This window comes from Adiantum capillus-veneris, chromosome 7 (genome assembly GCF_014529385.1).
Source record: "Adiantum capillus-veneris isolate H3 chromosome 7, ASM1452938v2, whole genome shotgun sequence".
Lineage (NCBI taxonomy): Eukaryota > Viridiplantae > Streptophyta > Polypodiopsida > Polypodiales > Pteridaceae > Adiantum > Adiantum capillus-veneris.
The window spans coordinates 116030466-116102554 of NC_140937.1; the positions used below are offsets into that span (position 1 = coordinate 116030466).

Here is a 72089-nt window from a genome sequence, read left to right on the forward strand (position 1 = left end):
ACCACTAAGATAGAAACCAACAAGGAAGATCTTCATGAGTCACAATGGCCAAGATCCAAGAAGAAGATAGGAACTTATCCAAACCCTACAAAGGAGATTGAGCGAGTCAAGCAATTAAGGAGTTTGGTAGAAGATACCAGCACCTAGGTAGATCCGGATTACAGACATCGTATTCCCTATGCAACAACAACCTCACCAAGTCCATAGACCCTTAGCAATACCTAGTGTCATCCAAGAAGAAAGTGACTTAAAGTCATGGGAAAGTGGGCGTACTCACTTCTTGATGAAAAGAATATTTACAGAGGCACTATCTGATCCTATCGAAGAAATGGAGATCCCATCTTTCCCACGTCAAGGGACTGAAGTCCAAAGGGCGACGTTAAACATTGCCAAATTGATGGATTTCATGTCTTCAGAAGTTAGAACCACCATCATGTCCAAACTATATAAAGACCTTGAGCTAGTCTCAACTCTTCGAGCCTTCCTTAATGGAAAACTAAAGTTTGGGCTACCACAATTTGCACAGATGGACGGATCTCAGGAGATGCCAATAGAGGAGGAACACTTAGATCCACAACCCAACCTAGATGAGAACTTTGCTATAGAAATACATGTTAACAAGTTGGGACAATTCTTTGAGGGTGATGAATCCAATGCGACCATACCGATCACTACTAAGGAATTAATTGTGAAGGGAATCCTTGATGGTGGTGCTGGGGTTAGCATTGTGACTAAAAATTGCTAGGAAACTATGGGAAGAACTCACCTTGCGACCACAACCATAGTAGTGAAGATGGCCAATGGATCTATTGTTAAACCTATTGGGATGCTAGAAGATCTCAAGATCAAGGTTTTTGGATATAAAATAAGAGTTACCTTCATTGTTATGAATTTCTCCAAGAACACTATGGCATCGGAGATGATCTTAGGATGTCCTTTCATGAGGGAAGTAAAGATGGTGCATGACTGGTCTAAAAACCATGTCTACCTGCAGTTCCAAGATTATGTCATTCGAGTGGATCTTGTAACTGGTCAAGCACATGCCCTAGGAAACAGGTTTATAATTGATCATAGATCTGACACCACAGTTCACTCGTCCCCATTGTAGTATTGTTACACGTGTAAAGCGGTCACTAATATTGGGGAAGATTCTCCTTATATGGATGTACTACCTGGGATGACCGAGTCGGACAATGTGGATTGGGTCCACCTAGCAGCAGCCATAGACACTTAGGGAAATAGGGGGACGACCTGGGTAACACCTGAGGAGGATGAAATGCTTGTACCCTTAAATATGCTACAAGCAATGCATATAGCTTTTGACAAGACTCATCCTAATATAACAAAGAAAACATACAAGTGGGTCCCTAAAGCTTCTTTAGAGACCATAGCTAGTGCTAAAAGACAGGAACTTGGTAAGAGACGTTCCATTCGCCCCAAGAAATGTAAAGAAACGTGGCGTTGGATTCCTAAACGACTATTGGAAGCCCGGCTACTATCAAGGAAATGATCATATCTGGGTGCCAAAACGTAAATTATGTTCTTACCTGTCACCTGACCCATGTGAGCCCAATCATGTAGCTCCAAAACAAATTGACGATCGTGGAAAGAAAAAAATCACAGAATGCTACACACCCGCTCCATAGCTAGTTTGGGTACAGAAGAAAGAACAATTTGTTCCACCTAGCTCAGAAAGGGGAGAGTTCCATGAAGCTTCTAGCTCCTCATGTAAGGCATCCATAGAGGTAAAAGCTTCTCCACAGCCTCCACCTACAATAATGGACCTCCATAAAGCTACAAAGGAATCCACACCTCCCAGTGTTCAAGAATCACCTGATGAACCACTTCAAGTTCGATCCTGGGAGAGTACCTTACCACCCTTGCAACTCGACGAGGCACCTTAGGTAATAGAAAACTACTGGCAAAAATCCTCACCTATTACCAACTGGAACAATTGGTTTCAAAGGGTGACAAGCACATTTCAAACGGTATGATCTACCCAAGGAAGGGCGGAGTGTTTGCTGACAGTCATCATTCACTCACTCCCCTCTCAACCTTCCTCCCTGACCTCTCAATCTCCCAATCTTAGGGAATGTATATATAAAGCCTTATACTCACAAAAAACAAAAAAAATAAAGAGCAAGAGCAATTAGCAAACGAGAATGCACAATAAAAGTCAAAACATTGACCCAGACCTACACATTCACATCCGGTACACTGAAACAGAAACCTATGTCATCAAACACCTTTGATCCTCATCACTCAAGTGATGGAGGGTAGGTAAGATTAGTACGATAGGAGTGTTTCTGTTTTAGAGTTTAGTGATTAGCAAAGTTCTTTTTTCCCACTCATGTGCCTCCTAGAGGTATTCTTTGTTTCTAGTGTGTACAGGAACGTGTTGCTGTTGTTAGGATTTGGACCTTCATGGAATCTTTCTCTCGTTCACACTTCAAATCAAGCACGACCATCAACACAAACATGTGTTTCTTGTCCATTAGCATTGCCCCTTATCTTTTTGCATCCATGTTTGTCAGCTTTAATTGTGATTGGTAGCATAATATTCAGTGCATTTGCTTAGTATCAAACATTGAATTCAATGTAATTTTTTGTCATAATCACTTGTCTAGGTTAAAAAATCAAGCAGTCCGACTAAGCTAGTTTGATCAAGCTAGGTGTTAGAGATCTTCTCTTAATACCATGGGGAATGCCTTCTTGATAATTAATGGTTACTTCGGTTCTTGACCCGATTTAGGCAGCATTGTGTGAAATGTACTAGGGCTTTCTAGTGGGCTTAGTCCCTATTGACCTTTAGCTTAAGTATTATAAAGGGAGTTTACTAGTGTGATGAGCCTGGGGAGGGTAACAGTGTTATATGACCCCCCAAAGTTACAAAATTAAAATGCTGAAAACGAACAAACAAAAAATCAAAGTGCCACAATGTAAAATCTTAAGCTGGAAGAGAAACCTCAGCTTGATTTGGTACTCCACTCACATGTATAGCCTATGGTACTAGAGCCCTAGAGGTTCCCAGTGTGGGCGCTTTTCCTTAAAAAGCAAAAAACCCAAGGCATACAAAATAAGAACACACATCAAAATTGAATCACTGTGAAAAGACTTTGGGGGGTCAAAGAAAAGGTAAACAGTCAGGCGATGATTTCATGAGAAATTCATTTTATTGTAGCTTAACTACAACGTCTTCTAGGTATAGCCTCTAGTCAGCCTCGAACATGAAATACTTGGCTCTCGCGATTAAACAACTTAATTGACCAGAGAAAATTGAGAAGCTTGCCCATGGTATTAACAGTAGATCTTTAGTGCCTTTCGACCGTTAAATTAGCGACCCTGGACTTGTTTAATTTTTTACCTTTACAACTGTTTATGCGTTTGATTATATTGAAATTTAATGTTTATTGCTGACAAATGGTTTAGAACTATTTTGTTTGCCTAAAATTGCATATGCTTTTTAATTGTATATGAGAATGCAATTACTGTGCCAATGTTGTTTGATTTTGCAGTGACTGAAGAAGGCTAAGGATATTCATCTCAAATGCTCTTCCACCTCAACGAACGAGCTTCAACTCAATAGCTTTCGAGGACGGAATCTAGATCAGGAAGGGGGGCATGTTAATCCTCACGCACATTCCTATCACCTACGATGGACACTGTATTATTTATTTGGTAGAGTCAGGTATCAGGCTTGTCGGTCCAATAGAAAAAGGATAAGAGTGATCGCCGATGAGAGGCGTACTCTAACTGGAACATTCAAGGGATTAGTTGGCTAAGCATGGGCACCCAAGTGTGAATGGGGCGAGCTCATATAAAAGTAAACTAAACCTAAAATTCACTCATTCTCTCATTTGTGCAATTGAAGAGTGCTCTTTCTCCATCTCCATCTTCTTCTTCTTCATCTCCTTGTGTATGTGTGTGTGTGTGTGTGTGTGTGTGTGTGTGTGTGTGTGTGTGTGTGTGTGTGTGTGTGTGTGTGTGTGTGTGTGAGAGAGAGAGAGAGAGAGAGAGAGAGTGTGCCGTCGAGCATTGCGGCAGCACGAGAGCGGCGAGGCGTTTGAGCGCGGTGTAGCGGCATCTCCCTATTCTTCGCGGCAAGGAATCCTCCACGACAGCAAGCGTAGAGCGGTGAGTGACACACCATCGTTTTCTTTGAGCTTACTAGTTTAGGCTAGTTGCGTGCTTGGAGCCATCTGTGGCTCGCACACATGTATTGGCAAGTTCCTTGCATTGACACGTGCGACATACGCGCACATTCACCAAATCATGCGCTCTCTATCTCTTTGTGAGTCTGCACGGGCTACTGAGCAATTTGTGTCATAGAGACTCAGCCCAATTATGCACAGGAAGTTCTCTCTCTTTTTCCCTTCGGCACTGGTCGACTGTCAGCATAGCCTGGAAGTGAAGCTCCCTTTTTCCACTTAAGGGCACTCAACCAAGTTAGGGTTGGACCTTGAAGTTCATAAGAAAAAATTCAAGGAGGGTACCCACGGGTCATCCCCCCCCCCCAAATTCTCTCACATCCTCAGCTAAGAAGCCGGAGACAAACGAGTGAAGGCAAGCAATGAAAAGTGGAAGTACAGAATCTTTGCAGAAATTTAAAGTACAAAATATTTGCAATTTCCAAAAAATTGGAAACAAAAGTTTTCAAAGATATACCTTTCTTCAAGAGTATTCGGCGACCTTACCAACTATTCAACTATTAGTTGGTGGTGCTAGCAAAATATTGTTGCTATCTTTGAATTGATAGTTCACAACATTGAAATCTGACATGGTTGTTTTTCGACGAGCTTTTACAAAGCGGTGAAGCTTAGCTGATTCCTATCTATTCAAGCCAATGATGCTTTCTGTCAGGTACCTCTTTTCTCTTGCTAGAACAACACAAAATCACCATGGGATTCGAACATTGATATGCAGTATACGTTTAATTTTGAAATTGCGCAAAAGTTCCACCTGCTAATTCCCCATGGTTGGCTACTCTCACGGAGGGTACCCACGCGGCGACAGGGTCGGATGATAGCTACGAATTGTTTGGCATCCAAGAGTTTAGAGAATCGCAAACATGCATGACTGTTTTAGAGTTTGCAAAGTTGAATGAGAATGTCACCAAAATGTCTGATATAATTGATTCGTAATGTATCCCCTTGTTCTGTAAGGCCTTTTTGAGCAGGCAAAAAACAAACAATGGTTTGAAAGTATCCACTTAAAACCATCATTACTTTATCTTCAAAGGTAAAAGAACCTTTGCCACTGGTGGTAAGCGAAAAAGAATAAGAAATGTTAAAGACTTTTTTATATTTTATTTTTGTAGCCACTCAAAGCTCCGCTTCGACTAGTTTTATGGGATTTCACCCACTCACCCACGCCCTCATGTCTCAAGCGTTGAACCATAGTGGGTGTGTTTAGAGCCTTCACCTTTACCACTATGCCAACTTCCTTTTGACGAAATGTTAAAGAATTTAAGAAGGCCGACTTAGAAAAAAATCATGTTTAATAAGTACAGAATAGTATTAAAAGAGAGAGAGAGAGAGACGAGAGAGACGAGTGGAAAAGCAAAGAAAATGAGCTTGGTTTTTTCAATCTCAAGATTTAGCATTAACAAAAAAAACAACGATTAAAAGTACCCATTCAAAACCATCATTACCTTATCTGCAAAGTTAAAAGAACCAACCAAACACTAAGGCCTATACAATTGGCATGCCAAAAAGTATGTAGAGCTAAGGAAGTTTAAATGCCTAATCAGTACAAAATACTTGCTATGTGGGGTGCTTACTCACCTTTGGGCATGAGAAGGTCAATGTATACCAAGTCTTAATGAGTGATGTGACACTCCTCAAAATATTGAAATTTTTTAAAAAGGCACTTAATACCTAGACATTTTGACATATTACTTGGTGAGAGCACAAGGGGGGAAGCTGTGTGATAGAACAAGTGCAAGCCACTTTAGGGTTTGATCACATACAAGCTTTTGTTGAAAGGCAATTATTTATGTCAAGTGGAGGTGTGAGCAAAGCTAGAATGCAAAAGGCCAAAAAATGATGCTTTCAATACTTGAGAGAGTGGAGCATAACAACAGGTTATGCATGCTTTTGTGGTTTTCATGATGTGAGGTATTATGGATGCTTGCTTGGGTATTATTTAGCTTTTGTGGTACTGTGACTGAGCAGCATTTTGTTGAACATGTGTTGTCAATGGACAATGTGTTCGAGGTTACTTTCCAAATGCCTTACATAATGAAATTTCATGTTTTGCTCATATATATGCCCTTTGATGTGGGGATTGACCTAAGCTTCCACACAAACTTCATGTGTTCAGAATTTTTGAGGCAATGATACTTGGATGTGATCTTTCCATGGTAGCACTTGCTAGCATACCCTGAGAAGCCTTCCAACTTTGGACATCCCAAAATTGTCATGGTGGTAGCATCCCATAAAACTAAAAGCCGAGTCTTGCTATGCAGTAGTGAAAATCATGGTGTTTATTTGATTTTAACACTTAACGATCACCCATCACATTAGTAATTTTAGTGGTATGAAGGATGCAGCCTCCTATAAAGTAGAAAATCTACAAATACATTAGATTTCCCTTGTATTAAGGCCCAAAATGGCAACTAATTAATGAAAACTCAATCCCTTTTTCCAACTAAATGTGCATGGTATCTTTATCCGTATTTTTGATATATAATTCTTGCATGAATTCTATGAGACCCCGTTTAAAATATTGATAGCACTAAAACTTTTAAGCGATATGGAGACTCCCCTCCTACAAATTAGTAGTATTAAGAAGCATGGAAGGAAAGCTTGTAGTCCCAATGAAGTGTGTAAAGTTGAAAAACAAGTGATTAAATCATGAGGCCTACTAAGCCACCAAAGAATTTGCACCCTTTTAATACCCATCACCTCAAATTCTAGTCATGAAACTTAAAAATAATCACCTATCGAATTTCTAAATGCAATGAAATGAAGCACTTTTCTTTCTCTACGAACATGATGAATGGTCACTATTGAAAATCGCTAATGATAGATTTCACTAATCGTATTCTCTATCAATTTGCATCAATCAACTAGAAAATAAACAACTTTGGTGGATTGCGTGTAATCATATCAATGCTATCTCTATTAATCCATCAAAAGCATAATTTTTAAGGATGAGAAAAGAAAATAAGAAATTTAGTTGGTAAGCAATGCCATGGCCTTTCCCTTTGCACATGCCAAAAAAGACGTAGTGAAAATCATGGATTGGATTTGTATTACTATAAAAGCTACATGCTTGACATTGGATCTTAATGGGTGAAATAAAGGCATTATGCTCGAAAGGCCATAGCCAAGGGCTAGGTGAAGCATAAAAAGTAAGTTACGATGATGTACAAGTGATAAAAAGCTAGTTTAGATGTCAACCGCATTGATATTTATTGCGATGATACCTACCATGGAAAATAAGATAGCGATCTAAACTGGTGAGAGAGGTCTACTCTCTTGATGAGGTATCCAAAAGGAGTTTGTTTCTAGGCTAAAGCAAATTAATGGTCAATAAATATTTCAAGTAAAGAGTAGAACTCTATGGCTCAAAGTTTATTGTTTTGTATTTGCATATGTTTTATTGAAGTGCTTTTAAAAAAGGTGAAGGTATACTTTGGCATTCTAGACCAATCAAATGAAAGAAAATCCGAGCCATGTAGGAGTGTAAAATGTGAAATGAATGGACAATCAAAAAACTAAAAACTACATAAGAATTCAATTGTTCGTATTAAAAGTAGGTCCAATTGGTTTAAGGAAACATAAAAAGTCTATCAAAGCTCTAAAATCAAGGGACCATTTTTCAAGGCTTCATATGCATAAGGTAAGCCCCCAGCATCAGCCAAATGGAAGGTTGCAAAAAGAAATATGTCTAACTTCTCCGCTGGGGCTTGCATTTTTGCATGCCAAAAACTCATCAATTATAATAAGAAAGGTCCACATATGCAAGTTCTTCAAGAAAAGTGGGTAAACTTTGATTCATTAGTTTGCTTGAAAGGCTATCGACACAAGAAAACAATTCAGTATTAGTTTCCTTTGGATGTTTGCAGAAGTTTTCCTTCGTTTTATCAAAATCATTGAATTGATGTGTGACCTTTTCTTTCATAAAATTGACTTAAGTCTCACTAATGGCTTCAAAAAAAATAAAAGGTGCTCCTAATTCAAAGATTCCACTCAAAAACAAAAAAAACCATGCGTTAATCTATAGCACGTAACGACAGGCAATGGCAAAGCACATAAATTTGCAACAATATTACCTAAGAAAGATGAATACAACATTGGGGGAGAGGGGGAGAGAGAAAGAGAGAGAGAGAGAGAGAGAGAGAGAGACGCTAAAGACAATTTCGAAGAAAACGTTCAAGAAAAAATGAAAGAGCAAAGAAACAACTATTTCTTTATATGGACACAAAAAGTCTTTTAACTCTCCACCTTCATTCGTGTTTTGACTTTCCACCTTCATGTGTCTTTTCATTTCCTAAACTCACTTTTCACTTGTGCAATTAATATGTTTTGAAAGAATTTTTATTTTCTAAGATTGGGGAGACCTAATAGATCCGCTAAAGCATATACTAAAACCTGGACTAGGTATTGGCAAGGCAGCATACTTGTCTAACACATGGGATGGATAGCTTCACACCATGGCTTACGAAAGCTGCCCCTGACAAAGTTCAAAGAGAACTATACCTGAATAGCTACAATTCACAACTCAAAGCAATCCAATACTTATCAACTTTCAGGCTGAAGGAGGAGATATGATGGACGACCCTCCAGAAAATCAAAGAATGTTGCCTCCAAATTCAAACATCGCTAGAAAAGCAACGTTGTACAGAAGTTGATACTCAAGCCAAAAAAATCACCACAATGTTAAACCTTTAGTCACCCCATAAGTAAAGACTCTACTCCATGGGTAGTTCCGCAAAACGTTCTTCACATCCAAGGTTACTGCAAAGGAAGTGAGTATATTTGGCTTCTGAAGAGTCCCTCATGCCAAGTTCTCTGATCACCAAGGTTGAGAATGATGTGGGCAAAGCTACAATTTTGATGCAAAGATGAAATGGTAACAAAAAGCCTCTACATACAAGAGAGAGCCACGCTAACCACTTGGCATCTCAACAACAATTATACATGGCCCACAAGAAAAAAAAAGACGCGAAAGTTGAAGTTATCTGCAGATCAACCCAAGAAGCAAAACAATTCTCAGAATATTAACATGGATCATGTTGTTAGTCAACCTTCTCCTGTAAAAGAGAGCACAAAACCTTCAAGCTTTATTACATGGTACAAACTCTCTCAAATAAATTCAAGCCCTCAGATTGCAAGATACACGCCTAGCATAGTCAGAGCCAGAGTCGAGTAGCCAGCAAACCAGCAAAAAGCCAAGGCATCAGTCCCTAAGCTTCATGTGATTGCACAAATTGTGAAGCACTTTGGTGATGTCTTCAACTCCCAAGAGAAATAAAATAAACACCAAATGTGGTAGCATCCACCTCTCTTCTTGTAAACAAGGTCTGCACCTTCTCTTTACCTACAGAAAATTAAAGCAGCTGAAGCAAATGCATCTACCAGAAGTAATATTGACCTTGACCATCGCCCTTTCAAGTATTTTTAGCATTTCCTGAACTGAAGTGCATACTTTCAACATGTTTCCTTGCCCTAATCTACTGGCTAACCTAAATATACTGCCTGCATTTTTTATACGAAAGGTCGAATATAAAAGTAAACACCATGTTAATCATCACTACCTGTCCTAACCCCATGTTATGATCGACAAACCTCTACCAATCATCCGCTTGATATTGTTGTAGAATATTCTCAAGTCAAAACTGGTCAAATCGAACATGACCTAGAACCCTGCACGGTTTGATCAAATGTCTTTTCACCATGGAGAAAAAGCCTTTCTCAACAAAACACTTTTAACAAATTGAAAGCAGATGCCTCCCTTCAGAGCAAAGGAGGCTAACTTAGTTTAAGTATCTACTTTCTTCAAGTCTTTGTTAAGACATCCATAATAAAACACCATGCTGAAAGATACCGTTGATGTAAGTATCACAACTTTTGGCAGCTTGATAAATACGTGAAGTGTATAGTCCAACAACATGACCTGCAGAATGCCTACACTAACATGACATAAGTCAAAACAGAACCACCCGAAACACCTGGTGAAATTTTCAATTCAAATGTGTGTTAGAACCGCCTGCAAAAACAGGACCCTCATTGCTCAGCAGACTATATTTGTGCCTATTTTTCTCTAGCAAAAGGTGTCTGCTCACAGACAAGTTCATAAAGTGAGGCCTTCTCACACCATATATTGACAATGGTAAGATTCTTATGCCTCGACAGCAACTGGGACTGATACATCGGCAGCCACATCTTCAATAGTCTTTTGCCATGATAGAACCCGGGCTCCATCTTTGTCTACGATCTTTATCAAGAAATTAGGAGGAGACGCAACCAACCTTGTCCTTATTTCTTTAATGCACATGTCAACTAGTTTGAGAGACTCCTCTAGTGACATGCCTTTTTGATAGTGCTTGTCCATGGTGGAAAGAATGAAATTCGAACCTGAAAAACAATCAATCTCTCTCTCTCTCTCTCTCTCTCTCTCTCTCTCTCTCTCTCTCTCTCTCGGCAACAAGCCAGCAACTTCCACTCTCTCTAGGCGCCCCTCTGCTCTATTCTTGCGGGGAAAAGCAACCAAAAGCCCCTATTCTTGCCAGGCTGCAAGAAGCTATAAAAACGATCTCTCTCTCTCTCTCTCTCTCAGATCAGAAGATGTCGCCAGGACCCAACAGGCGAGTTGCATCATGAAGAAGTGCCTTTGGAGATTGTTTCCATCACTACAAGTTTGCTGTTTTTCTCTGTTTTCAACCCATAATATCGTAGACAGGGCTGACTGTCACAAAATGATGACATGGCACACACACACACCCCCCGTAAAATGCGCCAACCATAGTTACCCTGAACGGGAAATCGAAACGGGGAACAGGGAACGGCAATGGGCATGGAATGCCATTCCCTGTTACGGATACTCACGTTTGAAACACGGAACAAAGATTCGGAACGGGAAGTTGGAATGGGAACGGGGAACGGAGACCTGAAAATGTCCATTCCCTGTAACTATGGTGCCAACAGGCTGTACGAATTGATTATACCTAGATGAATCCAGGATAAGCCCAGATTCACCCTTGAAGGAAAGTGCAAGGTATAGACCCATGGTAGTCACCCACAATACAATATAACCATCAGCTCCATCATGCATAGTATTGACTAAATACCACGACATCCCCACTAACGTCGTCAGTGATTTCTCGCTTGGAGTGTTCAAACCTGTTACAGTGATATTAGAGCACAGAAAGATTCTTCTTCTACAAAGGATCCGATCCTTTCTACAGCGCACACAGTTTTTTGTGAAAGAATCTTCGTGGCCAGCGACCCCGGACTTATTAGCGACTCCCACCCTTCGTATATCACGCATCAAGCGCGCTCCCGTCTTCATCGCTCTGTCTTACAAGGCATAAGCCATAAAGAATCCCAGTTTAAACACACATGGGTTCTCGTAGGGAATCTGACAAAGAAAACACCTCTCAGTGGGAAGGCAAAGAAAAGTTGAAATCCGGCGTAGGAACTGAAGAAAAGAATGAAGATTTGGCGAAAAGTTTGCCCGAACGGAGTACCAACGTCAACTACAGGTTGGCATATAGATGAAAAGATTGATCGAGTACTACAAAGACCCGAGATTTGTGAAACACCTAGAGGATTACTCGATTGATGAGATTTACGCGAGATGGTGTGAGGCCATTGATTCTCCTCTTAAGTTGGAAGAAAAGACGAAAGGACAAACGAGTGCAGAAAAACGGAACCTGTACTCGCAGAAAGAGATGGACAAGAACTCTTGAAAAGAAGATGAACCAAAGGACCACCAAAAGATAGCTTGAGAGTTACAGAGCAGCAGCCGAGTGCGGAAGAGAAGGAAAGATGAAAGCAAGACTGGTACCACATTGCGTGGGGACCGACACGAAAAGCACAAAACTTTGTCGCGCATCGGGCAAAGTGAAAGATTAGGAAGCCCTCATTTTCTTTCATGGAGAAGCCAAGGCCAACTTCATTGGCGGCTCGACTTGGAATTACGCTCGATAGGCTAAGGCCACATGTGGAGGCAGTTCTAGCAGCACCCGGACGGGATGTTGCCATTACACCTGTCATTGGCAAACTTCGTTTGCAGTGTCAGGGGTATTTAGGGCAAGAGGACTTTTATATCATGCCTTTGGAAGGGTGTGATGTCCTCCTGGGAATCCCTTGGTACCACAAGAACAATGTCGCGGATGACTATCGGACTAAGAAAGCGACTTTGACGAATGAGAAGGGCAAAGAGATTGTACTTGATTGGAAAAAAAAATTTGAAAGGAACGACGAGTGTCACAAACTTGGACACTCCAAGTCTAGATTCTACCGCGACTCAGCAAAGATTCACTTCAAAACAATTCACAATTCACAATTGATTCGACACAGCGGAGTTCCATGCCTAGAGATATTGGCCCCAAAGACTGGCGCCCCTTTCAGTATTTCTTTTTGTATTAATCTGTGTTCAAAGTACAAGAGAGTGGGAGGGTTCTCACTCTCAAACTCTGTGTCCAGATGCCCTGAAAAGTGAGGGCCGGACTGGATCTAGATACGATTGCTAAATATGTTGCCGATTGATCATGGTCTGAGACCCAAATGAATTTTGAATGTGATTTGTCATGTGATATCTTGTGATGTGCTGTGATGTGATTGTTGATTGGTACATGTGCTAGATGTGTGTTCCTAGTGCGTCGGTACTGACAGTCAGTGTCTACTAAGACAGTTTATGGCCTCTGTCTGTTTTGCAGGCGTAATCGAGGGCGATTACAATGCTTTCAAGAGGAGGGTATGTCACAAACCGGCGACGTGGCATGGCCATGTGGTGCAGCAGATACACACACACCCCGACTGGCAGGCCCGGGACATGCGGGTACAGGCTGACGTGGCAGATTCCGAGAATTAGGGCGGAAATTCCGCTGACAATGCTGACGTGGCTGGCCGTACGGACCCCCGCTTTTCACGCTACAATTGTACGAAAATTCCAACTTTTGTCTACGCAAATCCTACGCAATTTCTTGGAGAAGCTTTTGGGAGCTTTGCTTTATTTTAAGTTGCTTTACAATTGGAAGCTTTTGGGGCTCTGCTTTTGTGCATCCCTTGTAACCTTTAAATAACTAGGTTGGGTTCTCACAACTCAGAGCATTTGGACGGAGAGTCTCAGAGTGAGAACCCTCCCACTCCCTTGTACTTTAAACTGAGATTAATACAAAAAGAAATACCAAAAGGAGCGCCAGTCTTTGGGGCCAATATCTCTAGGCACGGAACTCCGCCGGGCCGAGCAGTAAGGTGAAGTACTTGGCTGGATAAGACCCTTTTCCAAGAGGTTTTTCACTTGGTTCATAACCTCTTCACTCTGGGCTCGGCTCACACAGTAAGGTGGCCGGTTCGGTGGTGTGCTTCCAGGTATCAGCAGCAGAGCAAAGCACACACCTTCTCCCCAGTTGGTTGGTCCCGAAATCTACGTTGAAATGCTGACGTGTCAGACCCGCAAAACCCGACGGAAATGACGAAATGCTGACGTGGCACTGGTTGTCCGGAATTCCGTGTTTTACGGCAGCCCTCTCTACGCCAAAAGCTGGCAGCTTTTGGACTTGCTTTAGTTTACGCAATTTAGGCGAGAGAGAGAGAGAGAGAGAGAGAGAGAGAGAGAGAGAGAGAGAGAGAGAGAGAGAGAAGCTCTTGCTTTATTTTATTGAAAGCATAAGAGAAAGAGAGAGAAAGAGCCTTTGCTTTATTTTTATGAGGCTTTTAAAAATACTCAAGCTTTTGATTTTTACAAGCTTTTGGGGCTCTGCTTTTGGCATCCCTTGTACTCTTTAAATACGTGAGCAGGCCTCTCACAACTCAGAGCATCTGGACGCAGAGTCTGAGTGTGAGCGCCTGCCTGCACTCTTGTACTTTGAACTCAAATCAATACAAAAAGAAAGGGGCGCCGCTCTTTGGGGCCAATACCTCTAGGCACGGAACTCCGTCGAGCCAGTGTGGAATCAACTGTGAACTGTGAACGTTTTTGAAGTGATTATTTGTGTTGTCGCGGTAGATTCTTAACTTGGAGTGTCCAAGTCTGTTACATTGGTATCAGAGCACGGCCGATTTCTCTTCTACGGAAAATCCGATCCCAATTTTTTTTCCCGCGGCACCTATGGCTTCAGGCAAGGACCAGTCGACTCCCCCTGCATCCGGAGATGCGGAATGGATCACAACGAAGATTCAGGCAAGGAGCATGGCCCGTCTCGGCCTACTTCGGCAGAGCGTCGAGAGATGGAGCGTCAACGATTGATCGGCAAAGTATATGAGCAAGACCTCTTTAGAGGAGGTGCACACGCAGTGGTAGAAAACCACAACACCACCCCCAAAACCCACTCTCAAGAAACCTCCTACTCCCAAGAAGTATACAGAGAAGGAATTAGAAGAGGTGGTGGATGCACGAATTGCTCAGCTTTTTGATGCGCAAAACAAAGCTGAAAAGCACAGCAAAAAGCAGAAGAAAGGCATTGCCTTCCCGGGCTATTTGGGTTGTCAGACGACATTTGAAAAGACAAAGAAACAAAAGAAGCGTGTTCAATTTGAAGGAGTACCCAGTTCTTCTTCTTCTTCTTCTTCTGACAGTTCTTCTAGCTCATCTGACTCGAGGGAAGAAGATAGAAAAGGCAAAAAGCGAAGCAAGAAGCAATGCTTTGGAAAGGGCAAGAAAAAGACAAAGAAGTCTAAATCTCGCCCCGTGAGTGACAGTTCTACAGAGGACTCATCTATTGACAATTCAGACTCTGATGAGAGCAACTTTTATGCAAAGAAGAAGAATTTTTACAAAGCCAACCAGTATGACTTTCTCGAAGACAAAAGCAAAAAAATCCGAGAGTTTAAGAAAGGTGGATAGTCAATTAAATTTGACACGTTTTCTGGATATAGAGATGCTTCGAAGGCTTTGTCTTTTGTACAGCAGTTTGACATCGCTTTCACGGATGTGCGTTACTCAGAGCACTCTAAGATTCAAAGCGCTGCCTCTTACTTTAAGGAGAATGCTCGAACTTGGTGGTCCACGCTTCTATTAAGCAAGACTGCGCCAGTTAACTGGCTGAAATTCAAGAGGCTTTTTATTTCTTCTTGGTTGACTCGAGAGTATGAACGTGATATACGAACTCCTTGGAACCATCTTCGGATGACCAAGAAAGATACAGTGGACGCTTATTGCGAGAGATTCTGGAGCTCTTTTTACCCGCCTCTTCATTTAAGAAGATCTCGTTCAAGGAACAGATTGAGCGGTTTACCTTGGGTCTATCTACAAAGATCCGAGATCACAGATCCGAGATCACTGCTTGGAACAGAAGTCAGCTTCTATTCAGGAGTTGATGAGTCATGCGAAACAGGGTTTTGCCATTCACTCTGGCAGTCTGACTTACCCCACCAATGAGATCATGACACAAAGAGCTGAACAGACTTTGACAATGAAAGCAGAAAGAGAAAGAGCAACTCAGAAAAGAAAGATGCACGACCTAAGCTTACTCCTCAGGAGTGGGCTCGCTTCATCAGGGAGGGGAAGTGCTTTGGATGCAGGGAAACTGGACATATCTCCGTGAAGTGCCCTAAAAAGGCACAGAAAGAACAGAATGACAAGAAAGACGAAAGGCTTGAGAGTTCGAGAACAGCTAAGGAACGTGGAAGAAAAGGCAAGATGAAAGGCAACTCAGATTAGAAGACTCAATGGGAAAAGTATCTACCTTTGGTGGAATTTGCCTACAACAACACGATACACTCTTCGATGGGGAAGGCACCATTTGAGATTATTGAAGGTGCTACGAAGGTTCCACCCTTCTTGAGCGCAAAAGATAAGATTTTTGAAGCTGATGAGTATACGCGCGATTTACACACGGCTTTTGCCAAGGTCCGCGAGGCTTTGCAAAAATCTCAAGAACAACAGAAAAAGGCAGCGGATCGCCATCGTCACGATTTGAAATTGAAGGAGGATGATTGGGTGCTCTTACGTTTTGAGAAGGCACGCCTGAGAAAGAAAAAGGAAAAGGAGAGGCTTTTTCCAAAGCTTAGTATGAGATACTATGGAGCTTTCCAGATCTCCGAAAAGATCAATGATGTCTCCTTCCGACTGAAACTGCGTGACACTTGGAGGATTCACGATGCATTTCATGTGAGTCTCTTGAAACTTTTTAAAGGTGATGTGCCCGATGATGGGGAGCCTGATGAGCAACTCGAAGTGGAAGAAAACGAGGAGATCCTTGTCCCTGAACAGATTTTGGCACGTAAGGACACAAAGAATAAGGGTAAAGTAAGAAGGCGGTTCTTGGTTAAATTCAAGAACTATCCTGCATTCGATGAGAAGTGGATGGAGAAGGAGGACCTAGCAGATACTCCTCAGATTGTGAACCTTTATCTTGAAGCTTTTGGTTTAGCATAGTCTATTCCAAATGGAACCCTGAATTCAGCTTGGCCGCAGATCCGGTGCAGTGGGATGCACAAGAGGGGAGTTACTCCGCTCCTTTGTCAACAGATGCCTTGATTTTTAGAATACTAGAGTCATTGATGTCTCTTTGAGCTTCAGGGATACTGAGAGCTGACAGTATTCTGCTATATGACTTTATGAAATGGAATTCCGAAATATGAAACTGATTTGTTCTTGGCTTATTTTTAAGTGCAGGAACTGATAGACGAAATGACTGCAGCATTTTGGTTTAATTGATCTTGAATAGACATGGTTGCAATAGGGGTTAGTCAATCGGGCATCTATGAGGTCCCAACTGGATCTAGATGCGATTGCTAACTGCATTGCTGATAAATTATAGTCTAAGATCCGAATGAATGTTGAATGTCATGTGATGTCCTGTGATGTCTAGTGATGTCTAGTGATGTCGTGTGATGTGACTGTCGATTGGTACATGTGCTAGATGTGTGTTCCTAGTGCATAGGTACTAACAGTCAGTGTCTGCTAAGACAGTTTATGGCCTCTGTCTGTTTTGCAGGCGTAATCGAGGGCGATTACAATGCTTTCAAGAGGGGGGTATGTCACAAATCAAATACTTGGCAGCCTTTTGGGCAAGACACATACACCCAGGTGTTGTGTCAGGCATAGTGCTAGACAAGAGGCAGCAGCAGAGCAAAGCACACACCTTCTCCCCGGTTGGCTGGTCCCGGAATCTACGCTGAAATGCTGACGTGTCAGGCCCGCACAACCCGACAGAAATGACGGAATGCTGACGTGGCACTGGTTGTACGGAATTCTGTGTTTTACGGCAACTGTACGGCAGCCATCTCTACGCAAAAAGCTGGCTGCTTTAGTTTACGCAATTTTGCGAGAGCGAGAGAGCGAGAGAGAGAGAGAGAGAGAGAGAGAGAGAGAGAGAGAGAAGCTCTTGCTTTATTTTATTAAAAGCATAAGAGAGAGAGAGAGCCTTTGCTTTATTTTTATGAGGCTTTTAAAAATACTCAAGCTTTTGATTTTTACCAGCTTTTGGGGCTCTGCTTCTGGCATCCCTTGTACTCTTTAAATACGTGAGCAGGCCTCTCACAACCAGAGTTACCGGGGAACGGAGTATAACTTGCCAGGAATGCCAGAACGGGATTCCGACCGGCTGGAGAAAATGGGAACGCCCCCGAAACGGCAGCCATTCCGACTGCCTGCTTGAAATCAAAACGTTCGGCCGGAACAGACCTGAAACGGCCTGCAACGGACAGAAAGTCAGAAACGGCTAGTTTTTTTTATAAACGGTCATAAACGGCTAGTTTTTTATAAGCGCCCCATGAGGCTTAAGCAATGAGCACTCCTATATAACTAGCTACCCCCTCACCCTTTCCTCTCAAGCTCACTCAAGTCTCAAGCTCTCAACTTCTCAAGGCTCTCTCTCTCTCTCTTGCTCTCAACTTCAAGCCTTCAAGCTCCCCTCGGCGCTACGGTCTCTCGAGTCACGACTCTCAAGCCTTCAAGCCTTCAAGCCTTCAAAGTTCAAGGCTCTCAAGGCTCAAGCTCTCTCTTGCTCTCAACTTTCAAGGCTCACGCTCTCTCTCAAGCTCTCTATCGCGACTCTCTTTTGTCTTCATCATCCATCACTCCATGGCCTCTTCTTCTCGTACAACCCCCTCCGTTCATGCGGGCAGCACTCAAAAGGCGAAGGAATGGTCATGGTGGGATGAAGTGACCTCGGAGGGCACCTTGTCGGTTGCAGGAGGTTCTCATGCATAGGCATGCAAGCTATACTCTTACACACGGAAAGGGAGGCATGACAAAGTGAGGGCACACTTTCTTCGAGTGCCGGGACATGAGGTGATATTTGGCACCAACGTAACCATCGAGAAGAGGAAGGAGCTCGAGGAAAAGGATCGGCAATTCAACAATAAAGCCAAGCCCGCACGCAAAGGTATCGACCCAAGACTCTCATTTTCCCTTCTTCCTCTCTACCCGGTTTAGGTGCCGGTGGATCTTCATCGGGTCCGATTCGTCGCCAAAGGACCCTTGCCACCTCTTGGGACCCAAAGAAGAAGGAAGAGGTGGATACGACCGTGGCCCGATTCTTCTATCACGACCATATCCCATTTGTCGCAGCGAGATATGTTCTATGATTTATCAACCTTCTCTCATTTCTTCCGTTATCGTCGTTTCCGCCTTTTTGATACTAACCTCTTCTATGTTTGATCGAAATAGGTCAGAGTATTGGAAAGTCATGGTGCAACGGATAGGAGAGTATGGCACCGGCTATGTGCCGCCATCTTCAGAGGCTCTCAGAACCACTTTGCTCGATCGAGAGAAGGCTATCGTGAAGCAAGCAACACTCAACGTCTTTGGGCAAAAGATGGCGTTTCCCTCATTGCCGACGGGTGGAGCGATACAAGGAAGAGATCTATCCATGGTCTCGTCGCATACTCGAGTGAATAAATGTACTTTGTGCACTCTCATGATGCCACCGAGAGTGGCAAGTCCGCCGATGTCCTTTGTGCAAAGTGGACAGCGGCCATAGAATTGATTGGTGAGCAACACGTGGTGGCCTTTGTCATAGAGGGAGGCATCAAACAGGGCAGCAGCAGCTATTATAGAGGGTCACTATCCGCATGTGGCAGTGTGCTTTTGCATGGCACACTGCTTGAACAAACTTCTAAAAGACATCGGCAAGCTAGACTAAATCGCTCCACTCATAGCTGATGCAGTGAAGATTGTTACTTTCATCAACAATCACAACTTGGTTCGGAGTGAGTACCTCAAGAGGTCGGGCGGCAAAGTGCTTCTAAAGTATTCAGACACTTGCTTCGCATTCAACTTTCTTCTTGTACGCAGGCTGTCTGAATGTCAAAATGCGGTCCGACTGGTCTTCATCAGTGATGAGTTCACCACCTCTCCCTATGCAAAGACAATTGCAGGGATTTTGTGCAAGGATAAGGCAGAGGATCTTGAGTTCTGGAAGGAGCTCAAGAGTCTAGACGCACAGGTAAAACCGATGGTTCATTTGCTTCGAGTTCTGGATGGCATAGATCCTTGCATTGGCAAGATTTATGAGGCAATGGACCGCATGATCGAGCAGCTTGCACAGCTTGAGCCGAGAGCAGAGCGATATGAGGAGATCCATGCGCTTTGCACCTCAAGGTGGAATTCATATGCTTCTTCTTTACACGGGGCAGCGTACATGGTGGATCCAGAGTTCCAAGGTGCAGGGCAAGAGACAGATAGAGAAGTCATGAACCAAACAAGATGGTTCTAGACAGAGATGGGCGACGCATTGTCAAAGATCAATTGAGACATTACAGAGAGATACGGGGTCATTTGGCGGTCCAGATGCTCAGATTGATCGCAGGAAGATAGGTTCGGTGTTATGGTGGGAGGACTATGGCTATGATGGCCCTCAGCTTCAGAGATTGGCGATCCGTATTCTCAGCCAGTCAGTTAGTACCTCATGCTTGGAGCAATTCTGGAGTACCTTTAGCCACATTGCTTCCAAGAAGAGGAATCGGCTTGGAGTGGAGAAGGCTAATGATCTTGTCTTTGTCAGTGCAAATTTGAAAATGCTTTGCAAGAGTACAGACAAACAGACAGATCCTTTTACACAGTGGGAGATGGAGCAAGAGGCTCCTCAGGTAGGTCGAGATGCACATCCACCAACACCAGGTACTTCATCCGTGGCTGAGATCGAGCCGGGCCTAGAGCTCGATGATGAGGAATGGGAGGATGTGCATGATTTACAGCTGACTACTACGGATTGGGAGGCCTCTCAGGCTAGTGGCTCTTAGAGTCTTGAGTCTTGAGGCTCGAGAGTTGCGAGTCGCGACTTTAGGACTTCCATTATGATATATCCTTACCTTTTTGTATGGCTGCTTGAGCCTTGCCCTCTTCAACATTTGTAGCTACTAGCATCTTTATGGTATTTGTCACCTTCAGTCTTTTGGTATTGTGGTCACTGGTTTGCCCCCCTTGTAGTCTCGGCTCTCATTATGGTATGTCACCTTTGGTTTTTTTATAGCGCCTTGGCGGCCCTTGTTAGCCATAATTAAGCGAAAAGTGTTATCTCTGGCTACTACTCTTGCAATTATTTGAGAGCTCTAATATGTAATTACATATGTTATTGACAATTGTGTATGGGCATTGTGTTTGCTCAATGTTGTGTATGTGCTATGTACTCTGGGCGTCGCACATCTCAATCAAGTCATAATAAGGTTGAATGGTCTTCGAATCGTGTTTTTTGTGGGTATTAGAGTCAAAGGACTCTAGTAGTACTTGTTTTCAAAAACACAACGCTAAAAAAAAACAATATTTGGGTGTTTTTTAGCCTCCCGTTCCGTGTCGTTCCCGTTCCGGGCCCATTCCCTTTCCCTCGTTCTGCAGGGAGGCCCATCGCCGTTCCCGTTCCGCGTTCTGGGTAACTCTGCTCACAACTCAGAGCATCTGGACGCAGAGTCTGAGTGTGAGCGCATGCCCGCACTCTTGTACTTTGAACTCAAATTAATACAAAAAGAAATACTGAAAGGGGCGTCAGTCTTTGGGGTACCTTTAGGCACGGAACTCCACCGGGCCAGTGTGGAATCCATTGTGAACTGTGAACTATTTTTGAAGTGGTTATTTGTGCTATCGCGGTAGATTTTTGACTTGGAGTGTCCAAGCCTGTTACACGCGCCCAATGCGTGATGTATGAAGGGTGACTAATAAGTCCGGGGTCGGGACACGAAGATTCTTTTCCAAAAGCTGTGTGCGCTGCAAAAAGGATCGGATCCTCCGTAGAAGAAGAATCTTTCTGTGCTCTGATACCACTGTAACAAACTTGGACACTCCAAGTCTGGATTCTACTGCGACACAGTAGAGATTCACTTCAAAACAATTCACAATTCACAATTGATTCGACACGACCCGGCAGAGTTCTGTGCCTAGAGATATTGGCCCCAAAGACTAGCGCCCCTTTCCGTATTTCTTTTTGTATTGATCTGTGTTCAGAGTACAAGAGAGTGGGAGGGTTCTCACTCTCAGACTCTGTGTCCAGATGCCCTGAGAAGTGAGGGCCCTGCCCACTTATTTATAAGTTACAAGAGATGCCCAAAAGTAGAGCCCCAAAAGCAATAATCAAAAGCTTCTCAAAAATAAAGCAATTGAGCCCCAAAAGCTGCCAATTTTCAGCAAGCATGAAATCAGGGATTTTTGTACGCTTTGCCACGTCATGAGTAGATCAGCGCAAAAGCAGTTTTCCGTACAGCCAGTCCCACTTTTCGCGCCGCAAATCACGGAGCTGCCGTACGGCGCCATCAGCCTATCAGCGGGTTTTCCGGATTGTCTGCCACGTGTCATGCTGCCGCATTTTCCGGGCTTGTAGCATGCTGTGAGTATGTCCAAGTATGCCATGTCACCGGTTTGACAACAAGATTTTTTGCAAGTTTAGGCTGAATGTTTCTCTGAGGGCATACCAAGCGAGTTACCTCCTCCACGTCCTGAAGATCACATGATCGATTCCTGGTAGTACACCACCAAACCGACCACCTTACAGAGTTAGCCGAGGCCAAAATAAAGAAACAATGAACCAGAACAGATTTCCACATTACGAGGATCGATGATATACTCGACAGACTCGGGGATCTACTTGCCAATCTGATATGAAGAGTGGTTATCATCAGATTTGAATTGCTCCCGAAGATGTGTACAAGACAACTTTCAGGACAGCTTTTGGGATTTTCAGAGAATTTACCAAGCACTGCGGGAGCATAAATTGGCTATAAATGCGAAAAAGAGCGAATTTTTTTTCAGATACACTACTTGGGACACATCGTCTCAGTAGTAGGGGTAAAGATGGACCCGACCAGAATTGAGACTATTCGTTATTGGCTTGATTTGAAGAATGTTTATGAGGTTCAAAGCTTATCTCGGCCTATGCTTATATTATCGCTGGTTCATTCAGAAATTGGCAGAGATAGTTTCTCCTTTGCATATGCTGACTCAAAAAGAAGTTCTTTTTACTTAGGACCGACAGAGATTGCAGCCTTTGAGACTCTCAATGAACAGTTGACTACTAGACGTGTTGGCCTTACCAGACTTGCAAAAGCCATTCGAAGTTTACTGTGATGCTTACGATCGCACTTTGGGAGCAGTCTTTATGCAAGAAGGCCATGTAATTGCTTATGAAAGCAGGATGCTTTTACGTACTGAAATGGTTGCACAGATTTATGAAAAAGAGCTACTGACAATGATCCATGTTGCTCAGTGACGACACTATTTACTTGGAGCTGATTATACAGTCTTTACGGATCATCAAAGTTTACGCTACTTCTTGTCACAAAAGAAGCTTTCGGAAAAGCAGATGCAATGGGCTACCCTCGTGTCACAGTTTCACTTCTAGATGGTCCATGTTCAAGTATAGGTAGGGAGTAAAGCCAAAAAGACAGACGAGTGCAGAAACGCAGAACCTGTACTCGAAGAAAGACATGGACAAGCGAAGCAAAAGAGCAAAGCTTCGGAAAGGGTAAGAAAAAGGCAAAAAAGCCTAAATCTCGCCCCGTGATTGACAGTTCTACAGAGGACTCGTCTACAAACAGTTCAGACTATGATGACAGCAACTTTTATGCAAGAAGGAAGAATTTTTTATAAAGCCAACCAATATGACTTTTTGGAAGACAAAAGCAAGAAAGCTGAGAGTTTAAAGAAGGTGGACAGTCAATTAAATTTGACACGTTTTGTGGTTATAGAGATGCTTCGAAGGCTTTGTCTTTTGTACAGCAGTTCGACATCGCTTTCACGGGAGGGCGTTACTCAGAGAGAGCTGCCTCTTACTTTAAGGGGAATGCTCGAACTTGGTGGTCCACGCTTCTATTAAACAAGACTGCGCCAATTAAATGGCTGAAATTCAAGAGGCTTTTTTATTTCTTCTCGGCTGACTCGAGAGTATGAACGCGATATACGAAATGCTTGGAACCATCTTCGGATGACCAAGAAGGATACAATGGACGCCTATTGCGAGAGATTCTGGAGCTCTTTTCTACCCGCCTCTTCATATAAGAAGATCTTGTTCAAGGAACAGATTGAGCGGTTTACCTTGGGTCTACCTACAGAAATCCGAGATCACTGCTTAGAACAAAAGTCAACTTCCATTCGGGAGTTGATGAGTCATGCGAAACGGGGTTTTGCCATCACTCTGGCAGTCTCACCTACCCCACAGATGAGATCATGACGCAAAGAGCCGAACAGGCTTCGAAAAATGAAAGTAGAAAAAGAAAGAGCAACCCAAAACAGAACGAAAAGGATGCATGACCCAAGCTTACTCCTCAAGAGAGGACTCTCTACATAAAGGAGGGGAAGTGCTTTGAATGCGGGGAAACTGGGTATCTCTCCGCAAAGTGCCCTAAAAAGGCACCGAATGAATAGGATGAAGAAAGGCCAGAAAGTTCTAAAGCAGTTGAGGGACGGGGCAGAAAAGGCAGATAAAAAGCAGAACTGGTACCACATTGCGTGGTGCCTGAACCGAATCAAATGAATGAAAGTACAAACTTTTGCCGGGCAAAGGGAAAGATCAGGAAGCACTTTTGAAGGAGCCACGGCCAACTTCTTGAATTCGCGGCTCGATTTGGAATCACGTCCGACAGGCTGAGGCCACAGACGGAGGTAGTTCGAGTGGCACCCGGACGGGATGTTGCTATTCCACCGAGCATTGGCAAACTTCGTTTGCAATGACAGGGGTGTTTAGGGCACGCGGAGTTTTACGTAATTGCCTTGGAAGGTTGGGACGTTCTACTAGAAATCCCTTGGTACCACAAGAACAACGCCGTGGTTGACTACCGGGCCGAGAATTCGACTTTGACAAATGAAGGGCTCAGAGGTTGTACTTGATGAACTTCAGTTTCTTTACTCACTTTTTTGGGGGGGAGAACTGAACGATGAATGAAGGTCGAATATGTTTTGACCTGAACAAAAGAACGCCAAAATTTTCTCCACACTCATGCGATTGCTTTTCAAAAGGCCTGTCAGGTGAGTTACCATCCACTCGTCCCAAGGATCATACTATTGATATGATACCAAGAAGCACACCACTCAACCGGCCACCTTACTCTATGAGCCGAGCCCAGAACGAAGAGATTATGAACCGAGTGAAAGACCTCTTGGAAAAGGGTCTTGTCCAGCCTAGTACTTGACCGTATTGCTCCCCGGTGTTGTTGGTTTTGAAAAAAAGACGGATCTTGGAGAATGTGCATCGATTATAGAGCTCTCAACAAAATCACCATCAAGAACAGATTTCCGATTCTTAGGATCGATGATGTACTCAACAGATTACAAGGATCCTCGTATTTTAGCAGGATTGATTTGAAGAGTGGATATCATCAGACCCGAATCGCGTCGGAAGACGTCTACAAGACAGCCTTTTGGATGACTTTTGGGTTATTTGAGTTTTTGGCGATGCCTTTTGGCTTAACCAATGCTCCTGCGACATTTAACCGGACGATGGACAGGATTTTTCGAGAGTACAAGTATTTGTTGGCACTTTCTTTGACGATATCATTGTTTTCTCCAAGAATGAGGCTGAACATAGATATCATCTGCTTCAGGTCTTTCAGGCATTACGATATCACAAGTTAGTGATTAATGTGAATTTTTCCTACCAGAGATACAATTTTTGGGACACATTGTCTCAGCAGTAGGAGTGCAAATGGATCTGGCCAAGATAGAGACTATTCGTGATTGGCCCGATTTGAAGAATGTCCAGGAAGTTGGAAGCTTCTTGGGACTTTGTTCGTTCTACAGGCGGTTCATTCGAAAGTTTGAAGAGGTTGCCTCCCCTTTGCATATCTTGACACAGAAAGGAGTCCCTTTCTCGTGGGGACCCATAGAGGTGACTGCCTTTCAGACTTTGAAAGAGAAATTAACTACAGGACCAGTTTTGACTTTGCCAGACTTGAAGAAGTCGTTGGAAGTCTATTGTGATACTTGTGGTCGTAGTCTGGATGCGGTCTTAACGCAAGAAGGCCAATGTCATTGCCTACAAGAGTCGATTGTTCTCAAGGCCGGAATTGACAGCTCAGATTTGTGAGAAAGAGCTTTTGGCGGCTATCCATGCTCTTATTCAGTGGCGACATTACCTACTCGGAGCCGATTTTACGATTTTCACAGATGATGGGAGTTTACACTACTTGTCACAGAAGCAGCTATCGGAAAAAGCAAATGCGGTGGGCAAACGTCTTGTCACGATTTAGTTACGGATTGTCCATGTGCAGGCACAGAAGAAATTGGTGGCAAATTAACTTTGTCCCGAAAGCCGTTGGTTCTCGCTATTTTTGCGATACATCATAAGAACTTCGAGGATATGGTCGGTCAATACGCCACAGGACAAAATTTGCAGATGTATCCAATTGAATACAGAAAGGGGAGATAGTAGCGGACTATTTCATTTGGGATGGCTACTTGATGAAGAAAACCATGTTGTGCGTTACACAGCCGTTGAGGAAAAGGTTCTAACCGAATGCCATTGTCCGCCTTTTACGGGTCATCGCGGCATTGCTACCACCTTGAAAGGGGTAGACAGATACTTCTTTTGACAGAGACTCAAGAAGGATGTGGACGAGAAAGTGCGCAATTGCTTGGTATGCCAGAAGGTCAAGTTTGACAGGCATAAAGCACAGGGTGTAACAAAATGCTGAAGTGTCAAAGCCTCAAGAATGGAGCCAACTTACAGATGTGGCTGAGGGGCCTAAACCCTAAGAAGAACAAGTAACAAAAGAAGAAGTTCTACCAACTTATGGGGACCCGTTCGATGGGGCCCCAAGTGACATAAAGGATTAAAATAAAGCAAGACCCGCACACACGCAAAAACTGATGACGTGGAAGATTTTCAAAAATTGCGCTGACATGATGACGTGGCAGGCTGTACGGATTTCCGTAAATTGCGCTGGCAGCTTTTTGGCTTTGCTTTTGGACCAGATGCTTTTGAGTTTTAAAGGCTTTTCACTGTAACTGCTTTTCAGGCCAAGGGCCTTTAAATATGAGGTTAGGGCTCATTCTCTGGCATGCTTCCTGGAGAAGGTGCAGAGTCTGGAGTACCGGCTTGTATTGTGTTGATGCAATATAAAGAAATACCGAAAGGGGCGCCAAGGTTTGGGGCCAATACTCTCTGGGATGGAATTCCGCCACTCCGTGTCGCGCGTCGTCTCTCTCTTTCAATTCAGTTGTTATTGAAGTGTTAAAAGTCTGTTCAGTCTGTTCTTTTCTATTGGCACGTGGTGCCCGTCTTGTGACAATGGTATCAGAGCATCAGGCGTGTGCTTTTCTGAAAGCATATTGGTCCTACAAAAGAGCAGACAGAGCTATTGGAATTTTAGTTGAGGGATCTTCGCCCTCCGACCCCGGACTTATCAACCACCCCACCTTACTTCATCGCGCATCGACGCGCTCCCGTCTTCACCGCTCATGTCTTACAGGGCATAAGCCATTAAGATCACTTGCAAAAGAAGGATCCAAGATTTGTTTCGAGTCACTGTTTTTCTCAGAGGCAGTGCCATGCAGATGTTGATAGCTACCAAGCAACATACTCCAAGTACTTGGCAAGCTTTCAAGAAAAATTTTTCCCGAAGTTGTATGGTTTCTGACATCTTCCTTCGGAGTGCAGCTTCTGGCAGAGTGGGGTATCTTGAAATGCTTGCCATGGAAACCCTAGCAAATTATATCTTGAAATTTCTCGACATCTCTCAGTAGATGTCTCTTCTCGAGTTGATAACCTTGGTGGTCCAGTGCGATTGTTATCTTGGGACTACCATCGCCGCCAAAGAAACATTGTTTGTCTAAGAGCTGATGCACCATGCTGTGCTCGGCTACGACCTTATGGAATGAACCTACCCCTAATTTTTGGTGCAGGTTTCAAGATGGAAAGTCGGTCGACTTTTCGAGCTCGACTGATGTCGAGATTGCTTTTTAAGTTTGAGTTCTGTTTGGTCTTGTTTGGTGATCCTGTTTGGAATTTGTTTGAAATGGATGGTATCTGTTTTTGACCTGTTTTGGTGCCGATTTGAATTGTTTGACTCTGGTTTGATATTGGTTTCAATGATTGGTGATTTTACTCCCAAGTGGAGAAGTGAGAAATATTGTTTTGGTATTGCTTGAACCTTGGAACGACGCAAGCCAATGCCTGGGGAGTGTTTCGTTGTATGTTTGAAAACCTCCGAACAACGCAGGCCAATGCCTAGGGAGAGTTTGGTTGTATGTTTGTAAAACAATTGTTGTTGTGACTCCCGACCCGGACCTGGATGGTTATTCGGGAGAAGTATTAAGAAGTCTGAGTAGTGGTTACTCTCAGCACCTCCAAACGACGCAGGGTGCGGTCTGGGGGGCGTTTGGTTGTAAAAGGCCTCTATATCTCCCGGCCCAGACCTTTTTAGGTTATGCGGGAGGAGTGATGAGGGAGTCGTTGAATATCTCCCAACCCGGACCTTGTTAGGTTATGCGGGAGGAGTGTTCATCGACAGCTTTATGTTTCTATGTCTTGTAACATGCATATGTAAGCATTTGTGTTGCATTGTGATGTGCCAACTACTGAAAATTCCTAATTGGATGAGATTGCCTGGGTATGTAATTTTAGTGCATAAGACACCCGTGGAAGATCAGTACAGTCTGGGTGTGATGGCAACTTTTACTACGCCGGAATATCAAGAGTTCCGATCGAGAAGAAAGGAGAAGCTAACTCCTTGATCAAAACAGCCGAAAGGAGAAGCTAACTCCTTGATTAAAACAGCCGAAAGGAGAAGCTAACTCCTTAATCAAAAGAGCAGAAAGGAGAAGCTAACTCCTTAATAAAAAGAGCAAACTGATTGTCCCTCAGAATGACCCTCAAAATTTTTTGAGCTAACTTGAGTTGTTTTGCAGATATGTTGTAATTGCGGACGATTACTCTCTTTCAAGAAGGGGAGATGTAACAAAATGCTGACGTGTCAAAGCCTAAAGAATAGAGTCAACTTACAGATGTGGCCGAGGGGCCTAAACCCTAAGAAGAACAAGTAACAGAAGAAGAAGTCCTATCAACTTATGGGGACGCCGTTTGATGGGGCCCCAAGTGACAAAGGATTTAAAAAAAGCTGGACCCACACACACGCAAAAACAAATGACGTGGCACATTTTTGAAAATTGCGCTGACATGATGACGGATTTCCTGTTGGCTGTACGGATTTCCGTAAATTGCGCTGGCAGCTTTTTGGCTTTGCTTTTGGACCAGATGCTTTTGAGTTTTAAAGGCTTTTCACTATAACTGCTTTTCAAGCCAAGGGCCTTTAAATATGAGGTTAGGACTCATTCTCTGGCATGCTTCCTGGAGAAGGTGGAGAGTCTGGAGTACAGGCTTGTACTGTGTTGATGCAATATAAAGAAACACCGAAAGGGGCGCCAAGGTTTGGGGCCAATACTCTCTAGGGTGGAATTCCGCCACTCCGTGTCGCGTGTCGTCTCTCTCTTTCAATTCAGTTGTTCTTGAAGTGTTAAAAGTCTGTTCAATCTGTTCGTTTCTATTTGCACGTGGTGCCCGTCTTGTGACACAGTGATTGTTACAACCTTTGCCCATACCCACCCGCCCCTGGGAAAGTATTACAATGGATTTCATCTCCCGAGAACACAGCGTGGGCACGATTGTTTATTGCCCAGGTCTTCAGATTACATGGCATGTCTGAGACGATTGTCTCCGACAGGACCCCAGTTCACGAGTTTGTTTTGGACGGCTATTTTGCAAGAACATAGACACGCGGTTGCAGTTCTCATCATTGATCCACCCACAGACTGACGGGCAATCAGAGATTGCTAATTCAGTGGTACTGGATTTGTTGAAGTCTTCTTTTTTAGATCAGAAGACTACTTGGGAAAGGTTTTTACCTTTGGTAGAACAGCATAGTTTTTTTCGTTCGCGTACGGATGGCCTGCCGTACTGCCGTACGGGTACGGGTACGAATGGAGTACGGATGGGGATTTCGTACCTGCAGCCAGCAATTTGGGGCACAAAGGTTTCGGCTGCACTTTTTTGGCCGCGAGCTCGTATAGTCTGTAGGCGAATGTCTCTGCATAGAATATACAGAGATTGCAGAGACTCAGACACTGTCACAGAGCGAGTATGAAGTGAGATTTGGACATCAGCCCGCCCATCCTCTCGAGTCTCCGCCCTCGGGTCGCACTCTCTCTTGCCTCCAACCTCTACCGCCAACACACAGCGCAGCAGCCAGCTCAGTACTCCAAGGCTCAAGCTCGTTCGTTGCACCATCTTCCAAGTTCCAACTTCCAAGCCGAATTCTTTGCAAGTTTGCAGATGGGCCGAACTAAGCGTCCCGAGTGGCAATATGTGCAGCAAGTGAAGTGTCTTCCAAAAGGAAAATGGACATGTAAATGTAATTTTTGTTGGCATTCATGGGACGGTGGTCCTTTGCGTATCCATGCACATATTTTGGGCATTGCTGGCCATGGTGTGGGAGGCCCATGTGATGAGGCCCCAGCAGATGTTGTAGAGATTGTCACAAGATTGCATGCAGATGCAAGACCAGAGGGAGAAGACAGAGCTGCTTTTGTAGATGCACTGGTCAATGATTTGGAAGGAGATGCCTCTCAAGCTCAAGGAGGTGCTTCAATGAGTACACATGCTAAGGGAACAACTAATGTAAGTGGCTCTTCCAAGTCCAATGTGGGGTCCTCAAGCAAAAAGAGGAAGGTTTCTCAAGGGGGTTTGGCGAGTGCATTTGGCTTGCAAACACGGAAGCAAGCAGACCAAGCCTTGCGCAGGTTTTTTTATGTTGAGGATATTCCTACATGGAAAGTAAGGAGCCCTTACTTTTTGCAAATGGTGAAAGCTATTGGGCAAGCAGGTCCTTCGTATGTTCCCCCCTCTTATCATGCTTTGCGCACCACAGAATTGAATAAGGAGGTTAAATACGTAAAGACTGAGATCATGGGTGTACGCGAGAAATGGAAAAGATATGGATGCTCTATTGTGTGTGATGGATGGTCTGACACTAGGCGTGGGCCTATCATTAACTTTCTTGCATGCTCTATTCATGGGTCAGTGTTTTTGAAAGCTGTAGACACAAACAAAGACATCGGAATTTATTTTTAAGCATCTCAAACAAGTTATCAGAGAGATTGGCCCAGCAAATGTTGTGCAGGTATGCATGGACAATGCAACCAATTGTGTTGGTGCTGGGGAGATGATTGAAAGGGAGTGGAAACACATTTTTTTTACCAGATGTGCTTGCCATTGCTTGGACCTTTTGTTTGAGGACATTGGACAGATTGGTTGGGTTGGAAAAGTGCTTGAGGATGCAACAAAGATTGTCACATTTGTGACAAGAAAATCTACTGTGTTGGCATTGTTTCGGCAACTTAGCAAGAAGGACTTGGTCAAGCCGTCAGCCACTCAATTTGCGTACTACTTTATTATGTTGGCCAATCTTGTGGATGAGAGATGCATGCAAGGTATGCGCAAGCTTATGATTGATGACAAATTTGTTAAGATGAAGAGATCCAAGACTCAAAAGGCTACTGAGGTCTCGAACATTGTGTTTAATGCATCCTTTTGGCAAGAGGCAAGGCTGATTTTGAAAATGTGTGCTTCGATTTTGAAAATTCTCCGTTTGGCTGATAGGGAAGGAGCCACCATGGGGCTTATGTACGAGCTTACGATCGCATGGTAGAGCAAATTGAAAACATGCAAGGCATTCATGCTGCAAGGATGAGAGAGATTAGGGATCTATGCATTGAAAGATGGAATATGTTGCACACACCGTTACACGTTGTTGGATACATGTTGTATCCCATATGGCGAGGAAGAGGGCAAGAAAGTGATGGCGAGGTGCATGAAGGATGGATAACATTCTTGGACAGGTACACCAAGGGTGATTTGACCTTGCAAGGCACCCTAATTGATGAGTTTGACATTTATAAAGCTGAAAGCAAGTCATTTGCTCATCCAATTGCAAAAGATGCATTGAGGATGCAAGAGGGAGTGAAATGGTGGGAAACTTTTGGGGCTTGCACACCCGCTTTGCAAGCTCTTGCTTTGAGAGTGCTTTCGCAAGGGACATGTGCCTCTCCATGTGAGAGAAATTGGAGCACCTTCTCTCTCATTCATACCAAGAGAAGAAATATGCTACTCCCATCTCATACAAAGAAGCTTGTGTACATACACACGAACTTGAGGCTCATATCCAAAATCAAAGAGCGCGGCTATGAGAGAATGGAGGTCACATTGGAAATGCTCAATAAGGAAAAAGATAAGGACCGCTTGCTTGCCTTGCAAGAGATTCAGGAGGCCATTGCAGAGAGTACTACAGATGCGATAGAGCCTATTCCCATTGCTGGGACCAGTCATATTGGAGCATCATGCTCAATTGGTGGTGATGAGGATGAGGATGAGGATGAGGATGAGGACGAGAACAAGGACGAGGACGAGGATGATGCTGCTTATGACGATGAGGATGTGAGCTATGGTGAGAGTTAGAGCTCACTGTGCCTGGTCGCCTGCTTATGGAGTCTGGACCATGGTTTTTGACATTTACTTACGCCGTTACCCGTATGGTGTTGACTCTAGAGTCTACAGTTTAGATTCTAGCCTCTAGTCTCACCTCTCTACTTATGTTTTGGATTCAGCCTTCAGGAGACTACACTTCTGAATGTTTTTGGCTTGCTTCTATTGTCCTGACTCTTGACTCCTTTCTGTTTGGAGGTTACTTTATGAATCATTAGTTAGAGGTCTGAAGCACCATCTTGATTCTCTCCAGTCTCCAGAGTCCACTTTTAATTTCTAAAGTTTCTATGGTTTTAAGTTTTAACTTTTGTCTGTCTATAAACTTATAAAGTTTTAAACATGGTGGTGCAGTAAGTATTTCTACAATTACTATGTAGCATCCTAAGACTGGCGTGTGGAATTCGGGTGGTCTGATCCGTACTTATTCCGTACTTCCGTGCCCGTGTGCGTCCGACGTGTGATTGACGTATGGAAAAACTATGGCCTACAGAAACACATTTAACTCTTTGATGGGAAGGTGCCATTTGAGATTCTTGAATTTGCTACAAAGGTTTCACCCTTCCTTAGCACGAAAGATAAGATTTTTCTTTGAAGCCGGCTAGTTCACGAGGGACTTGGTCTGGAAGGCTTTGCAGAAATTTCAAGAAAGACAGAAAAAGGCAGCAGTTCGCCATTGTCGCAATTTGAAATCGAAGAAGAATGATTGGGTGCTCTTACATTATGAGAAGGCACACCCGAGAAAGAAAAAAAAACAAGGGAAAGGAGCGGCTTCTTTGAAAGCTTAGCATGAGATAGTGTGGACCTTTCCAGATTTTCCGAAAAGATAAATGATATCTCCTTTGGACTGAAGCTGCCAGAATACTTGGAGGATTCACAATGTTTTTCATGTGAGTCTCTTAAAGCCTTTTGAAGGCGACCCGATGATGGGAAGCCAGAGGTGCAACCCGAATTGGACGAAAACGAGCAGATACTCGTTCCAGAACAGAAATTGGCACAAAAAGAAAGAAAGAAGATAAAGCGAACTGACGGTTCTTGGTTAAATTCAAGACCTACTTTGCAATGGATGCGAAGCGAATGGAGGAGGAAGACCTAGCAGATATTCCTCGAAATGAGAATCTTTACCTTGAACCTTATGGTTTAGCATAGTCTATTCCAAATGGAACCCAGAATTCAGCTTGGCCGGAGATCTGGTGCAGTGGGTTTGCACAAGAGGGGAGTCACTCCGCTCCTTTGTCAACAGATGCCTCGATTTTTGAATACTAGAGTTACTAATGTCTCTTTGAGCTTCAGGGATACTGAGAGCTGACAGTATTCTGCTGGATGACTTTATGAAATAGAATTTCGAAAAATATGAAACTAACTTGTTTTTAAGTGCAGGAATTGATAAACGAAATGACTGCAGCATTTTGGTCTAAATAATCTCGAATAGACATGGTTGCAATAGGGGTTAGTCAATTGGGCATCTATGATGTCCCGACTGGAAGTAGATGCGATTGCTAACTACATTGCCGATAAATCATGGTCTAAGATCCGAATGAATGTTGAATGTCATGTGATGTCCTGTGATGTCTAGTGATGTCCTGTCATGTCCTGTGATGTGACTGTCAATTGGTACATGTGCTAGATGTGTGTTCCTAGTGCGTAGGTACTAACAGTCAGTGTCTGCTAAGGCAATTTATGGCTTCTGTCTGTTTTGCAGCGTAATCGAGGGCAATTACAATGCTTTCAAAAGGGGGGTATGTCACAAATCAGTGACGTGGCATCGCTTGGCTATGGGCAGCAGTACACACACATCCCAGCTAGCGGGAAAAACAGTCCCGGAAATTGCTAACGTGGCGGTGGCGGGCTGACACATGGCAACTGTACGGTGATTTGCGACGCAGATTTCGGTTGGCTAATGACGTGGCAGCAGCATGCAAAAAAAAAACACAAATTGTGTGGGCAGCTTTTGGCTACGCATGTTGGGAGAGAGAGAGAGAGAGCCTTTTGCTTTATTTTGGTGGCCAAGTTTGGCTAGAAAGAGAGCTCTTCTGCTTTATTGTTAAAAGCTATTTTCAGCTTTTGGAGCTTGCTTTACTTTACAAGCAAGAGAGAGAAAGAGCCTTTGCTTTATTTTTAGGCTTTTGATATTCAGCTTTTGGGCTTTGCTTTTGGCATCCCTTGTACTCTTTAAATATGCAAGCAGAGCCTCTCACAACTCAAAGCATCTGGACGCAGAGTCTGAGTGTGAGCGCTTGCCCGCACTCTTGTACTTTGAACACAGATTAATACAAAAAGAAATACCGAAAGGGGTGCTGTAACAAACTTGGACACTCCAAGTCAAGAATCGACCGCGACAGCACCAAATAACCACTTCAAAACAATTCACAGATCATAATAGATTTGCATTGGCCCGGCGGAGTTCCGTGCCTAGAGATATTGGCCCCAAAAGACTGGCGCCCCTTTCGGTATTTCTTTTTGTATTAATCAATCATCAAAGTACAAGAGAGCGGTTAGGGTTTCACTCTACGACTCTGCGTCCAGATGCTCTGAGAAGTGAGGCCCTCACCACTAATTTAAAGGTTACAAGGGATTCCCAAAAGCAGAGCCCCAAAAGCTTTTAAAATAAAAAGCATCAGTTCTCTCTCTCTCTTAGAGAGTCTTTTCTCTTTTTTTTTATAAAAAAAAAGCAAAATTCGCGTCGCTCACTTTGTGACATACCCCCCTCTTGAAAGCATTGTAATCGACCGCGATTACGCCTGCAAAACCGACAAAAGCCATAAACCGTCTTAGCAGACACTGACTGTTAGTACCTACGTACTAGGAACACACATCTAGCACATGTACAAAATCGACAGTCACATCACACGACATCACAGGACATCACATGACATTCAACATTCATTCGGATCTTAGACCATGATTTATCGGCAATGTAGCTAGCAATCACATCTAGGTCCAATCGGGACCTCATCGATGTCCGATTGACTAACCCCTATTGCAACCATGTCTATTCGAGATCAATCAGACCAAAATGCTGCAGTCATTTCGTCTATCAGTTCCTGCACTCACAAGAAGTCAAGAACAAATCAGTATCATTATCAGGAATTCCATTTCATAAAGTCATCCAGCACAATACTGTCAGCTCTCAGTATCCCTGAAGCTCATAGAGACATCAGTGACTTTAGTATCAAAATCAAGGCATCTGTTGACAAGGGAGCGGAGTGACTCCCCTCTTGTGCATCCCACTGCACCAGATCTCCGGCCAAGCTGAATTCTGGGTTCCGTTTGGAGTAGACTATGCTAAACCAAAACATCAAGGTAAAATTTCACAATCCGAGGAGTATCTGCTAGGTCCTCCTCCTCCATCCACTTCGCATCAAATGCAGGAAAGTTCTTGAACTAAACCAAGAACCGCCTTCGGACTTTTACCTTTCTTCGTATCCTTATGTGCCAAAATCTGTTCAGGAACAAGGATCTCCTCGTTTTCTTCCACTGTGGGTTGCTCATCAGGCTCCCCATCATCAGGCACATCACCCTTAACAGGGTTCAAGAGACTCACATGCAATGCATTATGAATCCTCCAAGTATCTGGCACTTTCAATCGGAAGGAGACATCATTTATCTTTTCAATTATCTGGAAAGGTCCGTAGTATCGCATACTAAGCTTTGGAAAAAGCCTCTCCTTTCCCTTTTTCTTTCGTAGGCGTGCCTTCTCAAAACGTCAGAGCACCCAATCGTCCTCCTTCAATTTCAAGTCGCGATGATGGCGATCCGCTGCCTTTTTCTGTCATTCTTGAGACTCCTGCAAAGTCTCGCGAACCTTGGAAAAAGCTGTATCCAAATCTCGCGAATATTCATCCGCTTCAAATTTCTAATCTTTCGTGCTCAGGAAGGATGGAACCTTCGCAGCACTTTCAACAATCTCACATGGTGTCTTCCCCGTCGAAGAGGGTATCGTGTTATTGTAGGCAAATTCCACCAAAGGTAAGTTCTTTTCCCATTGAGTCTTCTGATCCGAGATACAAGACTTCAATAAATCTAAAATCACTGAATTGGCAATCTCAAATTGCCCGTCAGTCTGCAAGTGGAACGATGACGAGAACTGCAACTGCGTGCCAATGTTCTCCCAAATTGCCTTCCAAAACCAACTCATAAATCTGGGGTCTTTGTCGGAGAGAATCGTCTCAGATGTGCCATGTAATCGAAAAATCATCGTGATCATTCTGTGTTCTCGAGAGATCAAAAAAATGAAATCCATTTCAATATTTTCCCAAGGGCGGGTGGGTATGGGTAAAGGTTGTAGCAATCCCTGTGCCTTATGCCTGTCAAACTTGACCTTCTGGCATACCAAGCAACTACGCACAAACTCTTCCACATCCTTTTTGAGTCTCGGCCCAAAGAAGTATTTCTCTACCCCCTTCATGGTGGTAGCAATGCCGCGGTGACCCGTAAAAGGTGGACAGTGACATTCAATCATAACCTTTTCCCTCAACGGCTGTGTAACGCACAACATAGTCTTTTTTCATCAAGTAGCCTTCCCGAAGGGAGTATCCAGCTACCGTCTCCCCATCCCGTATCCGTATGAAAATATCTGCAAAATCTGTATCTGTGGCATACTGATCGACCATATCCTCAAAGCTCCTATGATGTATCGCGGAAACAGCCAGAACCAACGGGTTCCGAGGCAAAGCATCTGCCACCACATTCTTCTGTCCCTGCACATGGACAATCTGGAAGTGAAACTGTGACAAGATGTTCGCCCACCGCATCTGCTTTTCCGAAAGCTGCTTCTGTGACAAGAAGTAGCGCAGACTCTGATGGTCTGTAAAGACAGTAAAATCCGCTCCGAGTAGGTAATGCCGCCACTGAGTAAGAGCATGGATAACCGCAAAAAGCTCTTTCTCATAGATCTGTGCTGTCATCTCCGGCCTAGAGAACAAACGGCTCTCTTAAGCTATGACATGGCCTTCTTGCATCAAGACTGCACCCAGACTACAACCACAAGCATCACAATATACTTCAAATGACTTCTGCAAGTCCTGCAAAGTCAAAATAGGTCCCGTAGTCAATTTCTCTTTCAATGTCCGAAAGGCAGTCACCTCTGTGGGTCCCCACGAAAAAGGTACTCCTTTCTCTGTCAAGGTATGCAAAGGGGAAGCAACCTCTGCAAACTTTCACATGAACCGCCTGTAGTACGAACAACAGTCCCAAGAAGCTTCTAACTTCATGGACATTCCTCAAATCGGGCCAATCACGAATAGTCTCTATCTTGGCCGGGTCCATTTGCACTCCTGCTGCTGACACGATGTGTCCCAAAAAGTGTATCTCTGGTAGGAAAAATTCACTTTTCTTTGCATTAATCACTAACGTGTGATCTCATAATGCCTCAAAGACTTGAAACAGATGATCTCTGTGTTCTGCCTCATTCTTGGAGAAAACAATGATGTCGTCAAAGAAAGTGCCAACAAATAGCCTGTACTCTCGAAAAATCTTGTCCATCATCCGGTTAAATGTCGCAGGAGCATTGGTTAAGCCAAAAGGCATCACCAAAAGCTCAAATAACCCAGAAGTCGTCCAAAAAGTTGTCTTGTAGACATCTCCTGGCGCTATCCTGATCTGATGATATCCACTCTTCAAGTCAATCCTCCTAAAGCACGAGGATCCCTGTAACCTGTCGAGTATATCATCGATCCTAGGAATCGGAAATCTGTTCTTGATGGTGATTTCGTTGAGAGTGCTATAATCGATGCACATTCTCCAAGATCCGTCTTTCTTCAAAACCAACACCACTGGAGAGCAATACGGTGAAGTACTAGGCTGGACAAGACCCTTTTCCAAGAGGTCTTTCAATGGGTTCATAATCTTTTCATTCTGTACTCGGCTCACACGGTAAGGTGGCCGATTCGTTGGCGTGCTTCCAAGTATCAGATCAATGGTTTGATCTTCAGGCCCTCTGAAAAGCAATCGGCATGAGTGTGGAGAAAAATCTTGGCGTTCTTTTGATCAGGTCAAAACATATTCAACCTTTATCCATCGTTCAGTTCTCTTCCAAAAGAATGAGTAAGAAACTGAACTTCATCAAGTACAATCTCTAAGCCCTTCATTTATCAAAGTCGCTTTCTCGGTCCGGTAGTCAACCACGGCATAGTTCTTGTGGTACCAAGGGATCCTGAGTAGAACGTCACTCGCGTGCCCTGAACACCCCTTCATTGCAAACGAAGTTTGCCAATGCTCGGTGTAATGGCAACATCCCATTCGGGTGCCAGTCGAACTACCTCCGCCTGTGGCGTCAGTCTGTCGGGCGTAGTTCCAAATCGAGCCGCCAATTCCAAGTAAAAAGAAGTTGGCCTTGGCTCCTTCAAAAGAGCTTCCTGATCCTTCACTTTGCCCCAAAAGCGGCAAAGTTTGTACTTTCATTCATTAGATTCGGTGCAGGTTCCACGCTATGTGGTACCAGTTTTGCTTTTCTATCTGCCTTTTCTGCCACATTCCTCAGCTGCTCTCGAACTCTCAGACCTGTGGTCATCTTTATCATTCTGTTCTTTCTGTGCCTTTTTAGGGCACTTCACGGAGATATGTCCATGTTCCCCGCATCCAAAGCACTTCCCCTGTCAGATGAAGCGAGCTCTCTCCTCAGGAGTAAGCTTCGGTCGTGCATCTTTTTTTCTCTGAGTTGCTCTTTTTCTTTCTACTTTCATTCCCAGAAGTCTGTTCGGCTCGTTGTGTCATGGCCTTATCTGTGGGGTAGGTCAGACTGCCAGAGTGAATGGCAAAGCCCCGCTTCGCATGACTCATCAACTCCTGAATAGAAGTTGACTTCTGTTCCAAGCAGTGATCTCGGATCTCTGTAGGTAGACCCAAGGTAAACCGCTCAATCTGTTCTCTGAACGAGATCTTCTTGAATGAAGAGGCGGGTAGAAAAGAGCTCCAGAATCTTTCACAATAAGAATTCACTGTATCGCTCTTGGTCATCCGGAGATGGTTCCAAGCAGCTCGTATATCTCACTCAAACTCTTGAGTCAACCAAGAAGAAATAAAAAGCTTCTTAAATTTCAGCCATGTAACTGGCACAGTCTTGCTTAATAGAAGTGTGGACCACCAAGTACGAGCATTCCTCTTAGAGTAAGAGGCAGCTCTCCGAATCTTGGAGTACTCTGAATAGCGTCCTCCCGCGAAAGCGATGTCAAACTGCTGAAAAAAGACAAAGCCTTCGAAGCATCCGAGTATCCTAAAAAAGTATCAAACTTGATCGAGTGGCCACCTTCCTTAAACTCTCGGACTTTCTTGCTTTTATCTTCGAGAAAGTCATACTGGTTGGCTTTGTAAAAATTCTTCTTGTTCGCATAAAACTTTCCGTCATCGGAATCTGAGCTGTCTGTAGACGAGTCCTCAGTAGAACTGTCAGTCTCTGGGCGAGATGTAGCCTTCTTTGCCTTTTTCTTGCCCTTTCCGAAGCTTTGTTTCTTGCTTCGCTTTTTACCTTTTCTGTCTTCTTCGCTCGAATCCGAGGAGCTAGAAGAACTATCAGAAGAAGAAGAAGAAGAAGAAGAAGAATTGAGTAAGCCTTCAAACTTGACACGCTTCTTCTGTTTCTTTGCCTTGTCAAAAGTCGATTGACGACCCAAATATCCCGGGAAGTCAGTACCTTTCTTCTGCTTTTTACCGTGCTTTTTGTCTTTCTTTTGCACGTCGAAAAGCTGAGCAATCCGTGCATCAACCACGTTCTCCAGTTCCTTCTCCGTATATTTTCTTGGAGGCAGAAGGTTTCTTGAGAGCGGGTTTCGGGAGTGGTGTTGTGGTTCTCTGCCACTCCGTCTGTACCTCTTCCAAAGAGGTATGGTTCATATATTTTGCCATCTTCGGGTCCTTGGCAAAATTGAGCATCATCTTTGTTGCATCGCCAATCAATTGACGACGCTCCATCTCTCTTTGCTCCGCCTGAGTAGGCCGAGGCGGGCCATACTCTCTGTCTGAATCTTCGTTGTGATCCCAGCCTGCATCTCCAGATGCAGAGGGAGTCGACTGATCATTGTCTGAAGCCATAGGTGCCGCGGAAAAAAAATTTGGGGATCGGATTTCTCGTAGAAGAGAAATCGGCCGTGCTCTGATACCACTGTAACAGACTTGGACACTCCAAGTCAAGAATCGACCGCGACAGCACCAAATAACCACTTCAAAACAATTCACAGATCACAATAGATTTGCACTGGCCCGGCGGAGTTTCGTGCCTAGAGATATTGGCCCCAAAGACTGGCGCCCCTTTCGGTATTTCTTTTTGTACTATCAATCATCAAAGTACAAGAGAGCGGTTGTTGTTTCACTCTCAGACTCTGCGTCCAGATGCTCTGAGAAGTGAGGCCCTCACCACTAATTTAAAGGTTACAAGGGATGCCCAAAAGCAGAGCCCCAAAAGCTTTTAAAATAAAAAGCATCAGTTCTCTCTCTCTTAGAGAGTCTTTTCTCTTTTTTTTATTAAAAAAAAAACAAAATTCGCGTCGCTCTTCATTTTCCAAAATAAAAATAAAAATTAATAACCTCCGCGATTTCCGAAAATTAGGGTTTTTGGCAGAAATTAGGGTTTCTGCTGTTCGCCACGTCATCACTTTGTGACAGGCGCCAGTCTTTGGGGCCAATATCTCTAGGCACAGAACTCCGCCGGGTCAGTGTCGAATCAATTGTGAATTGTGAAGTGGTTATTTGTGCTGTCGCGGTAGATTCTTGACTTGGAGTGTCAAAGTCTGTTACAGTGTCCATGTTACCCGTATCCAACACACTTCCCCTTTTTGAGATAGATAACCCTTTCTCTAAGAGTGTCGGGGACGTGTATCTTTCTTTTCTTTGTTCTCGAAACTCTTTCTCTTTCTACTTTCATTGTGAGAGGTCTGTTGGGTTCTCTAAGTCAAGATCTCATCAGTGGGGTAAGTCAAATTTCCCGAATGTATCGCAAAACCCCGTTTCACATGACCAATCAATTCTTCAAAAGAATTCAACTTCTGTTCCAAGCAGTAGTCTCGGATCTCTGTAGGAGTCCACAGCAAAACCTCTCAATCTGTTCCTTAAACAAGACCTTCGTAAATGAAGAGGCTGGTAGAAAAGAGTTCCAAAATTTCTCGCAATAAGCATCCAGAGAATCTCCCTTGGTCATCCGAAGATGATTCCAAGCAATTCGTATATCTCGTTCGTACTCCCAAGTCAGCCAAGAAGAAATAAAAAGCCTTTTGAATTTTAACCATTTGATCGGAGCTTCTTTCTTTACTAGAAGGGTGGACCACCATGTTCGAGCATTTCCCTTGAAGAAAGAGGTAGCCCTCCTAATCTTGGAGTGCTCTGAGTAATGTCCTCCGAAGAAAGCTATATCAAACTACTGTATGAAGGCCAAAGCCCTCGAAACATCGCGGAATCAAAGTGTCAAACTTAATTAACTGCCCACCTTCTTTAAATTCTTGAACTTTCTTGCTTTTATCTTCGAGGGAGTCATACTCGTTGGCTTTATAGAAATGCTTCTTCTTTGCGTAAAATCTGTGATCGTCGGAGTCCGAACTGTCTGAGGATGACTCCTCTGTAGAACTGTCAGAAATTGGGCGAAATCTAGGCTTCTCTGCCTTTTTCTTGCCCTTTCCGAAGCTTTTCTTTTTGCTTCGCTTGTCCATGTCTTTCTGCGAGTACACGTTCTGCTTTTCTGCACTCGTTTGTCTTTTCGGCTTTACTCCCTATCTGAGAGAAGAAGCAATGGCCACACGCCATCTCGAGTAAATCTTATCAATCAGGTAATTCTTCAGGTGTATCACCCATCTCGAGTCCCTAGAGTACTTAATCAATCTGTTCACACATATGCCAATCTGCAGTTGACGTTTGTACTCCTTTTTGGCAAATTTATCCCAAAAAAAAAAAAGCCCAAATCTTCATTCTTTTCTTCAGTTCCCGCGGCGGATTTTCAACTTTTCTTTGCCTTCCCACTGAGAGGTGTCATATCTGTCAGATTCTTCACGAGAACCCATGTGTAATCTAGGATTCTTAATGGCTTTATGCCCTGTAAAACAAAGCGATGAAGACGGGAGCGCGCCCGATGCGCGATGTATGAAGGGTCAGGACACGGAGATTCTTTCCCAAAAGCTGTGCGCGTTGTAAAAAGGATCGGATCCTCCATAGAAGAAGATATATACCTTCATAACTTCAGAATAGTCTGAACTCACGAATTATAAGAGGGAATAAAGCACTCATAAAACTATAAAAGCAAGGGACACACGAAAAGAAAAGAAAAACAAAAACAAACAAACTAACTAACTAAATCACTTTGATTGCTTCGAAACAAAACTAGATAAAACAAAACATTATTAACTTAAAAATGTTTTCAAAAAAGGTATGTGTAAAATAAGTTGACGCAACTTACTTGGCTTAAAACAAGTACTCAACTTTAAGCAAAAAAAAGGGTAAGACATCTTAAAAACTTAATCCTAGAAATCAAACTTCACACAACAACCTATAACGAAACACATTCTTAAGTCCTCAGGTAAGCTAAATATGAAATCGAAAAATGAATACTACTACAAACCTACGAAGAGCAAAGAACCAAACTTGACAATATGTGATCTCAACTTCACTGCTTGTCCAAACAGGAAGAATAAGATTATCACCTTTATCATGCATAGCTTGGACAACAGCTATGACATCCCTACTCACGTCGTCAGTGCCCAAGAGTAGGTGCAGGTTTATATAGAGATCATTCATGCTTTGAACGTACTCTACAAAACCAACAAGCTGAGTTTCTATCACCCTCCGTAGAAGAAGAGTCTTTTTGCGCTCTGATACCACTGTAACAAACTAGGACACTCCACATCTAGATTCGACTGCAACACAGCATAGATTCACTTCAAAACAGTTCACAATTCACACTTGAGTCGGCACGGCCCGGCGTAGTTCCGTGCCAAGAGGTATTGGCCCCAAAGACTTGCGCCCCTTTCAGTTCACAATTCACACTTGAGTCGGCACGGCCCGACGTAGTTCCGTGCCAAGAGGTATTGGCCCCAAAGACTTGCGCCCCTTTCAGTATTTCTTTTTATATTAATTTGTGTTCAAAGTACAAGAGAGTGGGAGAATGCTCACTCTCAGACTCTGCGTCCAGATGCTCTGAGAAGTGAGGGCCCTACCCACTTATTTATAAGTTACAAGAGATGCCCAAAAGCAGAGCCCCAAAAGCAGTAAGTGAAAAGCCAAAACCTTGGCACCCCTGTCGGTATTTCTTTATATTGCATCAACACAGTACAAGCCGGTACTCCAGACTCTGCACCTTCGCTAGGAAGCATGCCAGAGAATGAGCCCTAGCCTCATATTTAAAGGCCCTTGGCTTGAAAAGCAGTTACAGTAAAAAGCCTTTAAAACTCAAAAGCTTCTGGTCCAAAAGCAAAGCCAAAAAGCTGCTAGCGTAAATCACGGAAATCTGTACAGCCTACCACGTCATCAGCCAACGCAAAACGCGAAAATCCGTACAACCTGTCACATCATCATGCCAGCGCAATTTTCAAAAATCTGCCACGCTGCCCTTAGGGTTAGGGTTAGGGTTAGGGTTTTTGCAGTTTTAGGGTTAGGGTTTCCAGAATTAGGGTTTGCAAGTTTTAGGGTTAGGATTTTCAAAATTAGGGTTTTAGCAATTAGGGTTTTTGGTAGAAATTAGGGTTAGGGTTTTCTGCTCTCGGACAACCATGTCATCACTCTGTGACACTTCTTCTGTTACTTGTTCTTCTTAGGGTTTAGACCCCTCGGCCGACATCTGTAAGTTGGCTCCATTCTTTAGGCTTTGACACGTCAGCAGTTTGTTACAAGTTATGTCAAGCATATAGCAAAGTCAACGGCTTGAAAGCCCTTATTTTCTTTGACCCCGGAGCTGTTCATCCATCCAAAATTCTTGAAGCAGATGCACTTTGATTATGATGCAAAGGGTGGAGAAATTGAAGCCGAGGTAGCCACAGGGCAAACTCAAATAGTGGTACCACTCATTGGTGCTATTCTAGTGACTATCCAAGATTATCATGGAAAAGCCGATTTCCACATTATGAAGTTGAGCAATTGCGACGTTCTCTTGGGCATGCCTTGGCACGACAAGAATGATGCTACTCTCCACATTTGGAACCGAACCATTACCCTCATGCAAAAAGATAAGCCGGTCGTCCTCAAAGTTCAGTTGTCCGAAAATAAACTTTCTTTGTTTGAAATTGATGGTATCTGTTTTGAACCTGTCTTAGTGCCGATTTGAATTGTTTCGACTCTGATTCAATACTAGTTCGGTTGTCCGAAAAAAAACCTGAATAAACTTTCTAGTTGTTTTGTAGTTAGATACTTTTGAACTCTGCTTGAGAAAGTATTGCTTGAAATTTGTTTGAAATTGATGGTATCTGTTTTGAACCTCTCTTGGTGCCAATTTGAATTGTTTTGACTCTGGTTCGATACTAGTTTCAATGATTGGTGATTTTACTCTGGGTGGAGTAGTGAGAAATGATGTTTGATAATGCTTGCTTATACTCATGGCCCGGACCCTTGTGATTATTTGCGAGGAGAGTACTAAGAGTCTAAGCAGTGGTTACTCTCAACACCTCCAAACAACACAGGCTGTGGTTTGGGGGCGTTTGGTTGTAAAAGGCCTCTATATCTCTCGGCATGGAGCTTTTTTAGGTTATGCGGGAGGAGTGATGAGGGAATCGTTGAACAGCTCATGGCCTGGACCTAGATGGTTATTTCCGGGGACGGGGGGAGCTTTATGTTTCAATGTCTTGTAACATGCATATGTGAGCATTCGTGTTGCATTGTGATGTGCCCACCACTGAATATTTCTTATTGAATGAGATACTTCTCGGAAACCACCAACCCAAGAAATCAAGAGTTCCGATCTAGAATGAGACTCCTTACTGGATGAGATACTTCTGGGAAAATAATGACCCAGGATATCAAGAGTTCCAATCTGGAATGAGACTCCTTATTGGATGAGATTATTCTGGGAATCCAATGAACCATGAAATCAAGAGCTCCGATTTGAAATGAGAAAATTGATTGTCCCTCGAATTAGGGTAGTTCTCGTACGTCGAACAAAACGTCTCGTTCCGTTCAGTACAACTAGTATGTTCCGTTGGGCCGATTTTTTGGCGATTGTTTCCAGCCGTTGGCTCTTCTGTCTGTTGGCCATTGACTGTTGAAGCAATTTTGGGGCCCGAATTTAGGCAGTTTTGCCCTCATTGGATTTCATTGTTGGGGCTCCTTGAGCTTTGGATGCTCCCCCTTCCACATGAAGCCCATGTGACATTGGATGCCACTTCTCTCATGCTAACACCTCTCGGTGGGTAGGCAAAGAAAAGTTGAAATCCGGCACGAGAACTAAAGAAAAGAATGAAGATTTGGAAAAATTCTTTGCGAAAAAGTTTGCCAGAGCAAAGTACAAACGTCAACTGCAAGTTGACACATGTGAAAAGATTGATCAAGTACTCCAAAGACCCGAGATTTACGAAACACTTGAAGGAATTCCCGATTGATGAGATTTACTCAAGGGCGCGAGACATTGATTCTCCTCTCAAGTTAAAAGGAAAGCTGCATGGACAGACAAGTGCAGAAAAGCGAAACCTGTACTTGCAGAAAGAGCTAGACAGAACTCTTGAAAAGAAGATGAACCAAAGATATTGTGGGGACCGCCGACCCTAGTTAGATGAACGAAAGTATTGAACTTTGCAGAGCATGGGCAAAGTGCAAGACCAAGACCAACTTCATTTCAGCCGAATTGGCGAGTTGACTTGAAATTACACCCGAGGAAATGGGACCATTGGTCGAGGCTATTCTAGAGGCACCCGGACAGGATTTTGCCATGACACCTGTCATTGGCAAACTACGTTTGCATTGTCAAGGGTATTTAGGGCACGAGGACTTTTGCATCATGCCTTTGGAAGGGCGTGACATCCTCCGAGGAATCCCTTGGTTCCCCAAGAACAGTGCCGTGGTCGATATAGGGCAAGGAAAGCCATCTTGAAGAATGAAAAGGGCAAAGAGATTGTACTGAAGGGCGAGTTTGGTATCGGCTTCGACCGTTTCCAAATACATAAAATCCAGTCTTTTTATTTACTCGACTTTCTTAAAGAACTCAATGATGATCAAAGATCCAATATATCTGACCTCGAAAAAAACGACAAGAACTTCTCCAAGCTCAGGCTGACTGTTTTCCCTGAAGGCTTACCAAAGAGTTACCTCCTACTCATCCGAAAGATCATACGATTGATTTGATTTCCGTTAGTACACCACCGAACCCGCCATCTTACCGACCTAGCCAAGCCCAAAATGCAGAAACAATGAACGAGAACAAATTTCCCATTCCGAGGATCAATGCTATACTCGACAGACTTCGGGGTTTTACTTGCCGAATTGATCTGAAGAGTGGTTATCATCAAATCCAAAATTCTTCCTTGAGACGTCTACAAGACAGCTTTCAGGACAACTTTTGGTTTGTACAAATATTTGGTGATGCCATTTGGCCTTACGAATGCTCCAGCAACATTCAACCATGTGATGCATAGGATTTTTAGAGAGTACCTATCGTTTGTGGGCACTTTCTTTAATAACATTACCTTCTCCAAGAATGAAGCAGAACACAGACACCATCTGTTGCAGGTTTTCCAGGCACTGCGGAAACATAAATTGGTTATAAATGTGAAAAAGAGCGAATTTTTCTTGCCTAAGATACATTTCTTGGGACACATCGTCTCAACAAAAGGGGTAAAGATGGACCAGGCCAATATTGAGACTATTCGTAATTGGCCTGATTTGAAGAATGTTCATGAGGTTCGAAGCTTTCTTGGCTTGTGCTCATATTATCAACGGTTCATTCAATTTGGAGAGATAACTTCTCCTTTGCATGTATTGACTCAAAAAGGGGTACCTCTTACTTGGGGCCCGAAAGAGATTGCAGCCTTTTAGGCTCTCAAAGAAACGCCATGTATGATTAGAGATGGGGAGGGAAAGGAGGAGGGAAAATTGCAAAAGTAGAAGGGATAACCGGAATAAGGGATTCTAGTTGCGGACCCCTATGTCTCAATCTGAGTCATGACTCGTCGGGGTTTTTGTTTGAGGGGGGGGGGGGGGGGGGGGGGGGGGGGGGGGGGGGGGGGGGGAGTAGAAGATGGGAGGTATTTCTACAAAAGTACAAGGGATAACAGAAATGAGGGATTCTAGCTATGGAACCTCAATGTCTATACTATATAGATCTAAGTCATGACTCATATTGGGTGTTTTTTTTTTTTTTTGGGAGAGAGAAAGAGAGAGAGAGAGAGAGAGAGAGAAGAGCTCCAATCTCGTCAGGCAATATGTTTAGCTTTTTGGTGCACCATTATGCCTGCTGACTACTACATATATCTTCAATTTTGAAGGGAGAAGCAATTTTTGGAGCAAAAACCTTCCGCTTCAAAAACCTTCCACGTAAGATAATGATTGTACCAGCTCTTTATTGAAAGACCACCTCTGTTAGGACATTTTTTATCTTGCTATTCCACCGTTAGTCGTGTTCACTGTTTCCCCATATCGACAAAAAAATTGAAGAGCTCATGCTTAAGACACAATTTTGAGATTCTTATTTTCACATGTTTCCCACGAAATCAAGAAATCTGAAGCTGGATATGTTTCAATCGGACAACCAAACAAATGTAGGTACTCGTGTGTCAGAAATGGCCTGGCATAAACCCACAAACTTTCCAATCTGCCAGAGTGTCTCCAAAACTTCAAACTCCACAAAATCCACCACAATACCATCTAAACAGTATTCTTCAACTCGCAATCGTGAAGCGAAAGTCCTCAGCCACCAACACGCTCAAAGACGTGCAATGTTCTAGCTCCTCACGTTCAAACTTCTATCTTCAAAAGATGATAAGACCCAGCTTCTCATCAAGTGGTCCTTATTAACCTTTGTTTTAAACAAAAATAGAGAGAGAGGGAGGGAGGGGGGGGAGAGAGAGAGAGAGAGAGAGAGAGAGAGAGAGAGAGAGTAACAAAAAAATACAGAGAGAAAGGGGTTAAGATAAATCAAGAAGCAATTAATCTCACAAAGCATAAACAGCACGAATTGCAGATGTCAGTGGTACTTACAGTATCCCAATGCTCCCTTTTCCAGCTTATGAAGAGTGGCAATGTAATCGATGTAGTACAAGGAAGGGCCTGCATCCTTGTCAAAGCCTGCCATAATTAAATTTACGAAGTATGGACTCTGGAAACCAAATACGCTGGAGTTTAGTGAAGGCAACAACTGGGTTCGATTTTTCAGGTGAATATTAATGCAAAAATTTCAGACAACCTTCCTGAGGGCTTGAGCAAGTTCATTTCTTGTGAAGTTCGCAGCTGCTGCTGTTGAGAGGGGAATACCATTTCGGTATTCATAAAGATGAATGTTTTTTTGAATAAACTCCGTGAATTGAACTCTGAAAGGTCGCAAATTGGTCATAAAAGACTGCTATACAGTAAATTGAAAAGGAATAAATACAAAACCTGGTCCACGAAACACCACAACTTGATACATAAAAGCACACTTGCAAGTGCGAGGGGTGGATTTTCAAATCTCATACCATGCCTTCAAGTTTAGTTTTGAATTTCCCTTATTTAGCAGCAGAAACCCAAAAAAATTCCAATAAACTTGCATAGGCTTTTGCTAGGCCCACATCCAATACCATGTGTATGTGAACGTGTGCACACATCCATACCAAGGCAAGAACTTGCGGTGGCAAGTACTTTTACAGATCTACAAACTTAAAACTGGGTGGATGCTAGTAATACATGAAACTAAAATCGAGTTTCCAAATAGGACACTGCATATACTAATTGTTATGCATATGTCTGCTTACATCCATACGAAGCAATAACTTCAAGGAGCTTGCAGTGGGAAGTACTAACAGTTCTACAAGCTGGAAATAGAGTGGATGTAAGTAATGCATAAAATCAAGTTTCCCCCTGAATGTGCTTCTCATCATATGCCTGATTAGATAAAACGAGGCTATGTGTCTGCCCGGGGCCGGCCCATACAATTTAGGATGCATGAGGTGCACTACGCAGACTTTGTATCCCATTAAAGTGTATCATCATGTAGTCCAAAAACCTCTCTTCAAGCGATTGTAAAAGAAAAATTACAGAACGCCCGAACCAAAACCAACCTGTCGCCACGCTCTCCGGTGGCACCAAGAAGCTTGTGGGAGTCAAGCTTCATGATCTTGTCCTCGCTAGTTTTCTGCACAATGATGCTTTGCAGGGCGGATGCATCCTCCACGATCAGGGAAAACCCGTCGCCCACAAGCCCGAAAACACACTCCATGTCTTAAGCTGTCTCTCGCACGCAAACGTATATTACTGTCAGGTTGTGTTGTTGTAATGTAATGTTGTAAAGAGAAGGGGGTGAGGGGGGGGCGGGGGGGGCAGAAAAATACATTTTCACCAACCGGTGATAATAAGGGCAAACTTGAAATTCTTCCTGTTTACAGATCAAAATTTGAAGCTTTTGTGGGTAATTACACTAAAATTTGTGTAAATTTCCTGGTTATCTTGAAGGCAAGCTCTAAATCTAACCGAGATTTTATAATTTCAGTCGGTAAAAATACATCGGACCTCGGGGGAACTCCCGGATCAACGACTTGTGATGTTCGATGTACATAAGCCATCCTTTGTCTTGGGAGGGAAAAAAATTTGGTATGGTTGGGTTCCAACTAACTACCTCCATGTTGCAAGGGCATGCCTCAACTTGATGACGAATTGGCAATTATAAATGAAAAGTAAACTTCAATTTCGCCATCGCTACTACAGGTGACAGTGGTTCACACCATGCTCGCACATAGTTCACATGTTCACACACCTTGTATGGCCTCATCAAATTTACACCATGATCATGACAAGATTAGATTGTGATCACATCCCATGTTGTGCACACCATGATCATGATAGTGCACAATCGCGATCCAACGGCATAGTTGAATGCCACTCACAGCTTTTGACATGGACCATTGATCCCCTTTGGGGGAGGCTCATGTCAATTAGTCATTTGTGTACGGGGTAGCAAGTTACAGAGACAAAAAGAGATAGAGGAGAAGTAATACCATAGCCCCCAATCATATGTCTCTTGAATTCAAGACCTCCTACTCAAGCGAGAAATACGATAATCAATCTACCACACTCGTGTGTGTGTGTGTGTGTGTGTGTGTGTGTGTGTGTGTGTGTGTGTGTGTGTGTGTGTGTGTGGCTACTTTACTTTATATAATAAAACATATATGAACATTTTAGTTCAAAAGAAAGCTTGCTTTAGACAAGTGACAATGATAAGGACAAAAACAACTCAATCTTAGAATCATTTTTGTACATTGCTATAAGAATGAGGTCTCATCCGAGTGTAAAAGTACAATGGTTGATCTAAAATGTATGTTCCATGAAGTGGCAAGAGCCTGGTATGTCAATGACGGACATTTGCTTTAAGCCAAAAAAATCCAAAAGGAAAGAATCCTCACCTGCATTCATTCAAACAAGACAACAGATATGTTAACCTTAAATGCGTTTTACAAGTGTCAATGGACTTTATCAGTTGTTATCCATATCCATCTTACAACCTTTTTAACTTACAACCACTGTCCAAACTGAATCATTAACTTTTGTTTTAAAAAAAAGTATCGGGTGTGAGTTGTTTTTGGTTCTTTTTAAACTTGTAACCAAAAAGATCATCGCTCCTTTAAGATTCAAGTGCAATAAAGAAGGTTATAGATAAGGTAATTATATATCCTAATTATTTATCTTTACCATAAATAGTTTTAATTAATAAAAAATCCTGATCGGGAGGCCACCACCCCTTCCGATTCAAGTGTCTTTATTCCCAACTTTTTCTCATAAGGCATTTAGTATCGTTTATACCCATTATTTTCTCGATGTTGTTTCCCATGAATGCAAGTAATGCATTTCCCATGCTTACTCCCAGCATCTGGTACACATGTAAGCATCTACTCACAAAAAGCAAGTCGAAGAGCATCATTATTCAAATAACTAAACTTGTAATGCCAAAGATCACCTGTGGGTATCCCTGTCGATGAAGAGAGAGCATGGAGCCTATAGAGTCCATTCTCTACCAAGTCCCCCTCTAACCTCCTTGTCGGATTTCATACCTCCTCTGTCGTGGGGAATGAGCTCCATGGAACCCTCGCAGTGAATAGGGATTTCAGATGTCGACGATGAAGTTGGACAAAAGATCCTTTGAAGGTGCCATGTGTCATGAGGCTCCACTGTCAAGGATCCAGTCATGATCATCTCGACCCGCAAGAGTCATCATGGCCTCCGATGTCACTGGAGAGTCTGTCGAGGGGAGAATCTCCAAATGAACAAAGGCCGGTTATTGAACCATGGACGTCGAGGAAGTCGAAGCCTCTCCAACTCACTTTGGGTACTTCCTTTGATAATGTCCCTTCTCACCACAATTGTTGCAATGTCATTCCGCCTTCAAGGCATCACGCTCAGCATCACTCTTCTTGTCTTTGGTGTTGTTGCTTTTCTTCTTACCCTTCTGCTTCTTGTTGTCCTTGGAAGAACCGATCAAGGCTTTGGAGCTTGACTTCTTCCCCGTTTTGAACCGCTCCTCTTGCTCCAAAACCATTGGAACTAGCTCGTCCCAAGTGATAGTATTCAACCGGCCACTGGTAATTATGGAAGAATAGAAATGGGTGTACCGAGGAGGCAATTGGGCCAAAAGTTAAATGGCCATGTCCTCTGAACTCATAAGCTTTCCCATATGAAGTATCTCCTCTTGAAGCTCCCGCATTTGCTGATGTGATCCTGCATGGAAGAGTGCTTTGCATCCAAGGTTTCTTCTTTCTTCATTTCTTTTCTGGCTTCTTCTCACTCCCCCCAAAATGACATGAAGAATGAAAACTGCAAGATTTTCTCCTCCCAACGGGAGGCGATGGTGAGGGAATCCTTCGATGCTCCTAGGATGTACATCTGCACCAGATGACACATGGCCATCTTCTTCATTCACAAAAGATTTATCTCTTGTATCTTTGTATTTCTTCTTTCCCTTTGCCACACATTGAGTGCTTCTTCCTCTTGTTTTAGGAGATAAGTGCTTCTTTAGCTCAATAGAATTTCCTCTTTTTGAAGTCTCTTTATGAGTCTTCACAAGAGAATCCTCTTTGGGAGCATGGAAAATAAGATTCCATGTTTGCAGTTGTGTTTTGGACTAGTGCATGCAAAGCAGCATTTTCCATAGCTTCTTGTAACCTTCAAGCAAGAATTTCAACTGCCCAAATTCCATCAGCATTAAAGTGTACTGAAAATTCCAAATTAACTAGAGTAATCAATCAATTGTGTAGCATTGAGCATATTCGAGCATGAAATTGAAAAGAAAGCATTAACTTAAATTCAATTAACACATCACATACATGTACCAAAACACACACACACACACACACAATTTGACACCAGTTTAGTTGAGGGACGGACTTTTTGGAGCCGACTCCCCTTACGAAAGGACTTTGTATTGATTAATTCTCCTTCTTCAAAAGAGTTTTTGATGATCAATACAACTGGCTAATCGTACTTTTAACTACTTTTAGCTCTAAAATTCGACATATGTTGTGATTAGAATTTTTACCTAGTTGAACTCAATTCCAAGGTCTGAAACACCTCGCAAATGATAGAATCTACAGGGATTAAGCAAGAATCGGGTTGGAAATAAGATATGTAAGCATTAAGAAGTAGTAACATGTATAGTTAATTATGTAAAAGCTTGAGCAGCCAAAGCTATGGAGACCTTTGTGGTGCTTGTTAGCATGCTTACTGTAAAGTTCTTGTGAGTGTTAAAAAGCAGAATGCACACTTGCATAAATATCATGAAAATTAGCAGTAAAATCATTAGCGACAAACACAATAGTGGAAAGACGTGAAGCAGGAGTAGACAGAGAATGACCAAAAACAATTTCAAATGGAGATTTACATGTGGTAGTGTGAGTGGTGTTGTTATATGCAAATTGTAGAATATGTAGGTAATCATCGCATTTCTTGGGTTGAGAAGAAACATAAGCTTTTAACAAGTCAATGATGGTGTGATTAGTGACTTCGATTTGACCATTAGACTCAAGATGAAATGCAGAAGTAAATCAAGTGTGGTTCCAAGATTTTTTTAAACAGTAGTCCAAAAAGCACTACAAAATCTAGAATCTCGATTAGATATTATAACTTTAGGCAAACCATGATGTGGAAAGACAACTTTAAGAAATAGAAGTGCAACTTGATGTGATGTGAGTGTTTTCTTATAGAGAATGAAGTACACTTGTTTAGAAAAATGGTCAATGACAATCCAAATCATATCATACTTGTGAATAGTGAGTGGAAATCCAGTGACAAAATCCATTGAAATATGTTCCCAAGGTTTTTCAAGAATAGGGAGAGGGTGTAAAAGTCCTAATTTCTTACTTGTTGCTGCTTTGACCTTTTGACAAATCAAACAAGTTGAAACATGTTGTTTAACATCAGTGGTAGGCACAATATTGGAAAGACGCGAAGCAGGAGTAGGCAGAGAATGACCATAAACAATTTCAAATGGAGATTTACATGTGGCAAGTGTTGAATTGTTTTAAGCAACCGGTCTCCCCAAATTCCCAACAGTGGCATTAGAGCTTTAAGTCGAGTTAAATGGCACGAGATTTCAAATTTTTGAAAGATTCTCAAATCGAAAACATCAATTTTGCAAACCATGGATTAATCGGCAATCAACCATCAAATTTGGCTTAACCACAATCAAACATGGAGCCTTGAGGAATTTTGTGAACTTGAGTTGGCATCGGATTCCATGGAAAGAGGATAGAAGAGGTTCGATTTTGAAAGATTTTCAAATCGACAACATCAAATTTGCAAACCATGGATTAATCGGCAATCAACCATCAAATTTGGCTTAACCACAGTCAAACATGGATCCTTGAGGAATTTTGTGAACCTGAGTTGGCATCGGATTCCATGGAAAGAGGATAGAAGAGGTTCGAAAGAGGCTAACTCAAGCTAAGTTAAGAAAAGATCTCGATATAGCAACGATAAAGAGGAGTCAAGCATGGAGAAGAGAGATCCACGACTTCAACGTAAAATCAACAGTTGAGAATCAACTTTGAAGGGCCTCTAGGATCTACCCCAGCAGCTCTCAAAATCAGTTTATTAAATCACTAGCAACAGTTGCTCTTGCCGGCTTGTCAACAATTCCTGTGAGAACTAGGCTTTGTGTCGCATCAAGCTTGTTGGTCGAGCTGCACCAAAACGGGCCCGATCACTCTCAAGTTGGTCGCCCAAGGCTAGTGTACACGTTCTTCTTCTTGCTTGTGGATCGATAAGGTCTCTGCAAGCGACCCTCATGGTTTTTCTCCCTCGCACTGTCGGCATCCTCAACTGCACATTGTCAAGCTTTTTTTTTTTTGTATTCAAAATTCACATGCAACTTTACACTTGAGTTAAAGTGCTAGTTTAATTGGCCGACTACCCACCAGAGAGCCATTTTTTAAGTGCCAATTCACACACTTCTCTACTCCTTAGGAGCCATGGATACCAGCTCTAAAAAACTTGGCCGCTTATCATCCGCAATCGTCGGAGCTTATCTTCAAAAAAAATCCCTCAGTTGCACACTCTTCAATCACCCTTCAATCATTCCAATTGAAACTCTTTTAACCTCGTCTGTCCAAGCTTGCTCAAGCTACGCCGTTTGCAACTACCGTCGACCCTACCAATTCAATTTTACAATAAACAGTAACATCAATTGCCGATTGTATTGCCCTTGTTTTTGGGATACGAGAGATTGGATGTCACAAACTTGACCAACTTGCATACCAACTGTCCGACCAATCACTTTTTCAGCAATTTCCTCGCACATCGCCATTTTGGATTGGACACCAACGCGATTGTTAAGCCAAGTACATCTTATTTCTGTTATCTCTTTTACTCTCTCTCTCTCACTTATTTTGTATACTGTATCTATAAATATCTCCATATAACCATTTATTTATTTTTTTCTAAAAAGAGAAAAATATATATACAAAAAAAAGCATGTAATCATGGCACACCTTTCCACAAGCACCCACAATTGCTGAGAAGCTTGCCAATCGACAACAATCTCTCACGTATGAACGTATGCAAAGGCAAGAGATTGAAGATAAATTATTGCATTCTGCACGTGTAGAATCTACACTGGCACCCAAGCAAAACAAAATTAGCAAAAAAGCCTTCACTTTCAAGGATTTTGATGGCACTAAAGATGCTAGCACGGTTCTAGCATGGGTTAGTCAAGTAGATGACTATTTTCATGATGAAGATTTTCCCAAACGTGAAATGGTAAAATGTGCATCAAATCATCTCGCCAGTAGTGCTACATTGTGGTGGAACGCCACCAAACAACACGAAAAAAGACAACATACCTAGCATGCATTCAAAAAGATGTTTTTACCTTATTTTTTGTCCACAAAATATAAAGCTAAGGCACGATGCCAGTGGGATTGAATTCTTCAGGGTAGAAATAAAGTTGTCCAAGGTTACATTGATCGTTTTTGGAACTGTTTAATTCAATTGCAAGCTATTGAGCATGTCAGTCATAGGAAATCAAAGCGTAAATATATGGCTTAGCACTACAAATTGGTATTGAGGTAGATATGTTTGAATCTGATTCACTGTCATAAGCTATTAATTTGGCCCTTAATGCGGAGAAGAAGAAAGGTGGACGACCCTCTCACACCGAACAAACTGTTAACACTAACTGTAACAAGAGAGCTTTTTTCTCTCCTAACTTTGATCACAGGAACAAAAATCAAAGCCATACCTTTTTCAAGAGACGCAGATTTGACAATTCTGCTACAACTTCTCAACCTCATGGCAACAACACGCAGCAACAAGTCAACCAAAATTCTTTCAACCAACGTCCTACTCAAAACTCGAATGGTAATAAAAATGTGAAGTTAATAAAAAGGTGAAGTGTTTCAAATGTTTTCAATATGGTCACTATGCAGATAAGTGCCCAAGGGTGTTACTAAGAGCAATGGCCAATCCAATGGAGTCACCCAAAATCCAAACCCAAAACACTTCGACAACAATTTCCCCAACGGTGCTACTGTTAACCTCATTGAAAACGTGAATCCCAATGACAATGAAGTGGAAGCTAATTACGGTGAGGGATATGATCCTCAGTATGATCATGATGACAACCCATCTTGAGATCATGCCATTTGGTGTAACAAATGCACTGGCCACATTCACACGGATGATGAACATAATTTTCATTAACCATCAAGATTTTGTGATTGTATTCTTTGATGACATTCTTGTATTCAGTAACTCAGAACAAAACCATAAAGAGCACTTAACACGTGTATTTGAACTGCTTGCACACCACCACTTATATCTAAATTTTGAAAATAGTTCATTTCTCCAATCTGAAATTGAATATTTGGGACACATTGTATCGGGCAAAGAATCCATGTAGACCCTAAGAAAATTGAAGCCATTCAATCATGGCCTAGACCCAAAAATTTGCATGAACTTCGTTCTTTTATTGGTCTATGTAGTTATTACAGGAAGTTTCTACGTAACTTTGCTTACAAATCTCATTACCTCACTCTCCTGTTAAAGAAAAATTCTCCTTATGTATGGACCGATTTGCAAGAAAGTTTCTTTAATGCACTCAAGAATGCTTTGATAAATGCACCAGTAATGCAATTACCTGATTTTGATAGACCATTCTTTGTCGTAGTCACTGATGCTAGTGGAAAAGGTATCAGTGCAGTACTTATGCAAGATAGCCATCCACTCGCATTTGAAAGTCATAAGTTTAAACCGTTTGAAGCAAAAATTTAGTACATAGGACAAAGAGTTAACTGCTATTGTACATGCTTTGGAAACTTAGAAACACTATTTGATGGGTGCTGATTAAATCATCAAGACTGATCAACAAAGTGTCATAATAACTAATATCTAAATCTCCTAAATGATTTTCTCATGTTAAACTGATCATGTAATATGAGGAAGTGCCAGGGGAGAAAAAGCTAGAATATTGGTTAAGCTGGCAGACCGGCCACAGTAAGGATCCAAAGGAGGGAAAATAGGGATCCAAAAAGGGGAGGCCATCTGCACAAGAGCAATGTGAAACAATGGGCTTCAAAGACACTAAGGTTCAGCCCATTAAGACTTCCAAAATGCCAAGGTTCCAAAATTCAAAGGTTGTGTCCAAAGGTCAAAGCTTAGGAAAATTGGATGCTTTGTGTGTGTACAAAAAGCCTTCATGAGTCCCACATAGGAGGGGGCGAGCCCTAGAAGTAGGGGATGAGGGAGAAAAACACACACACTCACTCACAAGCTCCTTTATACAAAGGGAATGAGGGACACATGTCAGCTCCCTAGCCCAGATGCCCACAAGGTGCACTCAAATCCTATTGGATGGCCATGGAGGTGGACCAATGAGAATTAGGCTAGAGTAAATCTAGTATAATTCATTTAAAACACTTAATAAAAGAGCCAATAAGAATTAAGCTCTCTAGAAGACTATTGGACAGTCTCCCAAGGGGTCCAATGAGCATTCAGCAGCCCAATGGCTTGCCTGATTCCTATTGGCGAGGAGACAAAGGGGTCCAATGAGAGTTTAGTTGCATTAATTAATTACCTAAATCTCTCACAAAAGGGAAAAGGGGGACACATGTCAGAAGGCTATCACTTATATCTCTCAATTTTCATTGGCTAAGCATGGCATGGGCCAATGGGGTGCCTGCATGAGTAAAATGGAAGAGGGGTCGACCAAGAGAGAGAGGGGGCTGAATTTCCAAAGGCATTATTACACACACACACTCAAACTAGCTCATGTGTGAAGCAAGAAGATTCTCTCTCTCCTTCTCAAGATTTAATGGAAAGCTTATCACCTACTCCAAGCTTGTGAGATGGGAGGCCTACACCAACAACTCTTGGCTTTGTGATGCAAATCCAACCAAGAGCCAAGCTTCAATGCATGCTCATCTCCTCTACCATGCTAATTACTAAGCTATGCTATGCTAATATGAGTGATTATGTGAGGAGATGTACATCTTTCTTGTAAGACTACTCCTTCTTCCTCTCAATCTACTCTCATACCCGCTAGCTCTCACCATCTTCGAAGGTGTGTGATGTGATGTCTTGGGTCTGAGACCGTGAGGGAATTGATGTTGTGTTTTATAAGTGTTTTGCTTAGTGCTTGAAGATTCCATCTTCATTGCACTAGCTAGTTATTGAAGGAACACCAAGAATTGTATTGTAAAATGTCTCTCTTGATGGGGGAAACCTATAATACAAAGCCTTTTGGAGGGGGGACCGGATCCATTTAAATCCGGTCCTCAACTGTTGTCAATAGCTTAATTTCTCTCTCTTTTGAAGTATTGTTCATGCCTATCTAACTAGGTGTTATGCTTTTTGTTGCTCTCTCCACCCAAGCACTCTTGTTAAGTTCATTAGGAACCTATTCTAATGAAATGCTCACTATGTTCATGTTATTTTCTGCTATACATAAGTTACTAGGCCATTGAATGTTACATTGGTATCAGAGCACAAGATTTCTCTTTTCTTGCTCAAGAAGGGAGGTCCTCAAGCTAGCTAAATGGTTGGTATTATTAATTGTAATTGAGTAAGTAGAATAGGGATTTTTCATCCTTGCAGTGCGCCTGCCTTCGTGCAGATAACGGGGCATCACCGTCAAGAGCTATGGTCTTAATAGTGGAGTCCTACGGGGCTTGCCTACGGCTTAACCACTATTGAGCTAATAGAAGCTTGACAGGAGTCAGTGCTGTTTTGGTGTTGAAAGACCCTCTCTTCTATTCCTTGCAATTAATGGTATTCGAGCCATGGGTACAGTAGCTTGAGTTCTTTTCTAAAGGGGTAAAGAGGAGTAGCAACTAGGGCTTGAAGTGCCAAAGTACACCTAAAAAAGTTTACACGTAAAAGTTGTCAGAATGGCTGACAATAGCAAAGAGAGGGAAATTAATGTCGATAGCTTTGATTTTGCTAATGAGCAGGCTACTAATGATGCCCCTATGCTTGTTAACTACCTTGTTTCTAGGCTTCAACAAGCCATGGGCAATCCATCCCTCCAAAGTGAAGTGCAACGGCAGCTTCGTGCTCATGGGATTCTCCAAGCTCCCCACCATGACAAGAGAGTACCTAGGAAGACTCCTTGTGAGACTTCCAAAAGAGGCCTCTCTCCAATTTGGGAAGAAGAAGAAGAAGATCCATACGAAGGGCTCAAAAATTTGCTTCTTGATGACGCATCTCCTTCCCAAAGGAGAACTCAAGTGCCCCCACCAAAGGAACGAGAAAGAAGTGAGTCTACTGCCACCTCGGTGGAGATGGCTCCATGAAGACGTCGGGCAAAACGCTCTCCATCACCTCCTAAACGGAGAAGACCATCACACACTTCTCCACTCCATAATTCAAAGAGGGATGACAAAAAGCAAGAGAAGAAAAAGACGAGAATCAGGTCACCCTCCATCTTCTTCATCCTCTTCCTCTTATGAAGAAAGTGATGGTGCGGGACAAAGAAAACCAAGGCAAGAAAAAGGCGAGAAAGAGGTCACCCTCTTCTCCATCTTCCTCAAATTCTTCATCTTCTGACGAAAGCGATGGTGCAACTTTTGAACCATCAAAAAGAAGATTGCCGCGTGGCAGAGGTCGTCCAAGCTCAAGAAGTTCAAAGAGGGAGGAAAGAGCATCTCTTTCCTTACCTACGATGGCACCTTTGGTGCTACCGACAAAGTCTTGGCCTTTATCCAACAATTCGATTCGGCGTTTGGAGATGAGGGCTTCAAGGAGTCCTCTAAGCTACACCATTTAGCTATGCACTTTCAAAAGTCCACCAGGCAATGGTGGTCTAGCCTACGGGCCAATGGTGAAGCTCCACGAACATGGAAAGCTTTAAGAGCTTCCATCATGAAGCAGTTTTTGGCCATCGATGCCAAAGACAAAGTACTCACGGAATGGCGAAGCTCTCAGCTCTCTCCCTACGAATCCATTCACAAATATGTAGACAAGTTTTGGGATTTACATCTCAAAGCTACTGTCTTCAAAAAGATGGATTTTGGAGAGCAAAAACAACAATTTTGTGCGAGCTTAACTGAAGAAATGGCAGAGTATGTCAACTCCCAAAGGCCAGGCACCATATCTGCGGTTATACACCATACTATGGTGGCTTCTCGAATCAATTTCCAAACAGGGGCTAAGAGAAATTCTAAGCCCTCGAAAAACAAGGGTTCCAATGAGCCTAAGGGGAAGGACAATGTCCAAAAGTCTCCTAAGGGCAATTCCAATCACAACAAAGCTACGGAGAAGGAGTTTACAAAGGCAAAAACAAACTCTCTTGAAGAGCTTGAGCTTTATCGCAAGGATAATTGCTATTTCAAGTGCGGCAAGCAAGGGCATGCGTATCGCGCTTGTCCCCAAAAGAACACCCGCCATGAGCCTCCTAGAGATACCTTGGTTGAAATCCAAGAAGAGGAAGCTCACCACAAAGGATATCCTCTATGCCATGCTTGGGGAAAGGTAAGAGAACATGATGCTTTTATTCTCTTTGAACCTGGTTCTACTCACAATTTCATATCCACGGAGTTGGCCACTAGGCTAGGCATCCAAGCCTATGAGATGGGAGATGTCCTACCCGCAGATGGTGCTTTCAAGGGGCAAGAAGCTTTAGTCACTCCGTTAATTGGTAAATTGAGGCTCCATGTCCAAAGCTACGTGGATAAAGAGGACTTCTTTATCTCTTCTCTCAAGCATGAGGATGTAATCCTAGGGGCACCATGGTTTGATCGCATGGCTGCCAATGTTAAATTCCCCAAAAAGAGAATCTACTTTAGGTTCAGGGAAAAAGATATGTACATAGATGCTAAGGAAATGGGTAACCCATTGTACATACACAAGCTTTCAATAAGTCAATAAAGAGCTCTATTTCCGTGTACATGATTTTTGTTAAAGATTCTCAAAATGAACCTATTGCTTTAGCAAAAGAAAATATAAACAACCACAAGGAATTAGAGTTATTCAATTTTCTCAAGGGGTTTCAAGATGTCTTTATTGACAACATCCCTTGCAAACTACCTCCTAAACGAGGCAATGATGACCATGCAATTGAACTTCTTCCAGGAAGTTCACCGCCTAATAAACCTCCTTATAAAGTTTCTCAAGCTCAACAAGAGGAGATTATGCGGCAAGTGCATGAGTTAGTTGAGGAGGGCATTAGCTCATCTCCATTTTGTTCACCCGTGCTATTAATGCAAAAGAAAGACGACACATATCGCATGTGTGTCGACTATAGAGCACTAAATAGGATTACTATCAAAAATAGGTTTTTTGTTCCACGGGTAGAAGACCTCTTTGATAAGCTACAAGGGTCCACCTACTTCAATAGGATTGACCTAAAAAGTGGCTACCATCAAATAAGGATAGTTGATCAAGATATTGTAAAGACCGCATTTCGCACTACATTTGGTCTTTACGAATACATTGTCATGCCTTTTGGCTTGACCAATGCACCAGCCACATTCAAGCGCTTGATTGAGAAGCTATTCAGGCCTCATCAAACCTTTACTGGAGTGTTCTTTGATGATATCATCATCTACTCTAATTCACTAGATGAACACAAGCAACACCTCCAGGTAATATTTCAAGTCTTGAGAGAGAATAAACTTTATGTTAATTGAAAGAAAAGTGAGTTTTTTTTACAAGAGATTCAATATTTAGGTCGTATTATCTCTCAAGATGGCATCAAAATGGATCCATCAAAGTTAGAGGTGATAAAAGGATGGCCTAAACCAAGGAATCTTTATGAACTAAGAAGCTTTATAGGTATGTGTGCATACTATAGACGCTTCATAGAAAAGTTCTCACTAATAGCAGGACCATTACATGACCTAACAAAAAAACACGTTAGGTATACATGGTCTACCAAGGAGAACAATGCTTTTAAAAAGCTTAAAGAAAAGATTATCTCTCCACTTGTGCTTACACTGCCGGATCTCTCAAAGCCATATGAGGTCCAATGTGACGCTTGTGGTGATTGCTTTGGAGTTGTTTTACTCCAAGAAGGGCACACCATAGCCTATGAAAGTCGAAGGCTTGACCCTATGAGCAAGCTCTAGGCATATATGAAAAGGAACTCCTAGCAGTTCTACATGCCTTAGACTCATGGAAGCACTATTTATTGGGGACTCCTTTCATTCTGTGGACGGATCACCAAAGCCTTAAGTACTTCATGACGCAGACCAAGCTTCTGACAAACAAATGAGGTGGGAAAATTTCCTTTCGCAATTTCATTTTCATATTGCTCACATTGCTTGCAAGCATAATCAAGTAGCCGATGCACTCTCAAGATGGCCAAGAGTGAATGTGGTTTCCATAGCAACTCACAATGATCTATCTTCTATGATAGATGAGTATGCTATTGATCCCGATTTTAGAGATGTGATTTCAACCCTTGCATTAGGGAATAAAGAGGAACCATTTACTTTACAAGATGGTTATCTTCTCTATGGCAATAGACTATGCGTTACTAACTCACTACGTGAGAAAGTAATGTATGAATCTCATGCTCCTCCTTATGCGGGGCATAGAGGGATTCAGTCTACCCTAAAAGGGATTGAAACATATTTCTATTGGCCTACCATGAAAGCAAACATATAAGAGTATGTTTCTAAATGTGTGGTATGCCAAAAGATGAAGTTTGATAGAGGGAAGGAACCTGGATTGCTTCACCCTTTGCCAATCCCTAATTCACCATGGGAGAGCATATCCATGGATTTTATCTTTGGATTGCCTAAGTCTATCCATGGGAATACAAGAATATGGATGATAGTAGACATGTTCAACAAACAAGCTCATCTTATACATGTCAAAAATACTATCAAAGCCCATCAAATGGCAACCCTCTTCATATCACAAATCTTCAAGTACCATGGCTTGCCAATGTCCATCGTGTGTCGGATAGAGATCCTAGAATGACCAGTAATTTTTGGAAGGGTCTCTTTAAGAATTTAGGGACAAGACTAAACTTCTCTTTGGCCTATCACCTACAAATGAATGGCCAAAGTGAAATAGCTAACCTAACAATTCTTGATCTATTAAAAGCCTATGTAACGGAAGTAGATCAAAGGTCCCAATGGGAGAAGTACTTACCCTTAGTGGAGTATGCTTACAATAACATTGTACATACTTCCACGGGAAAAGCACCTTTTGAGGTAATTGAGGGAAGATAAAAAGTCCCCTGCTACTAAAGGTACACGAGAAGATCTTCACTGCAAATGAGTATAGCCGAGACCTACAAGAATCTTTCCAAAATACTAAGGATGCTATCTCTATCACATAGCAAAGGCAAAAGGCTATTGCTGATAAGCAAAAAAGAGCCCAAGCCTTTAAATAAAATGATTGGGTCTTATGTGTCTTACTTAAATTTCCCAAGGCTCGATTAAGGCACATGACGGGAAAGAATCCTACGGGACACCAAAAGTACTATGCTAAGTTAGCAAAAAGGTACTATGGTCCCTTCCAGATTCTAGTCCAATCAATGAGATGGCCTATCAACTCAAGTTGCCCAGTCATTGGCTCATATACAATGCTTTCCATGTGAGCCTACTAAAGCCTTACAAAGGAGAGCCACCTCAAGAACCAACTATTGAAGACCCACCGGAGATCGAGGACCAAGAAGAGGTGTTGCAACCGAAGTTCATTCTCCGACATGAAGACATGGTATTAAGAGGCGTAAGACTATCCGATGATATCTTATTAAGTTTAAGAATTATCCTTTTGAAGATGCTAGATGGATGCAAGGCATACAATTAAAGGATAACCTAAACCTTGTCAATGCTTACAATGCTTCCCTAGAGTAAGCAAATGTACAAATGTTTAAAATGAACAAAGTTTTTGTCTTATAAAAATCTCTTTTTCTTTATTGTGCACAAATGTGAAGTAGTATGCATGCTTAGAATCAAGTTTGCAGAGACGATGTCTCCCAAACACCAAGTAGAGCTTGGCACTCTATTATGGAAGATTGATAGGACTAATGTACAGACATGCTTGCGGCAACTTAGGCTCTCGAGCGCCAAATGGATTAGTCATCTATTATGGAATGATGTCATAGGGTAACATAAGGATTCTCTACCCGCTAGAAAAAGGACTAATGAATAGGCTTTATCTTCTCTACTCCATAGTCGAGGACGACTATGATTTCAAGAGAGAGGTTATCTCATAATAACTAATATCTAAATCTCCTAAATGATTTTCTCATGTTAAACTGATCATTTAATATGGGGAAGTGCCAGGGCAGAAAAAGCTAAAATTTTGTTTAAGCTGGCAGACCGGCCATAGTAAGAATCCAAAGGAGGGAAAATACGGATCCAAAGGGGAGGCCATCTGCAAAAGAGCAATGTGCAACAATGGGCTTCAAAGACGGTTAAGCCCATTAAGACTTCCAAAATGCTAAGGTTCCAAAATTCAAAGGTTGTGTCCAAAGGTCAATGCTTAGGAAAATTGGATGCTTTGTGTGTGTACAAAAAGTCTTCATGAGTCCTACATAGGAGGGGGCAAGCCCTCGAAGTAGGGGATGAGGGAGAAACACACACACACACACACACACACACACACACACACACACACACACACACACACACACACAAGCTCCTTTACACAAAGGGAATGGGGGACACATGTCAGCTCCCTAGCCCAGGTGCCCACAAGGTGCACTCAAATCCTATTGGATGGCCATGGAGGTGAACCAATGAGAATTAGGCTAGAGTAAATCTAGTCTAATTCATTTAAAAACACTTAATAAAAGAACCAATAAGAAGTAAGCTCTCTAGAAGACTATTGGACAGTCTCCCAAGGGGTCCAATGAGCATTCAACAGCACAATGGCTTGCCTGATTCCTATTGGCGCAGGAAACAAAGGGGTCTAATGAGAGTTTAGTTGCATTAATTAATTACCTAAAGCTCTCACAAAAGGGGAAAGGGGGACACCTGTCAGAAGGCTATCACTTATGCCTCTCAATTTTCATTGGCTAAGCCTGGCATGGGCCAATCGGGTGCTTGCATGAGTAAAATGGAAGAGGGGTTGACCAAGAGAGAGAGGGGGCTAAATTTTCAAAGGCATTATTACACACACACTCTCACACTAGCTCATGTGTGAAGCAAGAAGATTCTCTCTCTCCTTCTCAAGATTTAATGGAAAGCTTATCACCTACTCCAAGCTTGTGAGAAGGGAGGCCTACACCAACAACTCTTGGCTTTGTGATGCAAATTTAACCAAGAGCCAAGCTTCAATGCATGCTCATCTCCTCTACCATGCTAATTACTAAGCTATGCTATGCTAATATGAGTGATTATGTGAGGAGATGTACATCTTTCTCGTAAGACTACTCCTTCTTTCTCTCAATCTACTCTCATACCCGCTAGCTCTCACCATCTTCGAAGGTGTGTGATGTGATGTCTTGGGTTTGAGACCGTGAGGGAATTGATGTTGTGTTTTATAAGTGTTTTGCTTAGTGCTTGAAGATTCCATCTTCATTGCACTGGCTAGTTATTGAAGGAACACCAAGAATTGTATTGTAAAATGTCTCTCTTGATGGGGGAAACCTATAATACAAAGCCTTTTGGAGGGGGGACCGGCTCCATTTAAATCCGTTCCTCAACTGTTGTCAATAGCTTAATTTCTCTCTCTTTTGAAGTATTGTTCATGCCTATCTAACTAGGTGTTATGATTTTTGTTGCTCTCTCCACCCAAGCACTCTTGTTAAGCTCATTAGGAACCTATTCTAATGAAATGCTCACTATGCTCATGTTATTTTCTGCTACACACAAGTTACTAGGCCATTAAATGTTACAACAAAGTATTAAGTATTTACTGTCTCAACCCTTAATAGATGATAGACATATTAAGTGGGTCGTCTTCATTCAAAGCATCAGCTACAACACTATTGGGAATTTGGGGAGACCGGTTTCTTCAAGCAATTCAACACTTGCTCACAAACATCACCATCAACCTGTCAACCTCTTTTTCCAATTTCCAAGCACACACACAGACACCTAGGGTATGATGTACACACGCGCACACACACACACACAAACACACACACACAAACACACACACTTGGTCACTGCATCTGACTATGATGGCTAGTCCTAGTTACACTAACTCAACCTAGTAGTATTGCTACCCAGACTATGTATATAGCTCATACTCCCAACATACTTCTGGCAGTGGACTAATCCTTTTGCTGCATAATTACAAGTAGCCTACTCTTAGCATAAGGTCCTCCATTGTAAGATTCAAATTACTAAATTAAGGTTTGAACTCCTTGTTGTTGGCTCAATATGCTGACTTGGTGAGCATGGTCTTATGAGTGCCTCGCATAAGCTCCTCCTGGCATAAACCAATGCAAAGCTTTTATTCAATATCGGTTGCCACACTTGTAAACTACCTCATAAGGTGATTTTAATTAGGTCCTTGATTTAGAATATTACTTACACTGTTGTCTTGGTTAGCATGGTTCAATATGGACCAATTTTTTGAATATAAGCTCTGTGGGAGCAATTCCTTAAAAAAAATCTTTTAACCCATAAAAAAAAGGGGGTGTTAGGTTTCCCTCTGGCGTATTGAAATTACACTCTGATATCTGTCGCGACTGGTCTCTCTCCCCCTTCACTCATGATACTTCATGATTCTTGCTGGACAATGGGTGGCTTGGCAGGGATTCTTTTGCCTCTATCTCTCAATATGATTCTTGGCGGTGATTTTGGCTTCTTGTTCGAGGCTAGGCTGCTGCGTCACATCCATAATTAAGGGCGTCTTGACCCACTAAGGGGATTGCGCACAACAGAGTGATGGAGAGGACGGCCATACCTAGCATGACGATTGGGTGATGATTGCGTACATAAACACAACCACTAACCCTATTTAAAGGTGAGGGATTCTTCCCTTCACTTAGACTTGGGTCTACCGGTGGATGCTTGGTTCTGCAGTTCGCTACTATTGTGTTGATGATTAGTATGGCTTCCACTTCAAAGGTTTTTTTTCACTGTCCTAAATATGTACTATGCTTGTTTACCACATTGGCTTTTTACCACTAATCTAGGTTTGATACAGCTGGCTGTTACCTTAAGAAGTTTGAGAGAACTATACACTTGGAATGTTTTATGGTATGGTAACCTAGGTACTGGCATTTTCTCATCACTAAAGGGGATTTTTTGCTTCTTGCCTGTTACTGATTACATACTTACTCACTCTAGTTTTTTCTGCTGGCATCAACTTTGACAAGAAGTATGGTTACTGATGGGTTTTTTCTGCTACCTAAATGCGTTATATTATGGTGATATGGGGGAAACTTTTCTTACTGTGCTGAACACTGGTTGATATTTTGGATTGTTATATGATGGTTCTTATTCCTTCAAGTTAGTATTCTGATTGGTTATGTGGTGGTTCATAAGCCAACAGTAAGTTGGGAGAAATGATTTTAGCTTACAAGCTTTTACAAAACCATGAGAATTGATTTACTGATGGTGCTGAGCGTGGAAATTTTAGGTTCTAAACTAATTATGTTACTTACACTTGGAAGATTAAAACCATGAGTATATATAATTGACTGGCTTAATCTCTCTACTGAGAAGGAGTTGCTTGTTTGCTTTGACTTACTTACATCTTGTTGCTAATTACTGGTTAAGTTCTTTTTGGGTTGTGGATTTCCCGCTTAGTTCAAGAAATTGGTTTTTTTCAACTACAGCTAGCCGGTGGGGGGTTACTGCCATAAAATTTCAACTTATACATTCATGCATATTCTAGATTTGATGCTTGGCTTAAAATCTATGGATACGGATTTGATTTTTGATGCTCTACTGCCAAATTATGTCGTGGTCTCTGTGTGAGATCTTACTCTCACAAACTGGCTATATTTGTGGTTGGAGATGGCTGGGTCTGGCTCTGACTTTGGCTAGTACATCTTTGGCTCTAGCTAATACTTCTCTGAGCTGTTTTTTAACAAGATCTGGTTTTTACTACCGGAGTATGGCAGGATATTGTGTTAAAGGGGAAACTAATTGCTTTGACTAAATAAAAAATCTAACCTACAGATGGTGGCTTGAATGTCTGGTTTACATCTGGCCTTGATATATAGATAATTACATGGCAGTTAGCTATATTTGGGAGTTAGTAGCTGGATATGGCTCTGGTTTTGACTAGTACATCCTTGGCTCTGGCTTATATTGCCCTGGGCTTTTTTTTTAGCAAGATCTTTTTCTCTTTGCTGACCTTGCTGGACTTTGTCATGCTGACCTTGACATGCAAAAAATCTGACATGCAGCTTGCTGCTATTTACTAGGAGTATAGTTTGGGTTTTTTCTTGTTTGGCTTTATACATAATCTGGTTTTTTATTCTTTAAAGAGGATTGGCTTAAATTCTGATATAGCCTTGTTACTAATCTGGTTTGGTTTGAGTGTAACTTGTTGTAGTCAGATTTTGTACCTTCACCTTGGTACTTAGACCGATGGCTTAAATCTGGTCCTTGTTTCACTACATCTGGTTGGAATTTTTCTGGCCAACTATGACTTAAATATGGATAATGATACTTCGGGCCTGCTCATTAAAGCTTGAGTAAAAATCTATATAAAAACTTTTTTTGTTGTACTTTATTGATGGTTCGTTGTGGCTCTGATTAAGGGATGGCTTGAAAGCATTTTTTACCATTGAGAATGAGCTCCATTATTTGTAACTCTGGCTGATACTTCCTGGGCAGATTAATCCAGCTGCTATTTTGATACCAAAGAAAATCTCTTTATGGTACTTAAATGGGTGCTGATAGGTAAGCAGGCCTATTACAAAATTAAAAGATTACTTATTTAACTAAGGTTCTTGCTGGCTGACCTAAACCTGGGTTTTTTTCATACAATGTTTAAACTAAAGAATTACATAGGATGATATGGAGTAGTCGACTTCCTCTCACAATGAAAGGTTATTTTAAAGAATAACTTTTTTAACATATGAAGCAATTCTAGGATTACTTTGTATAGGACAGTAGCTAGTCTAATAATTTTTAAGTTTGACATGGATAACAACTGATAGGTTCTTTGAAGCCTGCCAGGCGTAGCCAAGTCTAACATATCTATTGTCTTGACTATATGGATGCAGGTGAGAATTCTATCTTGGCTTAAAAAGGTTTAGCTTACTGCAGTCCGATGTTGAAAACACTTGATGATTCAATTGGGATAGTTCTGATACTTTTGTACCTCATTTGGAATGATACTTCATTCTTATTATGTTGTACAGTTATGAATCAAAAACTAAGTTGTTTTTGTACTTATCTTTGCCTAGATATCTTTAGCCAGTTGTCTTTTTGAACATCTTGTTCATTGGTGTGTATTAATTTTAATTAAAACAACTACACACACTAAGAGCATAGAATTGTCAGAGACAAGCTATAAGAGGGTGTAAGGACATGAAAGAGAAGATGTAGACTTAATTGGGAGTACACAACAAACACAAAATAGCTTAAGAGAGGGGAGATGGGAAATTGAGAGCATCTACACAAGAAAGGCTTAAAATCATAGCCCAAAACTCTACGGCACCTCTTGTGGAGTTTGGTATTTGATATTTTGATTTATTATTAGTGCGAAAAATTAGAGGCCCCTCTTTTACACTTTAGTCCCACTTTAGTTATGAGTGGTACATACTACTTATTGCATGACCCTCTTAGGGTGAGTTCTCACTCTCCTATTTACAAAGGAGCCATAGTGGTGGCTTATTGATAAAAGATCTAAAATATTGTGCTAGGATAGAATGATTGAGAGAATTATTATTTGTCGACGCCTCCTCGTCAACTCCCAAAGTCCAATCTACAAATCATCATGCACTCATTGTTAGTAAAATTAAAATAGACTGCACATAATTAACCATTAATCCAGCTATTTTAATTGCAGTTAACCACATGCAACAGGAGGGTGCCCAGTCTCGTGAGAGAGAGAGAGAGAGAGAGAGAGAGAGAGAGAGAGAGAGAGAGAGAGAGAGAAGATAACGAGCCTTGATAAGAGCATAGAGAGATTCCTTTTGGTTGAGGATTGCATGAAGCTTCAAGAGCCAAGAAGACAAAAGTTCTCTTGCTCTCTCCAGCGCACCTATAGAAAAACAAAGAAATCAACCTCCTCTTGTGTTTCTCAAAGGAAAAAACTTTGAGCTACAAAGTTCTTCATCTCGCTCGTTTTCAGTAAGCTTAGCGAGCCCTTGTTACAAAAACTCCTTCTTTTTGAGTTATTTCAAAAATACTCACCCTAAGTCCTAAAAATCAATTTTCTATTTTTAAAGCTACTCCTCTTATCTTATCTTTTGCATGGGAATTGAAATCAAGCATAGTCGGATTGTTCCCAATGCCTTTCTATCAAGGAAATTCCAATCTTCATCTACTATTGTTGCAGGCTTCTTTGCAAGACTGCTTAATGGAAAATAGAGATCCTTTTGGTAGAGATAGTCTTCAATTTGCATCTTCTAGTGTTGGTGGTTCTTACCATTGAACTTTTCAATTTTGAACTTACCTTCCTTTGCCATCACTCCCATTCAACTCAAGGAATCCTTTTCTTTAAATATTTGAGCTACTAGTAAACCCTATTGTCATACTGGTTGTTAGAAATAAAGGAATAGCTAAATAGAGATTAGAGTGGTTTACTTAATGGAGAGATAGTTTTCACACACAAAAGAGATAATAGAGGGGGGGGGGGGGGGGGGGGGGGAGAGAGAGAGAGAGAGAACGAGAGATGAGAGAGAGAAGGAGTGTATGAGGGAGAGAGAGTGTGTGCTGAGAATGAGAGAGGGAGAAGGTGGGGCTGGGGCTGAACGAGGGGGAGAGAGAGAGAGAGAGAGAGAGAGAGAGAGAGAGAGAGAGAGAGAGAGAGAGAGAGAGAGATGAAAGTGTGTGCGTGCTAAGAGAGATACTCCCTTGCGCCCTATGGGCTCGGTCGAAAAGAGAGCGAGAGAGGGAGGGAGTGAGACTGAGTAGGAGAGGGATGCTGAGAGAGCGGGTGATGGGAGATAGGGCGAGAGTGAGTTGGCGGGGTGTATGTGTGTGAAGCTTTTGCAGAATAGGGTTGGCAAGCCAAGCCATGAGGATGATAAGGCAGGCCAAGTGACAGGGGCCATGTGACGCGGCCATGCCAGTAAAAGCTAGGGCCGTGAGGTTGACCAGGGCATTACCGAGCCCTCCGACGGTGTTGCCGAGGCTTTGGGTAGAGGAAAGATAATTTTTTCTTTCTTTTTCTTGATTTCCGAAAACCAGCTATCATTAGCCTCCCCTTTTTGCTAGAGGCATTCATGTCTCTAGCCCTGACTTTGATTCTTCTTCAACTGATCTGTAGGAGCCAATATCGAGTTGCCTTCTGAACTAGCCATTCCATTTGGCCATTGGTGAGATTTCTGGAATATCCATGAATCTGCAACAACAGGTCCGGATGAGAGCGTGTTCCTTGGAATAGTCTGGGTTTGTTAAATGGGAAGCCCATGGCTTCCAGAGCTTTTTGCTAGTGTCCTCATGGATCCCAAATGAAGAATAGGATCAATATCTGTAGTGTTCGAACAATAAAATTTGCATGCCAAATGGGACCAAATTTGTAACCCCTAGTAGCGAGAGGAGAAATGAGCATCTTGGCTCCTGCAAAGACATTACTAGAAATTATGATTCCCAAGAGTGTGCCAAGAATCCACCATATATGGCCGCCTTGTTGGTGTGGTGAGCTCCATTTGTCTTCAAGATCTTGCTTACTGTCGCGATTGGAAAAACCTGCAATCATATCATGCTTCTCTTGGGTGTGCTCAAACATGTCAGCCGTCTTTTCTGATGTTGATAGTAAGCCACCTACCTTGCGGCTTAAATACAAGCGTAATCCACTTACCTCTCTCCAAAGAGAGGATGCACTATTTGAAAAAAATTGCACCAAATTGGGAATGAGGCTTTCATTCTTGCATTCTATCAGCCTTTTGTCTATCCACGGCTCCTTAACT

General features: G+C 42.4%; 2 protein-coding genes across 2 annotated transcripts; one reads left to right on the forward strand and one right to left on the reverse strand.

Moving 5' to 3' along the window:
- Positions 1 to 10061: 10061 nt before the first annotated feature.
- On the reverse strand, positions 10062 to 49448 carry LOC147454478 (proteasome subunit beta type-2-B-like). Its single transcript, XM_086516417.1, has 4 exons — positions 49222 to 49448; positions 48372 to 48495; positions 48167 to 48284; positions 10062 to 10583 (listed from the first exon to the last, which is right to left on the reverse strand). Exons 1-4 carry the CDS (start codon positions 49377 to 49379, stop codon positions 10348 to 10350), a joined length of 636 nt encoding a protein of 211 aa, XP_086372543.1. The 5' UTR covers positions 49380 to 49448; the 3' UTR covers positions 10062 to 10347.
- Positions 29870 to 32050, forward strand: LOC147454479 (uncharacterized). Its single transcript, XM_086516909.1, has 4 exons — positions 29870 to 30283; positions 30353 to 30548; positions 30682 to 31232; positions 31343 to 32050. The coding sequence occupies exons 1-4, from the start codon at positions 29870 to 29872 to the stop codon at positions 32048 to 32050; spliced, it is 1869 nt and encodes a 622-aa protein (XP_086373035.1).
- Positions 49449 to 72089: the final 22641 nt, after the last annotated feature.

Bases quoted from the DNA above. Each gene is read 5' to 3' on its own strand.
- LOC147454479 (XM_086516909.1), top strand. From the start codon at position 29,870: ATGGGCCGAACTAAGCGTCCCGAGTGGCAATATGTGCAGCAAGTGAAG. The intron at 30,549-30,681 runs GTGATGGATGGT...ATCTCAAACAAG, and splicing joins ATATGGATGCTCTATTGTGT to TTATCAGAGAGATTGGCCCA. The intron at 31,233-31,342 runs ATCGCATGGTAG...ACACCGTTACAC, and splicing joins GGCTTATGTACGAGCTTACG to GTTGTTGGATACATGTTGTA.
- LOC147454478 (XM_086516417.1), bottom strand. From the start codon at position 49,379: ATGGAGTGTGTTTTCGGGCTTGTGGGCGACGGGTTTTCCCTGATCGTG. The intron at 48,285-48,371 runs GTTGTCTGAAAT...TTTGGTTTCCAG, and splicing joins TTGCTCAAGCCCTCAGGAAG to AGTCCATACTTCGTAAATTT. The intron at 10,584-48,166 runs GTAAGTACCACT...ATTGTTTTTCAG, and splicing joins AAAGGGAGCATTGGGATACT to GTTCGAATTTCATTCTTTCC.